The sequence below is a fragment of the Medicago sativa genome, chromosome 4, assembly GCF_051527215.1.
Source record: "Medicago sativa cultivar Bolivia chromosome 4, Bolivia_mono, whole genome shotgun sequence".
Taxonomy (NCBI): domain Eukaryota; kingdom Viridiplantae; phylum Streptophyta; class Magnoliopsida; order Fabales; family Fabaceae; genus Medicago; species Medicago sativa.
This window is the reverse complement of record NC_140752.1, coordinates 14,683,623-14,745,147: the sequence shown is the minus strand read 5'-3', so window position 1 is coordinate 14,745,147 and position 61,525 is coordinate 14,683,623. Positions and strand designations below refer to the sequence as shown.

Sequence of the window (61,525 nt, the reverse complement as noted above, 5' to 3'; positions counted from 1 at the left end):
GGAATGGAGAGTTTAGGGACGCCACACTTTCTAATCCTAGAAAATGATAAGTCTATGAAAATGAAGATCACCACAAGAAAGGATTCTTGATATGATCAATACAAGGTCCAATCCAGAACCTAAAGAGCAATTACTCACTTTTTTAACAAAATTTAACTTGTTTTTTTATTCAATTTTCGTGTCCTATATATAGGTAGGAGGGACACTTGCTGAATTACAAAGGAAAAGGCAAATAACTCTTAAGATTCCTTCAGCCAAATTAATCTATCATTATTTCCTATGGCTGAAGTAAATTAACATGAATACAAGAAATGGTTACAAGACAAATCAATGAATGATGGTGGCTGGTCTTCATGATCATGATGATGGTGATGTTAGGACGTGATTTTGATGATGGTGGTGGTTTCATATGCTGAAATGAAGTGCCTTCATTGTCTCATTGAAGTCTTGTCTAATTCTGCCTTCTTTCCTCCATCAGATTAAATGCTCTTTAATGCTTTGTTTTTCTTTTGTCTTCAGCCAACGGCGAAGCTAGCAAATTTTTTACGCAGGGGCCAAATATAAAGAAACGAAAAAAATATTTTTAAAACAAATATATTAAATTTAAGGATAAGAATGTTTTTGGTCCCATAGTTTATAATTTTTTAGGTTTAGTCCTTATAAAAATTTTATTCAATTTTTGTCTCGATTTTTTGAAATTTTAGGAAAAAAAAAAGTGTTTTTAGTTGGATAAAATGCACTTCAAGAAGCTAATTTTATGCATAATTGACCGTATATTAATAATGTCTTTTCCAATGTAAACAAATAGGTTATTTGCAAGAAACTCAATGTCCATTTAATTTGTTTATGACTATTGTCTTAGTAATTTTTACGGTTGAAAAAGTTTTTTTTTCTATAATTGTTATTAAGTAAGTATCGAACCAATATAAATAAATCTATCAATCATGTAGTAATGTATTTACTTTCTTATTTATGGTAATTTTCAGCAATTGAATTTGTTTGAGGTAGCTCAATGTTTATTATTTGGGGTAGCCGAATATAAATTTATACCATTAATTTAAGATTAATATAATTTTTGGGGTAGCCATGGCTACCCCTTGTCAATGAAGGGCTACGCCCCTGTCTTCAGCACTCCTTTACACGAAATAAACACACAAAACATTCCATTTAAAGCTTTGAAAACTTTAAAATGGATTAAACACACAAAATAACCATACTTAGTGTTTTTGGGCCAAAATTGGTCCCTTACACTTTTTATTACAACATAACAAAAACAACTAAATAAAATGGGCAGCAAGAGATGCGCCCCAGCCCTCCTCCAATGGTTTGATGCACATGACCATTTTGCCCTCCATGCTTCCTAGTGTAGGTTTGAACTCCAAGACTTTTGTCACCAATTGAGTTAGCGCCTCCTTAGCTTTCTTGGCCCTTGCCCTTGTCATTGGTCCTCCTAGCCCTTGAATTGAAGCACTTGCGTCATGGACAATTATGCCCTCATCAGTAGATGACTTAGTCCATTCATCTATTGTGGCAGAGAAAAATGAATCCTTGTAAGAGAACACACCATTGAATATTCTTTGAAGCCTAGCTGTAAGAAGATAAACGTAGGAAAGCTCAAATTCTTATAGAAAAATTCTCAACAAGTGTAGTCATACTCATTTAATGGCTCTTAATCCTTCTTTCTTGTTTGAAAAAATAATAATAATAATAGTAAAACACTAGAATTTTATCAAGTTATTTAACACAAGGAGGTACAAACCACAAACAAACTGATACCATAAATTTGTCAAAAAAAAAAAAAAAACTGATACCATAAATTAAAAATTTTCTAATCCAACCAATTTTCCATATGCATATTAAATAATAAGCAAGAAAATAAATTGATTAACCAATCACAATCATCCATTCTCTTTTCAAAAAGGAGATGGCTACTCCCTCATAACAGTCATTGGCAGAACAGCATTTATTTGTCCTCATCAATTCATAGCCCTAAAATATGCAGATGTAGCTCTTTCTATGAGAATTAAAACCAAAGTCAGTCCACAAATGCATGATTTGTAAACATGTTTTTGAGATTATAAAACAGAAATAACAAATTTACTATGCAATCTATATATAAAAAAATAACATACCATGAGTTATGACAATAAGACTTTCCAAAACACTACAAGGTTTAAACAGTTTTTGACAAGGTGACATTATACTCGCTTTGTAAAACCCATTTCATGACAATATAAATTCTTTATGTTAAAGAAGTCCTTATTTTATATACACATTCAAGTCTCAACCATGAAGATAAGGAAGCTATAGCCTATAGTTAGTGTCATTCATAGAGATCTCTAATTTGGAGCAGTGGGCCATATAAATGACCATTGTGTCTTTTTTTTTTTTGGGTGCATAATAATTTGGAAATCACAGGAACTGAGTTAGACCTTCAAAATTTAGAACATAATAATTGGATATCTTAATTTTAAAATATGTGAATAAAACAGTTGACAACATGTTAACAAGGTATTAATTGGCCGACTAGGTATTAATTGGATGCGGTGGGAAAAGCTCACTTTACATAAAAGTCTTGGTGGCCTAGGCTTTCGTAACATGGAAGCATTTAACCTCTCAATGCTTGGTAAACAAGGTTGGAAACTCATGAATGACTCTACCTCCTTACTCACTCGTATTCTCAAAGCTAGATACTTTCCCAAACAAGGTTGGAAACAAGGTTGGATACTTTCCCCCATGTTTAGGGAAATATGCTCTTTTAACCCCCTAACTTAAGGGAAATATGTCTATTGACCCCTTATCTTTTCAAAATGTTGCGATTATGGCCCCTTATCTTTTCAAAATGGCCCCTTTTTTTGGACACGTGTCGCCTTCTCAGCAGTTTTCAAAGTTAGAGAGCCAAAATTGTAGTTTTCAAAGTTAGGGGACCAAAATCGCAACTTTTTGAAAGATAAGGGGCCAAAGTTGCACTTTAGCCTATTTTTTAAGTGAAACTTATAGAACTATTTGTAGTTTTTTTTAATAAATAAAGAAGTATCTACAGTTTTATTTATAGTTTTTTTTTTTTGTGGTGGTCGGGGTTTGAACCCCGGACTATTTTTTTTGTGGTGGTCGGGGTTTGAACCCCGGACTATGCATATTTTTATGCATTGTCAATACCAACTGAACTAAGCTCATTTTTTTTTTTTTTTTGAAAACCCAATAGAAAATATGGGTCAAACTAACCTTAGTCCATTGTAAAAATAAGTCCAGCAAAACTGAAACCCTAATAACATTGTCTTCCTCCTTTCACTCAAAAGTGAAAGTTGAAACAGCAGCCTCCTCTAAAATTCTTCAACACAACTCTAGCACTTCTCTAGAAACCTCTAAACTCTCACCATCACTCAAGATTTCGATTTATTTCTTTAATTCATATTTATAAAATAAATTCTCGAATTTGGGAGAACCAATACGAACCGCGAACCAATTTGCAGTTCTCAGTGTATCACACGAATTATGTAGCTATGGTATCGACATCTAGCTGACAATCAGAATCAAATTAAACAAATGTTTTAAAGTCTTAAAGGCTTTATATCAAGATTTTGGATTTGTATTTTGAATGAAATACTATTACCATAATTCTCAGTGACACTGTTTTATATAAACTTTATAGAATGTTCATTCAAAGTTTTAATACATATCATCACACAGAAAGGAGTAAACAAAAAGTATACTTAAACGGAAATAAAAAACATTATTTTAAAAGTTATCACAATCCTGCCACTAATGCTATCACCACCTTAAAATTCTGTATGTCTGTCCTCTATCAGTTACATATTCAAAATGCATCCTCCGGAAGATCCAACAGAGAATTTTGTCTACGAGTTTCCAATAACTTACTCTCCATTTCTTCCAAAACAAGAGGGGTCCAATGATGATTCCGAGCCCAAAAACAAATCCCAACTCCACACTTAAAAAATTCCAGTCAATCGAACAAGCTAACCTTTCACATGCTGGTTGCGAGTGCAGTTCATCCCGCTTTTTACCGTATAGTGTTGCAGTCAGCGGAGGACCATATAGTCCATCATTACCTTCAAACGAAGATGCTTCAAATGACTGAAGTTGGGTACCTGTTGGGATCTTCCCCACCAAATGATTAAAGGATAGGTTCAAACAAGAAAGGAAGAACAAGCTTGCAAGCTGTACAGGAATTTCACCAACCAAAGAGTTATTTGAGAGGTCTAATGACTCTAGCTGTTTCAGGTTTGCAATAGTTGATGGGATTTCACCAGAAAAAGCATTGTTTGAAAAGTTGAGAACATGGATTGCTTTAAATTTCATTAGCATCTCTGGTATTGGTCCTTCGAAATGATTGGATGAGAAATCAATGGCTGTAAAGATTGTTAGAATTTTTTGATACTTAATTTCTTGACCTTTATTGGAAACCGTCACACTATCTTGGTAATATGAGTAAAAGTTCTTTCCCTTGCTGTAGATGAAGTCTGATATAGAATCATTTTCATCATGCATCATTCTTTCCCATGTCGTGAAATATTTTTCTGGTATTTTTCCATTGAAATTGTTGAAAGCAATGTCCTTAATTTGAATCATTTTCCAAGGTTTATTTTCTAGTGAATGTGAACATTCTATGGAACCATGCAATCTATTGTTTCGCAAAACCAAGACACTAAGTGTTGGTATGTGTTTCAAAAAGCACGGGAAACCACCAACAATTTGATTTGATCCGAGGTCCAATACCTTTAATGATGAGCAGTGGGAGAGAGACTTGGGAATTGGCCCATGTAAGAGATTTCCATGGAAGTTCAAAGAGCTTGCAACACAAGAAGTTGGAAACATATCTGGTATAGATCCATTTAGATTGTTATTCCTCAAATTTAATGCCTCAAGAGTACTAGTCATTGTCAGTAAACATGGAGAAATTGTTCCCGAGATGTTGTTGAAGGAAAGATCAAGCACTTGGAGATATGAAGCATTGCAAAGGGAATCAGGAATGCTTCCTTGTAAACTATTATTTGAAAGAGATAGAAAATTTGTGGAAGATAGGAAATTACCAATATCATGTGGGATAACAGAGAAATTGTTGGTTGAGTAATCCAAATATCCAATAGATTCAGGAAAAATAGGTATTGATCCATGAATCTGGTTGTTCTGAAGGTCAATAAGATAAAGGTTGGAAGTAAAATTATGCATAGAACCTTCCAGTTCTGTGAGAAAATTGTGAGAAATAATAAGCCGTTCAAGACTTTGTAGTTTCCAAATCCAATTGGGCACAACTCCTTGAATTTGGTTAGCTGAAAGGTCTAGAAATTCCAATGTTGATTGATTTCTCAAGAATCTAGGGAAAGTTTGCAAGTTGCAGGATGCCAAAGATAGACTATTAAAATTGGGAAAGGAAATCTGATCAACATTTGCATCATTCTCATTGATTGATATGTTGTTGTATGAAATGTATAGTGAAGTTAAATTTCTAAGCTTCAAAAGGTCATCTAGTTGTAGTGACCCATACAACCTATTATAGGAAAGTGAAAGGAAAGAAAGTGAATGGAGCTGGAAGATAGATGTTGGAAAAGGCCCTGATATATTATTTCTACTTAAATGAAGGTGTTTCAATACAGAGGAAGACACATTTATGAATTCTTTAAATTTACTAAACTGGTTGGATATAAGCCAAATTTCCTCCAAAGATGGGAGTGTAAAAAGGTAGGAAGGAATTGAACCACTTAAATCATTATAAGAAAGGTCTAGGAAGGTAAGGTGTGTGAGGTTTGACAGTGAGTTGGGAAGTGTTCCATATAGTTGACAGTCAGAAAAATCCAAGAGGAATAAGTTTGTCATGTTACCAATAGCGTGTGGAAATGCTCCAGAGAAACCTGTGTTACTCAGTATAATGCTATGGAGATATTCACTAAGTGAGTAGTTTGGAAAATAAACATGGAGATTGGGGTTGTCAGATAAGTTAATAAATGACAGTGTTCTAATTTGAAAGATGGTTTGTGGAAATGTACCAGTCAATCCACAATCATAAAGATTGAGGGTGGTTAGGTTTTTAAAATTAGTAAATGTTTGTGGCACTGGGGATGAAAAATTGTTGTCACCAAGAATAATGACTGATAGGTTCTCAAGTTTTGAAAGGGAAGAATCAAGGGGTCCTGATAGATTACAGTTAGACATGCTCAGTTCTTGTAGGTCGCTCAAAGGCAACAAAGCATTGATCCATTCATGTCCCTGAGATGTTATACTTATACCATCTAGATACAAATGCCTCATATTGGTGAGATTTTGGATAAGCTTTTGTAAATTTGGGATTTTAGGTTTTGGGTCGACATCAAAAGAGAGATCAAGAGTAACCAACTTCGTGAGCTGGGAAATCTCTATTGGAATTTTCCCCACAAATTCATTATATGACAAATCTAGATAAGTCAACTTCACCAACTTGTTGAATGCTGATGGAATGGAAGAATTTAAATAATTATCAGCCAAGTTCAGTTTCTTGAGATGTAGGAGATTGAAAAGACTACTTGATTCGTTAAATCCACCAGAAATAGATTCTTCACTAAGGTCAAGGCCAATGATATATCCCTCACTGTCACAGGTAACACCACTCCAATTGCAACAAGCAATGCTTTGATTCCACAATTTTAGTTTCGTGGAATTTTCAGGGTCGAATGTGAGATTGTTTTTTAATTGAAGCAACAATGATTGTTGATCTTTAAGACATTTTGCAGAGGAAAGAGAGGTTTGGAAAGTGAAAAAAATGCAGTAGTAGCAGAAAAGGAAGGAAAACAACGAAAGTAATGTAATTGATCTCATTGTTGATTAATACTCTGAGTGACAACAACAGCACAAATGGTTTGTTTTATAATGTTTCAGAAATATGTATATAATTGTGGAACAGGCTAAAAGTCTTGAGAGAAATTTCGTGGAACATGACCACATTTTTCTATCAGGTGATATTAATGACGACTTCCAAGTCTTCCATTATGATGCATTAAAGTTGTCCACTTTCCATATTAAACATTACTATCTTTTTGGGTCGTCCATTGTGGATGAGAAAAAAAGTTACCTTAAAAAGGGCATTGAGTGTCTTTGTACAGCCATGCTATGTTGTTGCCACCAGTCAAATGATAGGAAAGTTCATTGTATCTGTATCAAAGAATTTAAGCATTGTAGGAGATTGGAATGAAGAAAGTTAATTAATTAGGCACATCAATGTAGGGTCACTTAGCTTGTAGGAGCCGCTTCTAATGCACTCAACGAAGATGGTTCTTCTATAAACACAATTTCTCAATTAGCACTCAAGTGGAGAAATCATAGTCATTTTAAAGCAGATGATAATCATTTTCTATAGATTTTGATTTTTGTTGTTGAATTGAATTGTATAATCATTTTTGTCATAAATAATAGATTTAATATATGGTGACACTGTACTCACTTCTTGTAATTTCTGTTGCAGCATTTAAAAATTGGAAGCTGATCATGAATTAAAGAATGAAATACACAGAAATTCTCCATTTCTTTTCCCAAACAATTGTATTCTTTTGCAAACTCCCTGGTTGATAACTTTTACAATCTATAGGAATAATAGCAGAATGAGTAGTCAAATTACAAATTTAGTCCATGTAATTAACAAAGAAGTGGTTGTTTGAAAATCAAATCCTAAGTGTTTATCTTTTATGTATTTCAAATTTGATTTGATTCTTGAAAGGGAAGGCCAACATTGTTTCTTCCTTTTTTACCTCCACTTTGATGTGGCTATATTTTTGTTTTCCCACTTTCACTTGTGTCTGATTACATCTCTAAGCCATTTATTAGTGGGTTAATTATGTTTTTATCTAAATATGTTAACTTTTCGTTTTAGTCTCCCTAATTTTTTTTTTCAACTTTTATCCAATTTTTTTTAATCTTCACTTTTGATCCCTCTTTTAAAGTAAACTCATATGTAGAATTCATATTTTTGAATAAAATTTTGCAGAAAAATTTATAATATTATAAGAATCTTTCCCAAGAAATTAGAATTTTTTAACAAAACATGAATTAAATATGAACTTTTATATTTTTGGTGGTTAAAAATTCATATTTAATTTATGTTTAGTCAAAAAATTCTAATTTTTCTGGAAGTGATTTTTACAATATTCTACACATTTTAGCTCAATTTCATTAAAAAATACAAACATTTACTTAAAAATAAGGACCAAAAATAGTGATTGAAAATTTTATAGGGACTAAAAGTTGAAGGAAAATTTTAGAGGGGCTAAAAGGATAAATTGGTATATTTACAGAGACCAAAAACATATTTAACCCTTAGTTTTATTAGTGACATGCCCATGAACTCAATGTCTTAAGCATTGTTGTTAAAATCACGACTTAAATCCCAAAATCTAAGATTTTGCGACTTTACCCACCTTATCGATCCAAATCCATTGCAGAATAAAAAAACAGGACAAGTTCTAGTAAAATCGCATATAGTCATGAAATTCCTGCAAAATCGTAGGGTTTTACAAGACTTTAAATGATTCTAGGATTTTTTTATTTGTTGATACAATTCAATTTTGACCCGGTTCGCATAAAATCGTAGGTTTCCCTAACATCTAGGCTTTGAGTTATAAGTGTTTTCTGGACTTGGAACTTTGAGTCATTTATGACAATATGCAATTTATAACTTTTTTTTTTTGTTGATAAAGCTAGAAAAATGCAATAAAAATAAAGGGAAAAACACAATATTGGGGGGACTAGGCCAAAACCCAATTAACAAAAAGAACAGTAAAGCAAAGTCACTTCCTAAGTAGCCATAATTTATAACATATATTTATGATTATTTTTGTTTTGGTAGAATTCATCTATTATGATTGTGATTTTATGATTTTCGATTTTGCTATCCTATATTGATTCTACAAAAATAGTTGAGTAAAATCCTTCAATTTATGTACCAAAAAAAATCCTTCGATTTCAATTTTACGATTTTTCGATTTTGCTATTCCCTTTCGATCTAAAGCAAAATCTTAATGTTTTTGGTAAATGTATAATAACTAATTCACTTGTGTGGTTGCTCTTAGTTTAATGTGGATGATCCCCGAACTCACGCTATGACCCAACAAGCACGACATCCAAAATCTTGGTTCAACCAATTTAATTAATAAATTCTTTTCATGGTTAATAAAGTCTTTAACTTCATTTAAACCAAAAAAAAAAGAGTCTTTAACTCAAACAAGTCCTTAGTTTATATACACATTCCGCTGCTACTTTTACAAAGCACTGATCATGTGTTTGATATGCAGCACCATATGATTGCTTATCAAAATAATTGCTCTATGTGAGAAAAATATGAACATACAAGGTAACGAAAATAATTGCTTATCCCACAATTTACTGAGAAATTTTCATTTTTCCAGGCTCTGATTGTTCGAATGTAGCAAATACCTTCACAAGAAGCATAACAATTTAAAGCCAAGGTAAATTTACTCAATTCTTTTAAGTATAAAATTGTTGATGTGATTTAACAACTTAAGCTTTTGGTATTGTTAGTCCATGACATGATATAACCCCGTTTACAATATTGTCTATAGTTCAACCAAGATTTAAAATTGTGGTAGTGTTGTGTTGTGATATTTTATGTTGTGGAAAGTTTCGATCAAATACGGATGTTGTTGCCACATTTGCGGTTGCGATGCACATGCAGTGACATCAAAGACTTTGATGTTACATTACAGCCACATTTGTTGCTGTAGACTGTTTTTCAAAATCTTCAATTGGTTACTCTTTATCTGAAATAAAAAGATCCTACAGATGACAAGTCTGTGCATTATCACATTTCAAGTCCAAATGACACTTTTTAAGAGCTAAATACTTGGAACATTCGTGAGATATTATATGTATATGTTTGAATACTTGGCTATCTATCAGAAATATTAACTGTGTTATATTTTACTTTCAGAGAAAAAGAACCAGAGCTGCTTAGATAAGGAGAATTGTTAATGAGGGAGTTTGAAGAATGACGCAGGACGACTTGCTACAGTTGCTGCAACGAATGTAGCTATCCTTGATTTAGGATGTTAACACTATTGACACTATTAACGAATGTAGCTATCCTTTGAACCTGTTTGGTCAATGGTCATCATGGAAAAGCTAAAAATGATTTTTGTGATTGTAGATAAGTACCTTTCTTGTTCTGGTTTACTCAATAGATTAACTTTTAGTTGGACTTATTGGTGCTAAACATAGTTAATTGTCTATGAATCAAGTCTAAAAATTTATATTTTCTGGTTGAAATGCTGTGAAACAGCTGAACTTTGTACTAGAATGAGGTGAAGGAAAGACTAAACATGCAAGGAATCAACTTACGAATTTAGAATCTGCACTTGGCATTTGTCTTTGAAGGTTAAAGTTATAGTAGGGAGGTACAATCTCATACAAATTTATTGAAGATTTGCAATGAAATTAATGTACAATATACCAATTAGAGAATTTTAGACTTGAATTCAAGTCACAGTAGATATGTCTATATCAGTGCCAATGTGATAAGTCTACCAGAAAAATAAGCCATGGCAAATGATTCAAATTGTGGACATTGCTTTAAACAATTTCAATGGAAAAATACCAGAAAAATATTTCACAGCATGGGAAAAAATGATGCATGATGAAAATGATTCTATATCAGACTTCATCCGCATGGGAAAGGACGTATACTCATATTACCATGATAGTGTGACAGTTTCCAATAAAGGTCAAGAAATGAAGTATGAAAAAATTCTAACAATCTTCACAGCCATTGATTTATCATCCAATCATTTTGAAGGTCAAATACCAGAAGTGATGATGAACTTCAAAGAACTTCATGTCTCAACTCTTCAAATAATTATCTCTCCGTTTTCTGCGACAAATCTCGACGCCTTGGATTTCTGCGACAAAGCCAGCCACCAAATTTAAGAAAATGATAACGAAGAACAATTTTTGATTTTCTCCGTTTTTGTCTACACTGTTCTCGCTCTCCGCAGATCATGCGTTGTTCGGAAGTTCTGTCTCTCATGCTATCACGATCAACTCGATCCCTTCTCTATCTACTTGATTGACGCGTGGATCAGTGACGCCATTGGCCCAAACCTCGAGGAGTTTCATCTCACTCTGCTTACTGCCGCCTGCCTCAACAACGTCCCTCTCTCCCTCTTCTCCTGCCCTAACCTTGTCTCTCTCTCTCTCTCTCTCTCAGGCAAAAATTCCTTTCATCCCTTTTGTTTTTTATTTAATTTTTTAATTTATATTTGCACAGTTCATGTAATGTACTTCAGTTTCAATGACTATATCATTCTGCAATTGCAAGACAATTCGGAAATTTTCTTACCGTCACTGAAGCTGCCGCAACTACTACACATGTATCACTTGGATTTAAATTCTACCAATATCCTTCTCTCTGGCTGTCCTATTCTCGAAAATCTGGAACTTTCTTTTGCTCCTGAATCTTGGCCACACTTCGGGTGTCATCTTCAACCTTAAAGAGATTAAAAATCGATGTTGAGAATGAGGTTGGGGCTTACCTTGAAATAGTCGTGCCTGATCTCAAAGTACCTTAGCCTCACCAATACCACGTTTTGTAATGCTGCTGCTGTTGGGAACTGGCACAATGTGGAAGAAGCACATCTTGATGCATTTTCCACTCCTGAAAGTGAATTGTTGAACCTGTACTCAGTCTTCTCCGAGCTCTTTTTAGAATTTTGCCACTTGCTTTATCTAGAGCTCTGGATTCTCTCTTTCAACTCAAGTTTTCTGATCGACATGCTTCAAAAATGTCCTGTGCTGCAAACTCTCATAACATTCAGAGACAAGGTTTGTCTAGAGCTTTGTTGTGTGTGTGTGTGTGTTTTGTTTGGATCTTATATGTGAGTTGTCCATTGTTGATAGATGCATCCATCGTATGATTCATTAGCTTCATATGGATGGGAGGTGAAGCCGAAATGTGTTCCTCAATGTCTCGTATCCCATTTGACTCATATTGACCTTCAAGGAGGATATCTAGGAAATTCAAATGAGCTGGAATTTACTGGCTATGTTTTGCAAACTGAAGCACGGGTACTCCAATTTGCAAAACGTACCCGTACCGGGTACTCCACGGGTACTGGTACTCGTACTGTACGCACCCATGATGTACCAATTTATTTTTTGCTTTTTTTAAACCTTGGTACTGTTATGGTACGGCGGTGGTACTCTCAGGGTACGCATAACCGTTTTTTTCTTGAGAAAATAAGGTTTTTCATTTAAAATTAAATGTGAAGGAAAAGGAAATAATGCAATAACTGCAACTGCAGTATATCATACAAGGGTTCTTATTTTAGAATAAGATGTCATTTGCTCCGAGAAAAGAAAAAGGGGTAGCTATTTGTCAAAAAGTGACGAATGAATATCTTGCTGAGATGAAAGAACTTGACAGATTGCTAATGAAAAAGCAAATCCAGTACAAGTTCCTTTTCCTACTGGAACTATAAGTTTGAATCCGCCGGTTGAGCAATATATTTTCCTCATGCTATGTTATTTTAAATTTATTATTTTTTATCCTAACGTACCCATACCTTTGGTTTTTGAGAAACGTCGTATCCCGTACCCGCATCCGTACCCGTACTGGGTACCGTACCCGCACCCGTGCAACACAGCTGCAAAATGGACTTGTTTTGAAGACAATGCTTATTGATAGTTTTTGGCTAGACCAACCGGGGGAGTAGTTGATAAAAATCTCCGATCTACCAAGGGCATCTGCCATGTGTCAAGTTACATTTCACTGAGCGCTGCATCATCTTAAGGTGTGAATGAACTGTGACCATATTTATTCTATGTGGCTTACTGTATAAAAAGAAGTTATAAGCCTGCACCATTAGCTTTCCCTTGCTTTTACATGCATGCCACCAAATTTTCAACTATATTGGTTGTAGTGGAAATCTATACCCCCAAAGTATCTAACTTTCTTTGATCTTGTAATTTTCTCATAACTAAATCTAAGGAGCTATGTTCAAAAGAAGTATATTTAATATATTAATTTAATTTCCAACCAATTCTATCACCTTGCTGTGTGTATAGGAGGAAATCACGCGTCATGCATATAAAATAGAATAGTGAGGGTGAGAGAAAAGGCAGGTTGGAATTTAGTTAGAATTAAGGGAAAAATTTAAGATTATCCTTCCAATGAGATGCTTGTAGAAGCTCCCATCATTTTGCTGACATTCCTAACATAGATTATCATGGGGGCAATGAGTAGCAGCTTATTGCCTCAAACAGATTATTTGATACAGTATATAAATGTGTTACTTTTCAACTGTTAGTTAGATGTTAGCTATCACTGTTACAGTTAAGTTATAATTTCTGTTTCTGGCAGTTGGCTATTAGCAGCAATTCTGTATGTAAGTTATAAGCACTATAAATCCTTCATACAATTAAATAATCAGCACTATAATTTGACAGAGACATGGAATATGGTTTGAATTTCTTTATTAAATGATATAATTAAAACAAACATAGACAGTGGTACTAGAGATTCATATTCACCTAGTAATACACACGTCTCCCTACCTGAAACAATTAAGGGTGTGTTAGATGGAGGGAAGGGATTAATTATCTTTTTTCAATGTTTTTAGAATGTTATATGACCAAAAAATTGATCACTGGTGCTTGAGTTGATGGGAAGCTTGAGTTGATCACTGGTGCTTTAGAATGTTATATGACCAGAAAATCATTATATGACCAAAAAATTATCTCTAAGTTGGTCTCTGATGGGAAGCTTGAGTTGATCACTGGTGCTAGAAACCAAAAAATTCCCTCACATACTCTTTTTGCAGATGATATAATGATTTTCTGTAGTGCTAAAATGTCTGGTATTCTTAACTTGAAAAGTCTCTTTATAGAGTATGCCAACTGCTCAGGTCAATGTGTTAACCCTGTCAAATCCTCTCTTTACACTAGTTCCTTATCTTCAGCCAGATTAGAAACTATTGTCAGTCAATTAGGGTTCTCTGTGGGGTCTTTTCCCTTCAATTATTTAGGTGTTCCTATCTTCAGAGGCAAACCTAAGTCATCCTATCTACAACCTATTGCTGATAAGATTAAACTCAAGCTTTCATCATGGAAAGCCTCTCTTCTTTCTATTGCTGGTAGAGTGCAACTAGTAAAGTCAGTCATACAAGGCATGTTGATTCATAGCATCTCAGTGTACTCCTGGCCTGTTTCTTTATTAAAGGATATAGAAAAATGTGTTAGGAATTTTATCTGGTCCGGTGATATTGATAAGAGGAAAATGGTTACTGTTGCTTGGCACAAAGTTTGTAAACCTTATGAGGAGGGTGGCCTGGGGATCAGATCACTCACTGCTTTAAATTGTGCCTCTAATCTTAAGCTTTGCTGGGAGCTTCACAATTCTGATGAGCCTTGGGCTCGTATTTTAAGAGCTAGAGTTATTAGAGGAAATAAAATTATAAGGTACCATATTTATTCCTCAATTTGGAGCAGTATAAAAGCAGAACATGATGAAGTTTTACTCAACTCTTGCTGGAACATTGGTAATGGCCAAAAAATTGATTTCTGGAGGGACAATTGGAGTGGAAATGTTCTCTCAGAATTATTTAATATACCAGACTCCATTTCAGCTAATCTTGAAGCCAAAGTGTGTGATTTCATTGCAGAAAATCATTGGAAGATTCCTGAGCCAGTCAGTCATTTATTTCCAAACATCAATCAGCTTGTCTTGCAAATAACTATTCCAAAGGTTGATGCCGAAGACAAAAGAATCTGGAAAGCTAGTATATCTGGAGACCTATCTTTTAAAGAAGCCTATCTTCATAAATCTCCTATTTCACAACATTTTCAATGGGCAAAGAAGGTCTGGTCAGCTGACATTCCACCTTCCAAATCTCTTCTTGCTTGGAGGCTCATGCACAATAAATTACCCACAGATGAGAATATGATGGGAAGAGGGTGTAGCATTGCTTCAATGTGCAGCTCTTGTAACACTGCTCCTGAATCCACTTTTCATCTTTTCTTCCAATGCTCCTTAGCTATGAAGATATGGACTTGGCTTGCTTCTTTGCTTAATTAACACCAATCTGCAACTTACTACTGCTGATGATATATGGAAACTGTGTGATAAGAGATGGACACCTCAATGCAAAGTGGTGGTCAAGGCTGTCATCATCAACATTCTCTCCACAATTTGGTTCATTAGGAATCAAGCAAGATTTAATGACAAAAAAATTCACTGGAAATCTGCAATCAACAACATCATAGCTGCGGTCTCTCTTACAGGTAATAGAACAAAACTCACCTCATTTGTCAACATGGATGAATTTGTTTTTTTGAAAGTTTTCAAGATCAACATCCACCCCCCCAGAGCCCCTTTGATCAAGGAAGTCATGTGGATTCCTCCCATCCCTCCTTGGATTAAGGTAAATACAGATGGTGCCTTGATAAAGAACCCTTCCAAAGCTTCATGTGGAGGGGTCTTTAGAGATCACAATAGTATTTTTATTGGTGCTTTTGCGCAAAACTTGAACACCAACTCAGCCTTCAACGCTGAAATCTTGGGAGTTATCACGGCCATTAATATTGCTGTTGATAATAATTGGAGAAATATCTGGCTTGAAACTGACTCACAGCTGGCTGTTTTAGCTTTTAAAAATCTGAATATGGTGCCTTGGAGCTTAAGAAACAAATGGTTGAATTGTTTAGAACATGTTAGAAATATGAATTTTTTGGTAACTCACATATACAGAGAGGGGAACTCTTGTGCAGACAGCATGGCTAATGTTGGACTAGCATTGTCTTCATTTGTTTGGTTCCCCTCCCTCCCTGACTGTATTAGGCATGATTATGGTAGAAACCAACTGGGTATGCCTAGTTTTAGGTTTTCTTAATTTTGAAAGGGTCTTGACCTAGTTCCCCCTTTTGTCTTTTTGTACGTTGCTCCTTTTCTTTTTATATATATTCGGTAATGCTCTTTGCATTACTTTTACTTAAAAAAAAAAAAATGTTATATGACCATTTATTATATTCTTTATCACCATGACACTGAACAGAATGTATGTTAACTCTCATATACTATTATGCTGATAAACTTCTATTTCTAAAGCTTGAATTATTAGTGTAGTTATGTCAAGGCAGAAGAAGAATAATACGAAGAAACATGCCAATAACCTCCTAAATGATACAGGGGTTCAAAGCAAAATTATTGAGCACATACAAACTCGTTCTAAAAAGGGTGTCATCGAAAGCAATCCCAAATATTTGTAAATGTTTGGATGGTTGATACTTCTATCTTAGTGGGATAGATTTGATTGTTTTGATATTTGGTCTTTCTCTTTTATAGTGCTAAATATGTTGGTGAACTTGGCTGCATTTCCTTGTGTAGCAGTTTAGGTTTCTTTTGATTACAAGCAAAGCTTAAACTAGATGCTGGAAGTATCTTTGCATCTTATAAATAGTTTTGGCTTGCTTTCTCTTGTGTATTCTCTCTTTGTATAGGGTTCAGGCCCTCTCCTGCCTTTTATTGTTTTCTTGAGCCTTTATAAAAAAAAAAAATGTTCACCGCCTTTCAACATTTGGAAATCACAGCAACGTGAGTTAGACCTTCAAAATTTAGAACATAATAATTGGATATCTTAATTTAAAAATAAGACCAAAAACACTAAAGTAATATATCATTAGGTGTATTTAGATTAATATCAGAATAAAACAGTTGACAACACGTTAACAAGATGTTAGGCAGAGAATGGTATCCATGTGTATGTTAAATGATGTCATTATCCAGTTGATGATCAGAAAATCAAATTAAGCAATTGTTTTACCAAAATGAAGTAATTGGGTTCATATATAAAGTTTTAAAGGCTCTATATCTAGATTTTGGAGTTGTATCTGTTTTATCTTGGTTTTTCGGGTGTCAAACATTGATTAAGTTTGAACCTTTTTAACCTTTGATATCTCATTTTTTCTTGGGAAGGGAAAAATAAGAAAAACCCTTGAGAATCGAGGTTCGGGAGTTGTTTTCGTTATGGGAAGGTGTTAGGCACCCATAACGACTATAGTATCCTATAGGAACCGTCTTTACTTTCTACGCGCGCGCTTTATTTTTAAATGCTATTTGAAAGTGTTATTCATACCTAAGGGTTTACTAAGTGAAGAATTGGAGGGAGAAGAATGTTTGAATTTTTGTTTTATTTGAATTGAAGGAATATTGGTTCCCTGCCTACGTATTAAGGGATCAAATCCATCGTAGTTCTCTTCCAAAAAATGTTTTTGTTTTTGTTGGTTGATTTTAAGTTTGAAAATTGGAATTTTGAAGAATGAGAGAGAGAGAGGCCTCAAGGGCATAAGATTGTGAAAATATGAGGTTGAATTAGTCATTTTACAAAAGAAGTCCAAGTATGATTAAATTTCATTAAGATTTTTGTTTAAGAAAATGAAAGGAAAATTCAATGGGATTTTGATCCCAAAGTTTATTTGGAAAATTATTTGAGTGAAGTTGTTCATTTTTTTGGAAAAAGGATTTTTACCTAAGTTTCAAAGTTCCTAGACATACATCTAAGCATACATTCCCTAAACATACATCTAAGGCATGCATATCCTAAACATACATCTAAAGTATCTATGTGGCGGTGTGTGTGCATGTGTCGGTGCTTGTGTCGGTGTACATCATTAGAGTCCATTGTCCTTTACATAGGCCCTAGTTTACATGCTATGGTCTTGCAAGAATTTAAAAGCATAAGGTAAAGTACAAGAATTCCTAGGTTTTACATTCTAACTTTTGCATGAACTTTAAAGTGTAAGAAAATAAAGACCAAGAATATAAGAAGGAAGATGAGATGCTTATGGAATGCATGAAACATGAAGTAAAGCGGTTAGTAGCATAAGGTATAATAGCATGAAAATTATAAGCAAAAGAAACACTAAAAAACTTGACAAAAAGTAATGAAATTCTTAACCTAAAAGTAGCAAAATTCACCTAAAATTTACCATAACATCAAGACAAGTATATGACCTATAATCCTCATATCATGACAATTGTCTAAAGGTTTTATTACAATCAATTATGTGAGAATTATGAGAACACATTCAAGTCAAGAATTATGATATGTTTAGACATATTTGGTACTTTATCTTCACAAACAAACATTAAGTTGCCTTGTAAAGCAAGTAATTAGCCACACATATTCACATACAGCAAGAAACACATCCAAACAGTGACAAATCAATCCCCAATCCACACATCCCCACTCACAAGCATACACTAAAAATTGGAATCAAAATTATGCATATTTTCACAAGTTCTTAACCTAAAATTCAAGAAATAAAGCAACACACAACACATTATTTTTTAACCACTTTTTTATATATCAACATATCCTAAGTAACAAGTTTTAAGTGTCAAAACTACTTGCAAGGAGGTTTACAAAATGTTAGAGATTTTTAACAAGATTTTCATCAAGGAATGAAAAAGAATTGAATCAACAAGGGACAAATTATTTTCATGTATTTTCTATCAAGATTAACATGTCAAACACATCAAAATTTATTGAAAATAACAAGAAAACATTGAACAAATTTTTAGGAATTTTTTAAAGGATTTTTTGATGAAACAGAGGTGTAAATATCAAAAGACAATGTTAGCAATTGCAAAAAGTCAACAAGATTACGAAATCCACAACAAACAGGCCCAAGCCCAGAGTCCTGAGTGGAATTGGATCATCCAAACGCCTCAGAGGCGTTGGATTGATCCACTTCCTCCAAAACCCTAGATCTAACGGTGATTAGCCAGGCAGCACATGGTAAGCTCAATCAGACACACAAGAAGGTTGAATCAAGACCACACATGCAATCAAACAGCAAAATCAACGGTTTTAAGGGCGAGGGAACAGGGAAGTGCAGCGCACGCGCGCGCGTTGAAGACATAGGAGTATATAAAAGAAAAAATCATGAAGAAAATCTCATAACCAAAGAAAAACCTCTCTCTAAAATGTCCTAGAGAGAGAGAGTCTGCAAATGACTCTTCTTCTCCGACCTACTTCCGATCATCTTCTTCCTTTCTCCGACGTGGTGGCCGGTGGTGGCGCCGCCGCGTCGGAGCTTCAAACTACTCCGATTTAAAAACTAATTACATATTCTTAAAGCTCTTTCTCTCCTCTTTTCAATTTCGAAACTAGATTTCTAAAAAGATTCTTGAATCAACGTAGATCGGGGAAATTCTTTCACGGCTTTGGTGATTTTTTGTTAATTCCTTTTTTAAATGATTCTTTGAAGAAAAGCTTTTTAAAACACTCCGATCTACGTTGATTCATAACAACAAGCACATATATGAAGCAAGAAACTTGGATCTATGAAGGAAAAGCGAAAGGAAAGGGAGAAGAGTCTGATACCTGTATCTAGTTCGGAGGTAAGACGAACGAAAGAAAAACGTGAGCTCTTCAGTTGTTCTTCTTCTGGTGAGCTTCGAAAACCGACAATAAATCGGTTCTTGATCCTCTTCTCTTCCTTTTCTTGCTTTTGTGAATCTTTTGATTTGATTCGAATTTGTTACGAACAGTAACGAATCTCAAATCAAACTCTGTGATGTTGATCTTTGTAGAAAATGATGAATTCGAACTGATTTGGATGGAATAATTGCTTCATCGTGTTCTTGTGAAATTTCTGAGTTTGATCCTTTTGATTCTGGAGAGAGATGGTTAAACGTGTTTGTTGATGTGGCAATGAGTGAATGGTCCTCTTTGACTTGGACTGTGGCTGGGCTTTTATAGATGATGACTGTGATAGATGGACCAATGAGGAAATGCCATGTGGACTGGACTTGTAACTAACTCTTTGGACTGATCTGCAATTAACTAAAAACAAAGGACTAAACTGCAATTTTAGAAATTTTAGGACTAAAATGAAAATTAAAAATAAAATTGAATTAAAATTGGTAAATGGAAAATAACGTAAAGTGAAACGATTAAAAATAACAAAACGGACTAAAATGAACCAACTACTAAATGAGGTACTTTAAAGTAACCTCTCTCTGTCGAAATTTCATGTGAAATGACCAAAATGCCCCTAGGGACTAAACTGACCCAAAATGACACAAATGCAATTTCTGAAATGGATTTTGACATGTAATTGAAACAAAGACTTATACAACAAATTGAGAAGACTCAGAGGCAATTTTCATGGATTAAAAGAAATTTTAACACATGAAATGACTAAAATGCCCCTAGGGGCTAAACTGACTCAAAGATGACTCAAATGTAATTTTGAAATGGATTTTGACATGGAACTAGACAAGAATCTATTCAAACCAATTGGAAGGACTCAAAGACAATTTTCAAGGACTAAAATGAGTTTGAAATGCAGGAAATGACTAAAATACCCTTTTTCATGAATTTTCACTACGCCAAAAAAGATTTTTAATAGCACTTTTTTTTTTACCTTTAATAGCACTTAAAAGTGCTATTAAACGCGCCGCTATTGTAAGTGCATCCTCTTTAATAGCACTTTTAAAGTGCTATTAAAAGCCTGATTTTTTGTAATATCCCGCGTAATTTTAAATAAATTGTCGTATCAGTTACATGTCAGAACGGAAATAATTTTCAAAGGATTAATTACTTATTGAGAAAATCGACGATATTTGATAAGTTTCTCGTATTACTATTCCAACGGACATGAGAAATTAAATGGTTACGAATTAGCGGAGGATAATTGTGTCTTTTCCCTTGAAGGACATTTTGGTAACTTGGGACTAGAGATTTTTTTTTAAGGAAGGGCAAAATGGTCAATTTTCTTTTTATACCCATTTAATTGACAAAGACCAATTTTCTTCTTCATTCCCCATTTTTCCACATTTTCTCTAGAACCATTCATTTCCTCCCTCTCATTCTAGAAAATCGGTTTTTTCTTTCTTTCACCCAAAGCTCATAAATTTCAACTAAATACTCAAATTAATCAACTTATATTTATGAAATCATGATCTCTAAACAATTATAGCCACTTAACCATTTTTTTTATTCCTCTCTCTTTCATACTCTCTCTGCCGAGCTCACAATGTTCCTAAGGAAGTTGGAAAATTGAATTTTTAGCTCACAATGGTGTTACTTGTGCCTTATGATGTGGTTTATACTCTAAATTGGTGATTAAAGCTAGAAGATGATGGAATCAAGGAATGAAGTTTGATTAGGGTTTCAAGGAGATGGCAAAAGTGGTGTGTTGCTGTTGGGACATTCAGCTCAGTCAAAAGTGCTTTATTTGAGGTATAAGCTGTTTTGTAGAAAAACTACCATAATTGATCTTTTTGAACATAACATGTTAGAATTGCTGTAGAAATGGGTTAGGAGATGTGTATACATGTTTTCTTTAATTCTGGAAAATTTGAGCAGAAATTGAATTGTTTAGAGGGCATAAGCTGTTAGTTAAGCAGTTTTGAGCAAAATGCCTTAAATGACTAAGCTGTGGTTTAAGCTGCTATATAAGTGATTCATAGGGCTGATTATTCATGTTGGAACTGCTTTGTTAAAGGTTGGGTTGAAATTAATTTGATAGAAATCATAAGTTGGTAGATAAGCTGTTTGGATAAGAGCTTAAGTTGGAATTTGAGTTGTTTCAAGTATTGTGCTGTGATGACCAGCTTAGGAGAGGTATATTAAACTGGTATATGAGTAATAATAAAATTATAAGCGGTTTTAGTGTGGATAAAAGTGCTTAAATAGTAATTAAGCTGTTTTCGAAGTGCTTAAATAGCCAAACGGCAAACTTCTGGGGCAGGGACTGAAATGGTAATTTTTCTATATGCTGGTTGATGAGTTAGGAGTATGTCACAAGTGGGTTGGACTGTTTCGGAAAAGTCAAGACCTATAAGCCAAGACATAAGCTATTTTGGAAAATGGATTATGGAGATTTGGAGCTAGCAAAAGCTGCAAATTGTGGATAAGCTGCTTGCAAATTCGGGACTAATGCCAAGGTGAGTTCCTTTAGCTTAGAACCCACCTTTGGGGATCAATTATGATTATGTTAGCTTATTGAGATAATATGAATAATTAGACCATTTTTTATGATTATTGGCCGACTGTGCAAGCATGACTATCAGGCCATATGATTGGTACATTTGAAACATAATAAAAATGAGATAGTAGAACGATTATTTCTGAATTAGGTTTGGGGTATTTTGATGATGAGTATGAACATTTGAATTAGAGATTGAAATTGATGAATTAAGATGTTGGGCAAATTAATAATGAATTTAAAGAACTCACACATGAGTCTTTATAGTTGAGGAAATAGTGAAATCATATGCATATTATATGTTTGATGTTTTGATTGTTAGAGAATTAAAGTTATTAATCTATTGGTATGTTAATGGTTGATATTAGTATGTGCTAGAAAGTAAATTAAATTTGTTGTACCGAAACTAACTGTGATTGATGTAGTTTACTGAATTCTTGAATTCTGGAAATGGTCTGATGAATAAATGCTAGGTAAGTTAAACCTAGAAAGTTATTGATGTCCTAATTGCATATGAAATGATTTGAAAGAAAATTTGAAATGCACCCTATGAGTAAGATGCTCACATTGAATTATAGAAAATCACATAAAAATGGAATGAGGAGAAAAATTGAAATGAGTAACATGCTCATAGAAAAAGAAAGAAAGAAAGAAAGAAAGAAAGAAAAAATGAGAATATTAAGAAAAACTCCGTTCGCCACAACGAAGAGATAATGTGGTATATTTCCGTTCGCCACAACGAAGAGATAATGTGGTATATTTCCGTTCGCCACAACGAAGAGATAATGTGGTATATTTCCGTTCGCCACAACGAAGAGATAATGTGGTATATTTCCGTTCGCCACAACGAAGAGATAATGTGGTATATTTCCGTTCGCCACAACGAAGAGATAATGTGGTTTATGTACAAATAATGAAGAGATAAATGATGAAATAGTTTATATTGAATGGTACAAATGAGAAAATATTTTATATTGATGAGATAATTTATATTGAGTTGTATAAATGAGAAAATAATTTATATACTCTATTGATAGTAAATTCACATCATGAGATGAGATGATAAAGTATACAAGAATGTGTTAAATTTCAGTAGCTTTGTTCTTTAGAGAAGTGTATCGATATGAAAATTGTGTTTGGAATGAATTAGCTACGAAGCAATATTTTATGGGCATTTTATTAATCGTTGGAAATGAGGAATTTTAGTTATGGAACTCGGGCTTAGTTAGCCAAAACTAGTTGTTATCAGAAAAGAATCAGAGACATACTCAAATAAGTATGTCCAAGTATGAGTTATATCAGAATACGATAGATTGGGTATATGTTTATGATTATTGTTATATTTATGATTAAAGTTATGAGTATGACTATATTTATTATATGATCAAAATAGTATTTCAGACAGCGATTTTAGTTATCCCCTGATCGCTCAGTTATGCATAATGAAATTGTATAAACTCAAAATGGGTTGAGGTTAGAAACAGATGGCGATCCTAGGTTTACCGAGGTTGCCTACAACCTAGGATAGATGGAACTCACTGAGACATCTTGTCTCACCCCAATCCCTTTTATTTATTTCAGATGTACAAGTTACCATACAATAAGGATGGCTCGTGATGAAAAAGCAGACATAGCTGGACCATGTAAATTACACGTCAACGGAGGTAATAGGCAAGAAATTATACGATTTGTATTCAAAGAATATTTATTTATTTTATAATTTTAGTGTATCCGACGCCAAGCTTAACACACATGCTAGATATCCTAGGTGATTTCTAGTAGGGGTGTTTCAATTTGGTATCAGAGCAGGTCGATTCAGATCGTGCCTTGGGTCATTAGAATTCAATAAGATGTAGTGTGACTATTGGGTTCCATATATTTATTCTAAATGTCATATCTAGTTGAGCCTGATCAACTCAGTCTAGTATATGACAGTTAGGACAAATGTCCGAGAGCTGAATAGGACCCAGGATGAATGAAGCATAAGAAGAAGGAAGTCAGGGTGTCAGGTTTTATAGAAATTTTTGATAAGGAAGTATTTGACGTCAATGGTGGCTGGTACTTGTGCAGTTTAAATTAGTCGGTCAAAAAGAATTAGTTAGTAACAATATATGTTTGAGACTAAAAGTGAAAGTATGGGAGAATTATTTGTGCTTATTATCAGGTAAATTATAAATTTCGAGGACGAAATTTCTTTAAGGAGGGTAGAGTGTAATATCCCGCGTAATTTTAAATAAATTGTCGTATCAGTTACATGTCAGAACGGAAATAATTTTCAAAGGATTAATTACTTATTGAGAAAATCGACGATATTTGATAAGTTTCTCGTATTACTATTCCAACGGACATGAGAAATTAAATGGTTACGAATTAGCGGAGGATAATTGTGTCTTTTCCCTTGAAGGACATTTTGGTAACTTGGGACTAGAGATTTTTTTTTAAGGAAGGGCAAAATGGTCAATTTTCTTTTTATACCCATTTAATTGACAAAGACCAATTTTCTTCTTCATTCCCCATTTTTCCACATTTTCTCTAGAACCATTCATTTCCTCCCTCTCATTCTAGAAAATCGGTTTTTTCTTTCTTTCACCCAAAGCTCATAAATTTCAACTAAATACTCAAATTAATCAACTTATATTTATGAAATCATGATCTCTAAACAATTATAGCCACTTAACCATTTTTTTTATTCCTCTCTCTTTCATACTCTCTCTGCCGAGCTCACAATGTTCCTAAGGAAGTTGGAAAATTGAATTTTTAGCTCACAATGGTGTTACTTGTGCCTTATGATGTGGTTTATACTCTAAATTGGTGATTAAAGCTAGAAGATGATGGAATCAAGGAATGAAGTTTGATTAGGGTTTCAAGGAGATGGCAAAAGTGGTGTGTTGCTGTTGGGACATTCAGCTCAGTCAAAAGTGCTTTATTTGAGGTATAAGCTGTTTTGTAGAAAAACTACCATAATTGATCTTTTTGAACATAACATGTTAGAATTGCTGTAGAAATGGGTTAGGAGATGTGTATACATGTTTTCTTTAATTCTGGAAAATTTGAGCAGAAATTGAATTGTTTAGAGGGCATAAGCTGTTAGTTAAGCAGTTTTGAGCAAAATGCCTTAAATGACTAAGCTGTGGTTTAAGCTGCTATATAAGTGATTCATAGGGCTGATTATTCATGTTGGAACTGCTTTGTTAAAGGTTGGGTTGAAATTAATTTGATAGAAATCATAAGTTGGTAGATAAGCTGTTTGGATAAGAGCTTAAGTTGGAATTTGAGTTGTTTCAAGTATTGTGCTGTGATGACCAGCTTAGGAGAGGTATATTAAACTGGTATATGAGTAATAATAAAATTATAAGCGGTTTTAGTGTGGATAAAAGTGCTTAAATAGTAATTAAGCTGTTTTCGAAGTGCTTAAATAGCCAAACGGCAAACTTCTGGGGCAGGGACTGAAATGGTAATTTTTCTATATGCTGGTTGATGAGTTAGGAGTATGTCACAAGTGGGTTGGACTGTTTCGGAAAAGTCAAGACCTATAAGCCAAGACATAAGCTATTTTGGAAAATGGATTATGGAGATTTGGAGCTAGCAAAAGCTGCAAATTGTGGATAAGCTGCTTGCAAATTCGGGACTAATGCCAAGGTGAGTTCCTTTAGCTTAGAACCCACCTTTGGGGATCAATTATGATTATGTTAGCTTATTGAGATAATATGAATAATTAGACCATTTTTTATGATTATTGGCCGACTGTGCAAGCATGACTATCAGGCCATATGATTGGTACATTTGAAACATAATAAAAATGAGATAGTAGAACGATTATTTCTGAATTAGGTTTGGGGTATTTTGATGATGAGTATGAACATTTGAATTAGAGATTGAAATTGATGAATTAAGATGTTGGGCAAATTAATAATGAATTTAAAGAACTCACACATGAGTCTTTATAGTTGAGGAAATAGTGAAATCATATGCATATTATATGTTTGATGTTTTGATTGTTAGAGAATTAAAGTTATTAATCTATTGGTATGTTAATGGTTGATATTAGTATGTGCTAGAAAGTAAATTAAATTTGTTGTACCGAAACTAACTGTGATTGATGTAGTTTACTGAATTCTTGAATTCTGGAAATGGTCTGATGAATAAATGCTAGGTAAGTTAAACCTAGAAAGTTATTGATGTCCTAATTGCATATGAAATGATTTGAAAGAAAATTTGAAATGCACCCTATGAGTAAGATGCTCACATTGAATTATAGAAAATCACATAAAAATGGAATGAGGAGAAAAATTGAAATGAGTAACATGCTCATAGAAAAAGAAAGAAAGAAAGAAAGAAAGAAAGAAAAAAATGAGAATATTAAGAAAAACTCCGTTCGCCACAACGAAGAGATAATGTGGTATATTTCCGTTCGCCACAACGAAGAGATAATGTGGTATATTTCCGTTCGCCACAACGAAGAGATAATGTGGTATATTTCCGTTCGCCACAACGAAGAGATAATGTGGTATATTTCCGTTCGCCACAACGAAGAGATAATGTGGTTTATGTACAAATAATGAAGAGATAAATGATGAAATAGTTTATATTGAATGGTACAAATGAGAAAATATTTTATATTGATGAGATAATTTATATTGAGTTGTATAAATGAGAAAATAATTTATATACTCTATTGATAGTAAATTCACATCATGAGATGAGATGATAAAGTATACAAGAATGTGTTAAATTTCAGTAGCTTTGTTCTTTAGAGAAGTGTATCGATATGAAAATTGTGTTTGGAATGAATTAGCTACGAAGCAATATTTTATGGGCATTTTATTAATCGTTGGAAATGAGGAATTTTAGTTATGGAACTCGGGCTTAGTTAGCCAAAACTAGTTGTTATCAGAAAAGAATCAGAGACATACTCAAATAAGTATGTCCAAGTATGAGTTATATCAGAATACGATAGATTGGGTATATGTTTATGATTATTGTTATATTTATGATTAAAGTTATGAGTATGACTATATTTATTATATGATCAAAATAGTATTTCAGACAGCGATTTTAGTTATCCCCTGATCGCTCAGTTATGCATAATGAAATTGTATAAACTCAAAATGGGTTGAGGTTAGAAACAGATGGCGATCCTAGGTTTACCGAGGTTGCCTACAACCTAGGATAGATGGAACTCACTGAGACATCTTGTCTCACCCCAATCCCTTTTATTTATTTCAGATGTACAAGTTACCATACAATAAGGATGGCTCGTGATGAAAAAGCAGACATAGCTGGACCATGTAAATTACACGTCAACGGAGGTAATAGGCAAGAAATTATACGATTTGTATTCAAAGAATATTTATTTATTTTATAATTTTAGTGTATCCGACGCCAAGCTTAACACACATGCTAGATATCCTAGGTGATTTCTAGTAGGGGTGTTTCATTTTTAATAGCATTTCTTGAAAGTGCTATTGTAGTATCATTATAGTGCTATCAAAGAGGTCTATTGAATAGGATTCATGCTGTATTTAATAGCGTTTCCTTAAAAAGTGTTATCATAATATGTGTATTTTTAATAGCCTTTCCTTTACAAAGTGCTATTAAAAGGCCACTTTTTTTTTTTAAACTAGGTGCAAAATTATTATAATGATTGGTTTGTAACCCAAATGCAGCCATATTCTTTTTCAAATTGAGAATTTCAAAACAATGGTTAAAAACCTATATTCAATTTACAATACCAAATAACATTTCAATTACTCATTGCATATGCAATATGATCAATCAATCTGCATTAATCCAAAAATCTTGTCTACAAATATCATAACAAAGAAGGCATTACATAGTCAAAATTGTGGATAAAACCACAATACTAAAAACAATATTTCAAACAAATATTCTTTCAAAAAAAATATTTCAAACAAATAGTCTACTCATATTTCCTTAACTAAAGAATTACCACCTAAATTAAAAAACAAGGACAAAACAACAGCAACAACTAATAACAGCTTCACCCAACCAATTGCACTTTCCAACCTGCACGCAACAACAGCTGAACCAAAAAAAATCCAAATTGTCCATCTTTCATAGCCGCAAATTAACCCCAACACTTTCAACCTTCTAATTCAATATGAATCAAATATACAATGACCTAGTTAGGAAGAATAACAGCTTCTTGGTTTCCTGTTTCATGGAAGAAATATTAATTATGTCAAACTGAATTGTCAAAACAGTTTGGTAAAACCAAAAAGGTTAACTAAATAGTTATTTTGAACAACCCTGGTACTCTTTTCTCTTATCCATAGTTTCGAAGCAAAATATTAACTAAAACCAGTTCAAAATCTCAAGGTAACAAACTACTTATACCATAAACAATAAAATCATCAACTTTCAAAAGTCAAACATTTAAGTCATATGTTTATTATGAAATTATTATACATGTCTTTATTTTCTTGAGTTGTGTATCATTATAGCTGATAGATTACTTTTTTATGCTTACCAAATTTGTTTTTATTTATCATAAAAAAGGGTACACCATACTGGGGAAAAATAAAAAATAAAAACAAAGAAAAAGACAACAAAAACTCACCAAAAACATCATCCACCACATAGCTAGCCCAATCCTCCTTGACATTAGTTAACTTATCTTTAGAGTAGGTGCGACATTTGTGGTCAGGAAAGTACTTCAAATATAAATAAATAAATAAAATTGAGTTAGAACTAAATTACATTAATAAGATTACAAATTAATAATAATTAAAATCACGTACATTTATGGGGATCATATTTTCATTTTCCATGATGACCTCTTTCATATATCGCATTACAAAATATCCACAGTCAATAACATTAATTTGACGGGGGCACTGCAAAAAAAAAAGTTACATCGATTACTTTTACTCTACATAATTGTATAAAAACTACTTTAATTTCAATCTACCTTTATTTTTGGCCATGTAATTTTCTTTGACTTGGACACTTTAGAATTAATATGGGCACGATAAATTTGCAAAGCACTGTCAAGATTAAATTAACTTCAAATGAGTAATTATTATAAATAATCATACTTACATAAATTTGAAATTAAAAGAGTCGATACTCACTTATCAAACTTTGTTTTTAAATTTTGATATTTTGTTGGCTCACCATTCCACGGGTCCATGTAATATATCATCTCAGCATCAGGATTGATTACAAGCAACACCCAATGTTTACTGCACCAAACATTTAAATATTACAATAAAAAATTTGCATTCAATATATTTTGTTGACGTAAATAAAAATTTGAATAGAATTCTCACCCTATATTGCAAGGTGCAAGAATCATCCTATCCTTGAACTCCTTATCTTTCAAGAGTATTTTTGCTATAGCATTTCCTTGATTATCGTCCCGTGATACATGTGGGGATATGAAGGAGAACTTGGTTATTAATCCATTTGGACTAATGAACTTGTCAAACAAGTACCTTCAAATTAAAAACAATTAAAGATATTAATATTATCTCACAATATAAATAACATTAATATTAATTGATTGGTCAGATTAGAGAACATTGGTAATAATAGAGGTACCTGGCAAATACAGTGATAATAGAGGCACTTAACCAGTTATGATCAATAATCTCTTTTATATTATCTACCCGTAGACGCTCTAAAAACTCTTCACCAAATATACTCTCCTCCATATTTATATGAATTGAGGATCCAGCCTTAAACATCTTTGTTGTATACATTTCAAGGAACGGTAAATTTGCAAGACCAGATGAACAACCAACTTTAGGGGACTCTTGAATTTTGAATTTTTTGTTGTTTTTGTTGGGTGATGAAACTGATTCAACACTTCCCTGGATATTCTCATCTTTGTTTTGGAATTGATTAGGAATCTACATAGTTACATTAATGAAGGTTAGTGATAAAATAATAAAACAGGTATATATTACCATGCGATCAAGCAAGTAGATAATAAGAAATTTACCTTTTCACATTCACCAACAAATTGAAGAAGTTTAAGTGGCCATGGCACAATTGTTCCTATTGCCTGACCGACCATGGATACATCTCCATATTCAACAGATATAGGCAATGGAGCATTTGGCACAATAGAAACTTCAATCTTAACCTTGACATATCCAGGTGGTAATGTAATGCCGTGCACTATATTACCTTCGGTGTTATATAGTTTACCACGAGCAACCAAACACCGACTTGGGGATGATAAATAGATATCAACAGACAAAAGACCCTAAACCATTGCGATATGAATGTAATCATTATTATAATTATTGAGCAAAATAAATATTGGAATTTATGAGTTAATAAACAAAGTAATAACCTCCGGAATGTTGCCAAATGATACAGCGTTGCAAGACCTTTTATCACTAGGTTTTTGCCTCTCTACCACTTCTTTTGGTTGTCGTCTCTCTGCTACTTCAGCTACTTCTTCAGGTTGTTTCCTCTCAGCCACTTTCTTAGTTTGTTGCCTCTCAGACACTTTTGCTTTGTTAGGTGATGAAACTGATTCAGCACTTCGTTGGATATTCTTATCTTTGTTTGGGAATTGATTAGGAATCTACATAGTTACATTAATGAGGTTAGTGATAAAATAATAAAACAGGTATATATTACCCTTCGATCAAGCAAGTAGATAATAAGTAATTTACCTTTTCACATTCACCAACAAATTGAAGAAGTTTAAGTGGCCATGGCACAATTGTTCCTATTGCCTGACCAACCATGGATACATCTCCATATTCAACAGATATAGGCAATGGAGCATTTGGCACAATAGAAACTTCGATCTTAACCTTGACATATCCAGGTGGTAATGTAATGCCGTGCACTATATTACCTTCGGTGTTATATAGTTTACCACGAGCAACCAAACATCGACTTGGGGATGATAAATAGATATCAACAGACAAAAGACCCTAAACCATTGCGATATGAATGTAAACATTATTATCATTATTGAGCAAAATAAATATTGGAATTTCTGAGTTAATAAACATAGTAATTACCTCCGGAATGTTGCCAAATGATACAGCGTTGCAAGACCTTTTATCACTAGGTTTTTGCCTCTCTACCACTTCTTTTGGTTGTCGTCTCTCCATTACTTCTTCAACTACTTCTTCAGGTTGTTTCTTCTCAGCCACTTTCTCAGTTTGTTGCCTCTCAGACACTTTTTGAGTATGTTGCCTTTCTGCCACTCTTTCAGGTTGATGTGTCTCTATTATTTCATTGGTTTGTTGCCTCTCTAACTTATCTCTCTCCAGCTTCTCTCTCTCTAACACCTCAACTCTATTCTTCAGTTTATTGCAAATGCCATAAAGTTTTTCAAGGTCCATTTGTGTGGGGCGAATTTGACGTGGATTTATGTCTCTAGAACATACCCCAAAACCATAACTCCTAACACTGCCAGAGTAGTTTTTGGGATTATTTAGAGCCTTAAATAATATATCTGTAGGACCAAGGTCTTCTCTCTGTTCTTCAGTTAAAGATTGTGTTAACTTCTCCTGACATTGATAAGTAGAAAAAACTTGTTAACCATCATCATAATTAACAAGAGAATCTGACATGCATGCAAAATATTAATATTTGACTTACGCATTCATCCACAACTCCTTGAACATTTTCATTATCAATCACTCCATCCTTATTGACACGGGCAGCCTTCCACACTTGACAACGGGTTACCGGTTCATTTCCGGACTCTTCTATCTATATATATATTTTGACAAATTAACACAACTACAAAACATTTTTAACATCTTGTACAACACTTTTATACATAAACTTACCATATCATCTTCAAGACGAGCACAACCTAAACGTGATTTTCTATATGGATGTTGAGGATTCAATGCTCTTTCTCGATTTTCAATACTAAGTTTCTGCAATAATTATAAAGTTATTTGGCTAATAAAAGAGTATCCCCCAACAATATCACTAATACTAGAATTTTAAATTGTAATATATGAGGTAAAACTATTAGCATGTAAAACATTAAGGATCCGTAACTAATTAATAAAAATATTACCTGAAAATGTATACTCATACGCTGAGCTACAAAGTTATCCCAATGCTCTTGTTTTATACAGTAAGAATATTTCGCAGGACGTTGTTTATTAAAATCACCATTACTATCTTTCAGAAAAAACTTGGCAATTTTGGTTCTGAACGCCCGATGCAACTTTCCAGCTTCTCTCAATACATATTCACGATGTTCATCGCCAATTACAAAAGCTTTCTGCAAGACAATGTATATCATGACCAATTATAACAAAAATAGAAATAGATTAACTTTAATATAGCTCAATTTCTTAAAAGGGAGATTAGTTCAATTAAAGGTTCAGTTTACTTCTAAACTTTTATTTGAACAGCCCCGCAAATAGATTAACTTAAATAAAATTTTACAACTAGATTGAGTTAGTGTGTTACTTGAATTTCATCCCAAATGTTTTCTTTATAGACATCCACAGCGGCTTTGTTTCTTTTTGCACTCCAATTGTCCAAGCTAATTGGAACTAGCCGACGAACTGTGACACCAATGAAACTAGCAAAACTCTTACTATTATGCTTAACTGGCTGACGTCTTGCATTCCATTGAACCTAAAACAAAATTGAAGTGCAAAAAAAATAAATAATCAGCAGTCTCACTAATATCTATCAACATTCAAAGAGTTTCATAAACAAAAAATCAACAAAATGATGTCCAATTCCATCTTTGAAGTCTCGCTAATATTTATTAACATCAAACTGCAAATTGCATGGTGCTGCCACATCTTTAACATCAAATTTTACCTCTATCCTATTTCCATTGCTTTTGGCTTTGTGAATTTTCGGCAACCGGGTCACACCACGTTTAGCAATTGTTTTCTTACTAGATGAACCACATTCATCATTAGTAGAACCCATTCACCTGAAAAGTGTAAACAAATTAATATACCATACAAGAATAACATTAAGAATCAATAACAATAAAAGAAAAAAAAATTAATATCCATACAAGATCAAGTCGGCCTTTTCCTCTTCCTTGTAATTGGAGTCCTAGTTTTCTGTTTTTTTCTTACCCATAATGATGGATTGATCCAAATCCCATCATTGTGATCGTTTCTCATATAGAGAATATCATCTGTAATCGGTTCATCCTCAAGTGAATGTGATGTGTTGAAGAAAGGATCATCCTCAACATCTCTATTTTCACATTCTTGATCATGGTGGTCATTTATTTTGTTACTTAGAAGCACAATAGACCACTTTTCATCGGCAGGATCAGTTACATAGAACACTTGGTGAGCTTGTGATGCTAAAATAAAAGGCTCATCTCTATACCCCTCTCTGTTAAGATCAACCTTCATGAACCCATGATCAACTTGAACACCATTGTTGTTATCAACCCACTTGCAACCAAACACAGGCACTTGGAAAGATGAGTAATCCAACTCCCAAATATGTTCAATGACCCCAAAATATGACAATTTGGCAAATGCTGGATTTCTGTCTTTGGCACTTGAGATATGCAGAGATTGGGCTATGAGCGTGACACCGCTATTTTGCATAGTGCTTTGTTGATCATGTTCTTTCGTATAAAATGTATACTTATTAATCACATAACTAGAGTAAGAGAGAACATTTGCATTTGGGCCATTTGCTAGCCATCTCAATCTTTCTGAAATTGAATCTGGATTTTTAGCAAATTCTGAAAAAACGTGTTCTTTTAGCCATGATATAAACCTCCGATTGTGTTCTCTTGTTAACCAATTTTCACTTCTGTTAGGGTTCAAACTCTGAAGAATTTCCTTGTGCTTTTCAACATATGGCTCAACCTCATCGGCATTGTGTAGAACATACAAGTGGGCTTGCTCCAATTCTATGTCTGAGATGGTCACTAGTTTACTTGCACCAATCCCCTCCCCTGTTGTTCTTCTTGAGTGTCGTGACATTGGAAGCCCTATGGACTCAACATTAGAGAGGAAGTCAGTAAAAAACTCAACAGCTTCTTCAACTATATACCGTTCAACGATACAACCCTCTGGTCGACTTCGATTTTTTACATACCCTTTTAATATCTTCATGTAACGCTCAATCGGGTACATCCACCTCATATAAGCTGGTCCACAATATTGTGTTTCCATGATAAGGTGGATAGTTAGATGAACCATTATGTCAAAAAAAGAGGGGGGAAAATACATCTCAAGCTCACATAAGGTGACAACAATTTCATTTTGTAGTGTCGGCAACTTCTCAGGGTCAATAACTTTGCTACAAATAGCTTTGAAGAAGAAACAAAGTTTAGTTATGGTCCATCGCACATTTTCAGGCAAAATGGAACGTATACCAATTGGAAGGAAATTCTCCATTAAAACATGACAATCGTGAGACTTTAAACCCTTTAATCTGAGATCCTTCATAGATACCAAACTCTTAATGTTTGAAGAGTAACCCTCTGGAACTTTGACATTGTGAAGAAACTTACAAAAGATCTTTTTCTCTTTTCTTGACAAAGTATGAGCTGCTGGAGGTAGAAATGTACGCTTCCCATCCTTCTTAACCGGCCTCAGTTCATTCCTTAATCCCATACTTTGCATGTCTAGCCTTGCCTTGATGCCATCCTTAGACTTTCCTGGTATATTGAGTAATGTACCAACGACACTATCAAAAACATTTTTTTCAATATGCATCACATCAAGGAAATGTCGTACATACAATGACTTCCAATATGGCAATTCAAAGAAAATTGACTTTTTTTTCCATCCACCAGTGACAAGTTCCCCTGAAAAAGGCTTTCCAAATTCAGTGCTCAAAAGCTTGACTTTTTCGTATAATTGATCGCCAGTCAAAGGCGACGGAGCTCTATCTTCTTCTGATTCACCATTAAATGCTTTTTTCCATTTTCGATAACGATGTTTGGTATTTAAGAATCTACGGTGCCCAAGAAATACATTCTTCTGACAATGTTCCAACCGTATCCAATTTGTATGATCTTCACATACGGGGCATGCACACTTTCCTTTGACACTATAGCCTGATAGATTCCCATAGGCTGGAAAATCGTTAATTGTTCCAAATAACATAGCCCTCAATCTGAAGGATTCTTTTCTATACTCATCATATACCTCTACACCTGTCTCCCACATATGCTTTAAATCTTCAATTAATGGAGCCAGGTATATGTCTATATCATTTCCTGGTTGTGTGGGCCCAGAAATTAACATAGTCAACATCATGAACTTGCGCTTCATGCATAGCCATGGAGGTAGGTTGTAAATCAGCAAAATCACTGGCCAAGTAGTGTGCTTACCACTCTGAATACCATGAGGGTTTATTCCGTCAGTAGACAATGCAAGACGTAGGTTTCTTGTTTCTTCCCCAAAATCTGAGTAATCATTATCAATTTTGGCCCATTGAGGAGAATCTGCAGGATGTCGAAGCATTCCATCATTAACCCTTTCATTTGCGTGCCATGTTAAGTTCTTTGCATCTTCCGCATTACGATACATGCGCCTAAATCTTGGTATTATTGGAAAATACCATAGCGCTTTGGATGGACCCGTTTCTTTCTTCTTATATCGTGAAGCGCTACATTTAGGACACATATTTAATGATGCATACTCATTTCGAAATAAAATGCAATCATTTGGACAAGCATGTATCTTCTCATAACTCATGCCAATAGAACATAACAATCGTTTAGCCTCATAGGTTCGACTAGGGAGCACGTTATTCTTAGGCAAAATATCTTTTAACAAAGTTAGCAAGTCTGTGAAGCTCCTATCAGACCATCCATTTCCTGCTTTTAACTTATACAATTTTAAGACCGTAGACAATCTTGTGAATTTAGTACATCCTTCATACAATGGTGTCTCTGCATCAATTACTACCCTCTCAAACATTTTAGGACAATCACGGAGATCATCTTCAATTACATTCAGAATTTCTTCAACTCGATCAAACTCATAATTTGTATCTTTTTCGAAATCAGTTGATGTATCTCTCTCATTCCTCCTCTTAGCGGACTTAGTTTTCTTTTCCCCGTGCATTGTCCAACATGTATAGCTTTTATCAATTCCATTACATATTAAGTGATCTTGCAAATCATTGGCACTAACATCCGTATAACAGCATTCCAAACAAGGGCATATGATTTTGCTAGTGTCTTCTGCATTAGCAATAGCAAACCTAACAAACTCTTGCACCCCATCTTCGTATTCTTTTGACGCTCGATTGGCCGACATCCATTTTCGATCCATAGTTCCTAACAAGTAACAAATATAACTAGTTAGCAATTGGTTCTAACAACCAAATTGCTTTATATCTACGAATCATATGCCCAATTTTAGGGTCGTAGTCCTATAATGGCATATATATATAGGATCCATACCAAGAGTGTTATTCAAGTTCAAATTTTGGATAGAACAATTTTTTTTATCAAACTCTACTTATCTTTCCATAAAATTTCAGACAACCAGAAATCCTTTCTAACACTAGACATTAAAAAATTATAAATTTCAATAAGAAAAATGGTTACATATTTGTTTGAAATTCAATTTTCTTAAAACATAAATGTTTGTCTTGTAAAATATGGTTAACTAGTCAGGCCTAAGTTAGTGAAAGGCATATACTCCTAATGGAGCCAAAGAGCAACATTCTGCACCTCAGGGTCTTAAGCATAGCTGATGAGAGCCTAGCTAAGAAACCAACATGAAAAAGCTGACAATTATTGTGGAGAAGGTAATGCATGTAGAAGAATTTAATGCGTGTTTTTTCACTGTAATGTGCATGCATTGAATTCAAATCAGAGTTTTTTTTCCCTTCATTTGAATTGAAATTCGAAAAACTTCTTTGCTGGGAAAGTATTGATTGAATGAATGATGGTTGTGTTCATATATGTACAAGAATTTACTCTAACATATTGAACATGTAGCATTTGTATGGAACATTAACAGAGAGACAACCTGGAAATAGGTCTAAATTATAATTTTGTTACTACAGTGAGGCTAGTTGTTACCTATTCTCCACTAGGTTACCTATAGTTCACTATTGATCTTATGAATTTCACTAGTGATTATGCATTGAGCAAGCGACAATAGAACAGAGAAAATATATGACAAAATGCAAGCCATGTTCAATTTTTCAATCCAAAATAATAAACAATATATCAAACATGTAGAGGAAATACTTACTTTTATATAAACAACTCTGTAGTCAATTTCAAAATGAACTCCCTAAATCTGGCAACCAACACGATTTTGCAAAAGCTGTAGCAATGAAAGAAAATCCCAAGACCAGTTAGTAAATATAAGAATAACAAATAGAGAGGACTGCACAGAAATTTCGGCAACATAAGTAAATAATAAAAACATAACTATTATTATTTTTTTTTTAGTAAAATGAACCCAAAAAATAAATTAATCTAATAAAAACTAGTAACTATTAAAAATTATGTAGCAACAACTAACACAATTAAATAAACTATATTAAAAAGAAATGATGTAAGCTAAATAAGGTGAAATTTGATGTAAATAAATGAAAATGGTGTTCAACAGGAAAGTTGATTAAGTAAACTACCCTTCCATGATTAATTGATTTTTCTAGCACATACATTTGCATTTTCTTTTTTGGGATAGTCAAGTTTATTGAAAGCAAGCCTGTGCAAGAGGCACACGGCTGCCAAGAGACAGATAACATACAAAGGTTCCATATATATGCGGACAAAACCTATAAACCCAACAACACTCTCAAATGAAACCATTGCTACAAACTACCAAGAGCCGACAAGAACAGGGCCGCTGCTGGCCCTATGGGAACAGGCAGCAACAAAACGCCCCTTGACAGCACAGGGAGGCAGCAACAACATGGAAAAACAACGCAATGCATCAGAAACAAAGACAACTATATATTCCACCACCAAAACAGCTGGAAAGACCAACAAGACAGCAGGAACAGAACTGTTAATACACACCAAAACAACCACATCAGCTACAACCCTCAACCTCTTTAAGACCGAAATTACCTCTTCAGATATCTTGTTTTTCTATAAGATGTTTGCAGAAATATTTGATCAACCATTGACATGTCCTTGATGTGTGTTTCGTGTTAAATTGCATTATTATCATTAATGTTTATATTAATGAAGAGGATCAAATATCCTATAGTTAAAAGTATAGGATTAGCTATATAAACTTTGGCTTTTGCATACATATAATATTACTAATTATTGTTATCGTATTCACAAGTCATTTTTGGCAACTTTGTTTAACAAAAGTCCTAACCCCACCTTAAAGGGTTCTGAGTAAGTTTAGGAATTTAAAGTGATTGATCCCATTGAGAAAACAACTCAATCACTTCATCTTTTTTTTTTTAGAATAGAACAACATAATATTTTAACGGGAATTTCCTGCACAAGACGTGCTAGGGTCCCAAAAGTACCGGACTACAAATACCGTATATAAGCGGTAACACCTAGAAAACTCCTAACAGCAGATAAAACACACAAAAAACCCATCTTCTAACAGAAACAGCTGCAGGCGCATAACAGAATGACAGAAAAACAAAGAAAACATCAATAGATGCCGGTCCAAAAGCTACAAAACAGTCCCTAACCAAACAACTAGCACTGTTATAAAAAAGCCAACGCCATAAAACAAAATCAGCTGCAGGGAGCCATCAGATTGCACAACCTACAAACACCATTCAAAAACCACCAACAAAAACACTTCACCGGCTTAGACACTCCTGTGGGTTCTCACACTATTTGTAGTAGAGGCACGGTGTGTGCAAACACAACAATTCCACGCAAACACAAGCCAAGAACATACAACTTGAAACATATAATTGCATTCATTCACTTTCATTTTCTTAAAATATTTCCTATAAACAAAAACAAAAAATCTAATTACATTAAATTATTCTAATAAATTGTCAACCTCATTCTTCAATTTATTTCTACTACATTTCAGCCACTCATATTCAAGCTTACCATGTTTAACATCATAACATAATTCACTGTCGCATAAATTGTGTGACTGTAAATGTAATAGAAGGGAGTACTTTAATGTACAAAATTACAAGAGTGGCAGAATAGGAGATATGTAGCAGATTGATGACCGAAGAACAAAGACAATCATAAGTTTCTTCTTTTAAGCAACTTCAAAGATTAGCATTACAGTTTTGGATTATTTTAAAGTTTTAAATTGTTGATTATTTTAAAGTTTTACACAGCGATCAGTGATACAACCAGATATGAAACAGAATGCATTAAAATTTTGAAACCAAAAGATCTACATATAGCATCAATTTTTTTTTTTGAATCAGCATATATATATATGAAATGCCACGCAGAAGAAGTGCAAAATGGCAAGCTGTTACAACCCAGAAAGATCACCCCTGCGTACTGATAAAAACAAAGCAGCAAAAAACGGTGACAGCAGGAAAATAATAGCCCAGCATATAGGAGGGAACAACAACAAGAAAGCCTAAAAACTGCTATACACAGACCCCCTAACACCGAACTGCATGAACAAAAAAACCTGCTAGAAAACAGCTGAAGGAACCGAAAGGCAAACCCCAAGCAGATTCAAAAATTCAATTGAAAACAATCTATCACAAAAATTCAATTCTCTGACCAAAAGCTATATAGCACCAACACACTTCAGCTCAAATTCAAAAGTATTAGTGTCAGACAACTGTCAGCGTAAGTGTTCGACGCCAAAAACAACATCGACACATATCATTACATTCAATCACTTTCAGTTTATTAAGTGTCGGTGTCAGTGCGACCTCTCAAATTTGGAAAATTCTAAAACAAAACAAAAAAAACTAACCAAATTACATCACACTAATATACAAAAATATATCATAAAATTGAAAACAATTTCTTAAAAAAATATAAATCTACTATAAGTGCACCACTGAAACCGAAAAGAAAATCTAAAAAATAATAATTAATACTTACCAATACACCACCGAATCCGACGAATGTTGTTCGGTGTCTCTGCGGTGAGGGTGAACCCGACGATGAGGGTAGGTATCTCAGGAAAGAAAAAGACTCTGATTCACAGATCACAATAGATTCTCGAGATCTTCAACTACAATAAACAATTTCGATTTTAGCATACATAAACTATATTGGCAGAGAATATTATAGGCAATAAATAAGTAGAATAGATAAACATTTGTTAATTCTAATTCTTAGTTTATTGAAGAACCTTTTGATTTAACTCAAATATCAAACACCATTCAATGTTTCAACAAAAACCAGTTTGCGGTTCATCCCAAAGAAAAAAGCTTTAAAAAGAAAAATAGTCTTTTAAATACCACATTATTTATGTCTATGAATAAAATTCCATTTATAATTGAGATTCAAGATGTAGAACAACACAACAACTACAAAAAAATTAACTAAATAGAGAACAAAATAGTATCACAAGAAATTGAAAAACAGCTCAGATTTTGGGATTAAATAAAATCAAGAAATAAATAAATCAAAGAAATTGAAAAATTCAATTATACCTGTGTGGGTGCATGCCTGTAATGAGATGAGAGATGGGTTCAATGGGTTGTGAGAAGTGGAGTTCAATGAGATTGGGGTCTGGGTATGAGAGATGGGGTTAGAAGTGGGGTTTGATGGTGGTGGCAGTTATGGGATTCAATGGAGGTGGTGGTTATGCAATTCGATGGTATTGAGATGAGAGAAGAAGGTGAGATGTGGGTTGAACAGATGAAGTCGTGTGTGAAAGAAGAGAGGGAATTGGAAATTTGTTCAGCGCCAATTGCTAAAATTTAATCCGCTTTGTTTTTTTAATTTTTCAAAAACTCCCTTTTTGTTAGGAGTATAGGATAGCGTTTAGCACAAAGTGCTAACGATACTATCCACCTATGTTAGCACTACCTCAAAACTGCTATCATACTCTTTTTTTTTACTTTTTTTTATTTTTTTTAAATTGTCAATATTAGCACTTTTGGAGAAAGTGCTATCCTAGATGTACTCTTATAATAGCACTTGCAACAAAACGCTATTGTACTTAACAAAGTCAGTTTTTTGTTAGCACTTTTTCTAAAAGTGCTATTAAATGGGCGCTACTAAATGTCAAAATTGGCGTAGTGTTTGCAAATAATATTGAAATAAAATGCAGAGAAAGATGCAATTGACTAGAGACAAGTTCAAATGACTTGAAATGCAAGACAAATGTTTTTGGATGACTTAAAATGCAAGAAACATAGACAAATACACAGTTGAAAAGATTTTTAAAGCTAAATTGGGAGATGAAGCAGAGTAAAATGTCAGTGTAAACAATAGCAAATTGGCAATTCTTCAAGATTAATGGACATATATCAAAGATGGAAAAATATTTTGAACAAGTATTTTTAGGTCCAAAATTAGGGTATAACAGTATCCTCTTTATGTTTCCAGTATGATTATGATGTTTATAGTTATAAATTAACTTTTGAATGAAACACTATCACCACAATTCTCAATGAAAGTTAATACATACCATCACACACAAAGTACAACTTAAATGTAAATACAAAAACATTATTTTAATAGTTATCACAATCCCTAGCACTGAAGTTATCACCATCTTAAAATTATGTATGTCTGTCCTCTATCAGTTGCATATTCAAAATGCAACCTATGGAAAATCAAACAGAGAATTTTGTCTACGAGTTTCCAATAACTTACTCTCCATTTCTTCAAAAACAAGAGGGGTCCAATGATGATTCCGAGCCCGAAAACAAATCCCAACTCCACACTTAAAAAATTCCAGTCAATCGAACAAGCTAACCTTTCACATGCTGGTTGCGAGTGCAGTTCATCCTTCTTTTTACCGTATAGTGTTGCAGTCAGCGGAGGACCATATAGTCCATCATTACCCTCAAACGAAGATGCTTCAAATGTCTGAAGTTGGGTACCTGTTGGGATCTTCCCCACAAAATGATTGAAGGATAGGTTCAAATAAGAAAGGAAGAACAAGCTTGCAAGTTGTACAGGAATTTCACCAACCAAAAAGTTATTTGAGAGGTCCAAGGACTCTAGTTGTTTCAGGTTTCCAATATTTGATGGGATTTCGCCGGAGATACCATTGTTCGAAAAGTTTAGAACATGGATTCCTTTGAATTCCATCAGCACTTGTGGTATTGGTCCTTCAAAATGATTGGATGAGAAATCAATGGCTGTGAATATTGTTAAAATTTTAAGCAACTGCATCTCTTGACCTTTAGTAGAAACTGTCACACTATCCTGATAATATGTGTAGCCTGCCCTGTCCCCTGTGTGAATAAAGTCTGATACAACATGATCGTCATTATGCTTCAATTTTTCCCATGTTGTGAAGTATTGTTCTGGTAATTTTCCGTTGAAATTGTTGAAAGCAATGTCCACAATTTGAACCATTTTCCAAGGCTTATTTTCTAGTGAATGTGAACATTCAATGGAACCATGCAATCGATTGTTCCGCAAAACCAAGACACTAAGCGTTGGTATGTTTTTCAAAAAGCATGGAAAACCACCAACAATTTGATTTGATCCAATGTCCAATACCTTTAACCATGAGCAGTGGGAGAGGGACTTGGGAATTGGCCCATGTAAGAGATTTCCATGGAAGTTCAAAGTGTTTACATCACAAGAAGTTGGAAACATATCTGGTATAGTGCCATTCAGATTGTTATTCCTCAAATTTAGTGCTTCAAGGGTACTAGTCATTGTGATTAAACATGGAGGAATTGTTCCAGAAATGTTGTTGTAGGAAATATCAAGCACTTGAAGATTTGAAGCTTTGCAGAGGGAATGAGGGATGCTTCCTTGTAAACTATGATTTGAAAGAGATAGAAACGATATGGAAGACATGTAATTACCAATATCATGCGGGATAACAGAAAAATTGTTTGTTGAGTAATCCAAATATCCAATAGATTCTGAAAAAACAGGTATGGATCCTTGTAGTTGGTTGTTATGAAGATCAATAATTACCAGGTTGGAAGTAAGATTTTGCAAAGAACCTTCCAATTCAGTGAGAAAATTGTGTGAAATATTAAGTTGTTGAAGACTCTGTAGTTTCCAAATCCAATTGGGCACTACTCCTTGAATTTGATTATCTGAAAGGTCTAGATATTCCAATGTTGATTGATTTTTCAAGAAGCTAGGGAAAGTTTTCAAGTTGCAGGATGCAAATCTTAGAGTTCTAATATTGGGAAAGGCAGTCTGATCAACATTTGCATCATTCTCATTGATTGATATGTTGTTGTATGAAAGTCTTAGTTCAGTTAAATTTCTACGTTCCAAAAGCTCATCTAGCTGCAGTGTCCCATATAACCTGTTAGAGGAAAGGTCGAGGACAAAAAGTGAATGGAACTTAAATATAGGCTTTGGAAAATGCCCTGATATATTATTGTTTTGTAAATGAAGGTATTTTAATACAGAGGAAGACACATTTATGAATTCGTCAAATTTACTAAACTTGTTGGTTGTAAGCCTAATTTCCACCAATGATGGAAGTGTAAAAAGGGATGAAGGAATTGCCCCACTTAAATCATTATAAGAAAGGTCTAGGATGGTAAGGTGTGTGAGGTTTGATATTGAATTGGGAATTGTTCCATATAGTTGACAGTGAGAAAGAACCAATAGGATTAAATTTGTCATGTTACCGATATTGTGTGGAAGTGCTCCAGAGAAGCTTGTGTTACTCACTATAATGCTATGAAAAGATTTACTAAGTGAGTTGTTTGGAAAATAACCATGGAGATTGGGGTTGTCAGATAAGTCAATAACTGACAGTGTTCTAATTTGAAAGATCTTTTGTGGAAATGTACCAGTCAATCCGCAATTTTGAAGATTGAGGATGGTTAGGTTTTTAAAATTGGAAAATGTTTCTGGTACTGAGGATGAAAAATTGTTGTCACCAAGAATAATGACTGATAGGTTCTCTAGTTTTGAAAGGGAAGAATCAAGGGGTCCTGATAGATTACAGTTAGACATGCTCAGTTCTTGTAGGTCGCTCAAAGGCAACAAAGCATTGATCCATTCATGTCCCTGAGATGTTATACTTATACCATCTAGATACAGTCGCCTCATATTGGTGAGATTTTGCATAAGCTTTTCCAGATTCAGCGGTGGTGTTATTGAGTCATAAAAGAAAGAGAGATCAAGAGTAACCAACCTCGTGAGTTGTGAAATCTCAATTGGAATCTTCCCCACAAAGTCATTATCTGACAAATTCAGATGAGTCAACTTCTCCAACTTGTTGAATGCTGATGGAATGGAAGAATTTAAATTGTTATCACCCATGTTCAATTTTTGGAGATGTTGGAGACTGAAAAGACTACTTGAGTTGTCAAATCTACCATTGATATGTTCTCCACTCAGGTCAAGGCCAATAACATGTCCCTCATTGTCACATGTAACACCACTCCAATTGCAGCAAGCTATGCTTTTATTCCACAATATTAGTTTGGTGGAATATTCATGATCGAATGTGAGATTGTTTAATTGAAGCAACAATGATTGTTGATCCTCAAGACATTTGGCAGAGGCAAGAGAAGTTTGGAAAGTTAAAAAAATGCAGTAGTAGAAGAAAAGGAAGGAAAACAATGAAATTAATGTAATTGATCTCATTGTTGATTAATACTCTGAGTGATAACAACAGCACAAATGGTTTGTTTTATAAAGTTTCAGAAATATGCATATAATTGTGGAACAGGCTAAAAGTCTTGATAGAAATTTCGTGGAACATGACCACATTTTTCTATGAGGTGATATTAATGATGACTTCCAAGTCTTCCATTATGATGCATTAAAGTTGTCCACTTTCCATATTAAACATTATTATCTTTTTGGGTCATCCATTGTGGATGAGAAAAATGTTACCTTAAAAAGGGCATTGAGTGTCTTTGTACATCCATGCTATGTTGTTGTGACTTGTCACCAGTCAAATGATAGGAAAGTTCATTGTATTTGCATCAAAGAATCATAAAGTAGCATTGAATGAAAAATAGTATAAGCATTTAACCATTGTAGGAGATTGGAATCAAAAAACTCTAATTCAACCAATTTTCAACAAGCATGCATGTATCAAAGAATTTAAGCATTTTCTTAAGATTGGAATCAAGAAAGTTAATTAGGCACATCAATGTAGGGTCACTTGTAGGAGCCGCTTCTAATGCACTCAAAGAAGATGGTTCTTCTACAAACACTATTTCTCAATTAGCACTCAAGTGGAGAAATCATAGTCATTTTAAAGCAGATGATAATCATTTTCTATAGATTTTGATTTTTGTTGTTGAATTGAATTGTATAATCATTTTTGTCATAAATAATAGAATTAATATATGGTGACACTGTACTCACTTCTTGTAATTTCTGTTGCAGCATTTAAAAATTGGAAGCTGATCATGAATTAAAGAATGAAATACACAGAAATTCTCCATTTCTTAGATTCATTGACATTCCTAGTAGATTTCTTCGTATGCATTCTCCCTGAAAGAGTAATACCTTTACTCCACCAAGATTCATGGTGTATCAGCCCTCCCTTGTACAATGATATAGCCACCAACATCTCTCTTAATTATATCCCTAAGAACTTGCTAATATACATATCAAGATAGCCATGACAATCTATAGATATAAGACAAAAATTACTCACACTCCAAAAAGCCCAAGTTACACATTACTCACACTCCAAAAAGCCCAAGTTACACGCCAGAATGACCAATATACCCTTTAACTGAAATAAAAATTTCAAATTAATCCAAAACCCTTTCATCGCATCGCTTAATCACTCAAATCCCAGAAATTTAATTTCACGTATTCATCATTCAAACTCCATAAACTTAGTTCATGTATTCATCGTCCCAAACACTCACCGTTTTTGAAAGCCATCGATGTTTTCATGTATTCATCTCTCAAACTTGCGTACGCCTTCATCTCCCTGTCTCTTTCCACTTGCGTACTCTTCAATTGAGAGAAAGGTACTAGTTTTTTAAACTATGCAAACTCAGTTTACGTAGTTAATGTAATCCGAGTTTACTTAAGCTAAGTAAACTAAGTTTACATGTGTGTTTGTATAAATCACGCGCACTCTACATAAGTTATACATACGTAAACTTAATTTACACTAACCTCTCATAGTGAGTAATTTTACATACGTAAACTAAATTTACACTAACCTCTCATAGTGAGTAGTTGTACATAAATAAACTAAATTTACACTAACCTCCCATAGTGAGTAGTTGTACATATGTAAACTGAATTTGCACTAACATCATACATAAACTGAATTTACACTAATCTCATATACATATGTAAATTCAATTTACACTAACCTAGAATAGTGAGTAACTGTACATACGTAAACTGAATTTACAATAACCTCTCATATACATACGTAAACTAAAATGGCAGTAACCTCACATAATGAGTAATTGTACATACGTAAATTGAATTTACAATAACACACTAACCTCTCATAGTGAGTAATAGTGGCTACGTAAAATCAGATTACTATTAACACAGGTATATCTCATACCAAAACAAGAAAAACACAACTAACAATAATATAGTACAAATCAAAGAAAAAGATGTTGATTCAATCTCTGATCTTGGTTGCACATCTATGATGGTTTGTGGATGAAAGGGGATGATGGTTCAAAATGATCATGAAAAAGGGGTTTTTAGAAATTTACATGGAGAGACCAATTTTGGTATTGATGTAAAATTTTAAGTAAATTTGGGTGTAACTAGAATTATATGGGGTAAGACTAGAAAAAGTCTAGGAATAATAGTAAAATGAGTAATCAAATTACAAATTTAGTCCATCGAATTAACAAAGAAGTGGTTATTTGAAAATCAAATCCAAGTTTTTATCTTTATGTGTTTCAAATTTGATTTGATTCTTGAAAGGGAAGGCCAACACCGTTTCTTCTTTTTTTACCTCTACTTTGACGTGGCTATTGAATGCATTTGTTTCAGTTTTTAAAAAAAAAAAATAGATTTTGTGTTAAAAAAATCAAGATTTTTTTTATAGATTTTAAAAAAAAATCTGAAATTATTTTTGTTTGTCTACTACCAATAAAAATCCATTTAAAAATAAAAAAAAATTGTACATGTGTTACCTCGTTATTTTTGAAAAAAAAATAGAATTTGAGAAAAGTTAATCCTAATAGCTTTTCATTTTAGGGTCAAAATAGATTTTTTTGATAAAATATTTTTTCAAAAAATCCTAAACAAACACTTAAATATAAAAAAGTGATTTTTTAAGAACAAAAATAAATATTTATTGAAAAAAATCTTAAACAAACGGGCCTAATTCTTGCAATATTGTAGTTTTTATAGATACAATCAATTAAAGATACAAGATATTTAAATAACACTGAAAAAGAACAAAATCATGTGTGAATATGTTATTATTTTGATATTGTGATGATTGTGTCTATAAGCATTGTACTCATGTAAAAATTACTTCATGATTACAGAGAATGCTGACAACTGCTAAAAATTATGGCTGAATTGTAGTTGACTAGTTGTAGTAAACTTTACATGATCAAATACTTGTTTTGAGTGCATCTGACAGAGAGAGAAAAAATACCAGAGCAGTGGAGCATGTACCTTCATTTGCTAAAAGACCTCGTGGTATAGTTGTACTTGTCTCCTAGCTTGTGCATCTGATTTTAATATTTGTTCTGTCCTCACTCTCAGGTCAGGACACACTGCCAAAATCAAACAAAGCAGTCAATCATCAAGTAGTTTACCACCCTTCTTCTGCAACTCAATCATCGGCTGCGAACTGTGTACCAAGTGGAACACAGGTTCAAGGATCCAGTGTTGTGAAATGCTTATTCAATCCGGCTCGAACTTCTATCCCAACCAATTCAAAAGTTCCAAAGACACCTCCGAGAACAAATTCCAATCACAGCAATACAAATATATCCCCTCCCGAGCTTTCTTAGGCTGCACCTAGCAACGTAGAGGGTACATCTACTTGTTACACTGTAATTTCAACCAAGAGAGTTATGGTTAGCCCTGCAAAACAAATGGCTTATATAGAGAGTAGTCATTGCATTTCACCCGTTAAAATGAATTCAGACAAGGCAAGTAAGAGGGATCATGTAAGAAGCAGGTTGAATTTTGATTCTTCTGACCTGAGAGTGAGGACAGAAGCAAGGCCGGTCCCAAGCCCGGGTAAAATGGAGAGGGTTGTGTTAGGCCTCGACAGCCAACGTAAAACTTTGTCGAATCTCTATGACATGGACCAAATACGAAATAGTGTGAATGCTAGGTCGTTGCCCGGAAGCAACGCGCTGTATGGCTCGAGTACAGTGTCAAATGAGCAAGGGCCGCTGCATCGCCGCCTGGATGTAGTGAAAAATAAGCAAGGGTTCCCACATCTTCGTGAACGGGTGCGGGTAAAGAAGCTAATTCATGAGAGTAGGATTCGTTTTGGAACTTGGAATATAGGTACTCTTACGGGTAAATCTATGGAAGTAGTAGACACTATGACTAGGAGGAGGATTAACTTTATGTGCCTACAAGAAACTAAGTGGGTGGGGAAAAAGGCGAGAGAATTAGATAGTTCAGGATTTAAGCTTTGGTACACGGGCGAAGTTAGATCAAGAAATGGGGTAGGCATCATTGTGGATAAGGAGTGGAAGAAAGATATTGTGGATGTTAAAAGGATAGGAGATCGGATTATAGCCTTAAAGTGTGTAGTGGAACAAGACACCTTTAACGTAATTAGCGCTTATGCACCTCAGGTAGGATTAGAAGAACACCTTAAAGTAAAGTTTTGGGAGGAGCTAGAAGGATTAATTCAGGATATTCCATTAGGAGAAAAGATTTTTCTAGGGGGGGATTTGAATGGGCATGTAGGGAGGGTTTCGAGAGGTTTCGAGGGTGTGCATGGGGGGTATGGTCTCGGGGAGGTAAATGCGGAGGGAAATTCCATCTTAGATTTTTCATCGGCTTTTGATCTTACTATAGCAAATACGTGTTTTAGGAAAAGAGAGGAGCATCTCATCACTTACAAGAGTGGGGCCTCTTGTTCTCAGATCGATTTCTTTCTCATTAGGAAAACAGACAGGAAGATCTGTTTAGACTGTAAAGTCATACCTGGAGAGGGCTTAACTACCCAACATAGAGTAATGGTGATGGATGTAAGGGTTAAGAGGAGGGCAAAGAGAAGAGACCGTAGCGGGGCTCCGCGAATCAAGTGGTGGCATTTAAAGGGTGACAAACAAAGGATATTCCAACACAAGATATTAGAGGGAGGTTTCAGGCAACCACATGGAAGCGCTAATGATATGTGGGAGAGGATGGCTCATGAGATTAAGAAGGTGGCAAAAGAGACGTTGGGAGAATTAAGAGGTTTTGGACCTAGGGGTAAAGAATCTTGGTGGTGGAATGACAGTGTTCAGAGTAAAGTTCGGATCAAGAGAGATTGTTTTAGAGATTGGTCTAAGTGTAAAAATGCCGAAACTTGGGATAAATATAAGATAGCTAGGAAAGAGGCTAAGAAGGCGGTAAGTGAAGCGAGAACTCAAGTATTTGAAGGATTATACCAATCTTTAGGTACCAAGGGGGGGAGAAATCTATATACAAGCTTGCGAAGGGACGAGAACGAAAGACAAGAGACCTGGACCAAGTGAAGTGTATTAAGGATGAAGAGGGTAGAGTTTTGGTGCAAGAGAGAGATATTAAGGATCGATGGAAGAAGTATTTCCACAACTTATTTAATGAAGGATATGAGATCTTACCAGACTCTAACAGGTTAGACATCAGAGAGGAGGACCGGAACTATAACTATTATCGTCGGATTCAGGAGCACGAGGTGAAAGAAGCGTTGAAAAGGATGAGTAATGGCAAGGCAGTTGGGCCGGACAACATACCTATCGAAGTGTGGAAAAGTCTTGGCGATAGAGGAGTTGGGTGGCTCACAAAACTTTTCAACGAGATTATGAGGACGAAGAAAATGCCAGACGAGTGGAGAAGAAGCACCTTAATTCCAATCTATAAGAACAAGGGGGATATACAAGATTGCGCGAATTATAGGGGAATTAAGCTAATGAGTCATACCATGAAGTTATGGGAAAGGGTAATTGAGCGAAGACTAAGAAAAGAGACTCACGTTACGGATAACCAATTTGGTTTTATGCCTGGGAGGTCGACTATGGAAGCGATCTACTTACTTCGACGTGTGATGGAGCGATATCGGACGGATAAAAAAGACTTGCACTTAGTTTTCATTGATTTGGAGAAGGCGTATGATAGAGTACCTAGAGAGATTTTGTGGAAAGCTCTGGAGAAGAAAGGGGTGAGGATTGCCTATATTAGAGCTATCCAGGATATGTATGAGGGCGCTTCGACTAGTGTGAGGACGCAGGATGGGGATACCGGAGATTTTCCCATAACAATAGGACTGCACCAAGGGTCAACCCTAAGTCCTTATCTTTTTACTTTAGTTTTGGATGTACTGACGGAACACATCCAAGAGTTAGCACCGAGATGTATGCTTTTTGCAGATGATGTAGTCTTGCTTGGTGAGTCGAGGGAGGAGTTAAATGGGAGGCTAGAGGCTTGGAGGCAAGCCTTAGAAGCGTATGGTTTCCGCCTGAGTAGAAACAAGACGGAGTATATGGAATGTAACTTCAGTAAAAGGAGAAGTGGGTCTACCTTAGAGGTGAAAGTTGGAGATCATATCATACCCCAAGTTACACGGTTTAGATATCTTGGGTCCATAGTACAAAATGACGGAGAAATAGAAGCTGATGTACATCATCGTATTCAAGCTGGGTGGTTGAAATGGAGAAGAGCCTCAGGTGTTTTGTGCGATAAGAAGGTACCACTTAAGCTGAAAGGAAAGTTCTATCGGACAGCAGTCAGACCGGCAATGTTGTATGGTACGGAGTGTTGGGCGGTTAAGAGCCAACACGAGAGTAAAGTAAGCGTAGCGGAGATGAGGATGTTGCGTTGGATGAGTGGTAAGACTAGACATGATAGGATTAGGAATGACATCATTAGAGAGAGAGTGGGGGTAGCACCTATAGTAGAAAAGTTGGTAGAAAATAGGCTTAGATGGTTTGGACATGTAGAGAGAAGACCAGTAGACGCCGTGGTAAGAAGAGTAGATCAAATGGAGGAGAGTCAGGTTAAAAGAGGTAGAGGAAGACCAAAGAAAACCATTAGAGAAACCATTAGAAAAGATTTAGAGGTCAATGAGTTGGATCCAAATATGGTCTTTGATAGAACATTATGGCGGCATTTGATCCATGTAGCCGACCCCACTTAGTGGGATAAGGCTTGGTTGTTGTTGTTGTTGTTGATATGCCTCAGAGCTTTGATTCTGACAAATCATTGCCTAATGAGATTTCTACATCAGAGTCTAACAGTGAAGTTCACTTATGTGACCTTGATTTCCCCAATTTTGATACCTTCAGCTCAGACTTCTCATTTGCTGAAATGTTAAGTGATCTGGATTTTTCTTGTGAGGGTGTTGATTTTTCAATTGTTTCAAATGATAATCAAGTTATCCCGGAACTACCATCAACTTCAGTAGAAGCTCTATGTGAGAAAAATATGAACATACAAGGTAACAAAAATAATTGCCTATCTTAATTATCTTAATTTTGACCTGTCCCACAATTTACGGAGAAATTTTCACTTTTCCAGGCTCTGATTGTTCGAATGTAACAAATACCTTCACAAGAAGCATAACAATTTTAAGCCCAGGTAAATATACTCAATTCTTTTAAGCATAAAATTGTTGATGTGATTTAACAACTTAAGCCTTTGGTATTGTTAGTCCATGACATGATAGTTCAACCAAGATTTAAAATTGTGGTAGGGTTGTGTTGCGATATGATAGTTCAACCAAGATTTAAAATTGTGGTAGGGTTATGTTGCGATATTTTATGTTGTGGAAAGTTTCAATCAAATATGGTTGCTGTTGCCACATTTGCGGTTGCGATGCACATGCAGTGACATCAAAGACTTTGATGTTACAGCCACATTTGTTGTTGTAGACTGTTTTTCAAAATCTTCAAGTCCAAATGACAAGTCTGTGCATTATCACATTTCATGTCCAAATGACATTTTTTTAAGAGCTAAACACTTCGAATATTCATGAGATATTATATGTATATGTTTGAATACTTTGCTATCTATCAAAAATATTAACTGCGTTATATTTTGCTTCCAGAGAAAAAGAACCAGAGCTGCTTAGATCAGGAGAATTGTTAATGAGGGAGTTTGAAGAATGACGCAGGCCGACTTGCTACAATTGCTGCAACAGATTCTTATGGTCGTAGTTCCAACGAATGTAGCTATCCTTGAATTAGGATGTTAACACCATTAATATTTTCCTTAACCTTTGAACCTGTTTGGTCAATGGTCATCAAGGAAAAGCTAAAATGATTTTTGTGATTGTAGATAAGTACCTTTCTTGTTCTGGTTTAATCAATAGATAACTTTTAGTTGGACTTATGAGATGCTAAACATGATTAATTGTCTATGATTCAAGTCTAAAAATTCTTGGAGCATTATTTTTTCTGGTTGAAATGCTGTGAAACAGCTAAACTTTGTACTAGAATGAGGTGAAGGAAAGACTAAACATGCAAGGAATCAATTTATGAATTTAGAATTTGCACTTGGCATTTGTCTTTGAAGCTTAAAGTTAGATTAGAGGATGTACTATCTCATACAATTTTATTGAAGATTTGCATTGAAATTAATGTACAATATACTAATTAGAGAATTTTGGAATTGAATTAAAGTGACAGTAGATATGTCTAAATAAACTTAGTTAAAGAATTATATCTTTTAATTAACTTGGCATTTGTCTTTCTTGAGTGCAATGAGTTTAAATTTTTAAATATAAGACTTTATGAAGGATAATTCATAAGATTAAGAAGATACAAAAGGGAAGAAATGAACCATCAAGATTAAGAACTATCATTTCCAAACTACTCACTAAGTGAATCTCTTCATAGAATTAGAGTGAGTGACACAAACTTCTCTGGAGCATTACCTAGCTCTATTGGCAACTTGAGGCACTTATCTGAATTGGATCTTTCTGTTTGTCAATTTAATGGAACCCTTCCAAATTCATTCTCGTTACTTGGATCTGTCATCTAACAAATTCACTGGTCCTATTCCGTTCTTTGACATTTAAAGATTGCGGAATCTTGTCACCATTGACTTAAGTAACAATTCTATCACGGTATCATCCCTTCCTTCCTATTTACACTCTCATTATTACAAGAGCTTCAGCTTTCATTCAACCAATTTAGTATATTAGAAGAATTCACAATCATGTTTAATGAACATTCTTGATAAAGCAGCAATGATCTATCAGGGCCATTTCCAATATCCATCATTCAGCTCGGTTCACTTTATTCACTCGACCTTTCCTCTAACAAGTTTAATGAATCCATCCAACTAGATAAACTTTTTGAGCTCAAATACTTAACTAGTTTATACCTTTCATACAACAACTTATCAATTGATGGAAAAGGTCCAAATGTTGATCTGTCTTATATTTCCAACTTTGACATTCTAAGATTGGCATCCTGCAACTTGAAAATTATCCCTAGTTTCTTGATAAACCAATCCAGATTGATCATTCTAGGCCTTTCAGATAACCAGATTCATGGAATAGTACCAAATTGACATTCTAACAATCTTCACAGCCATTGATTTATCATCCAAATCATTTTGAAGGTCAAATACCAGAAGTGATGATGAACTTCAAAGCACTTCATGTTCTCAACTTTTCAAACAATTATCTCTCAGGTGAAATCCCATCTTCTATAGGAAACCTGAAACAGTTGGAGTCATTACTCATTAGACCTCTCAAATAACTCTTTGTTTGGTGAAATTCCCATGCAACTTGCAAGTCTTTCATTCCTTTCTTACTTAAACCTCCCATTCAATCATTTCGTGGGGAAGATTCCAACAGGCACTCAACTTCATTCATTTGACGATTCTTCCTTTAAAGGAAACGACGGATTAAAGGAAATGACGATTCTTCCGTTGACTAGTAACTCATATGATAAAAAGAAGGAATTGCATTCACAGCCAACATTTAGAAGTCGAAAGTTATCTTGTTTAATTGATTGGAATTTTTTAAGTGTGGAACTAGGATTTATTTTTGGGCTTGGAAGTGTTATTGGTCCCATCATGTTTTGGAAGCAATAGAGGGTAGGTTATTGGAAACTCATGGACAAAATTCTTTCCTGGATATTCCCTTGGATGCATTTTGAATATGTAAAACAAGGAGGACAAACTTACACAATTTTAAGGTGGTAGTAGTATTAGTTACTAATGAGTGTACTAGAATAAATTCAGAAGTGTGTATCTTGCAATTTATTATACTAATGTTTACTCAGAACCATATTCAGATCACTAATGTTTATAGTTATAAATTAACTTATATATTTCTGTTTTCAACGAAACACTATCACCACAATTCTCAATGAAAGTTAATACATACCATCACACACAAAGGACTAACACAAAGTACAACTTAAATGGAAATACAAAACATTATTTTAATAGGTATCAAAATCCCTAGCACTGTCTCTATCACCACCTTAAAATTCTGTATGTCTGTCCTCTATCAGTTGCATATTCAAAATACATCCTCCGGAAGATCCAACACAGAATTTTGTCTACGAGTTTCCAATAACTTACTCTCCATTTCTTCCAAAACAAGAGGGGACCAATGATGATTCCGAGCCCAAAAACAAATCCCAACTCCACACTTAAAAAATTCCATTCAATTGAACGAGCTACCCTTTCACATGTTGGTTGTGGGTGTGGCTTAGTTGGTGTTTCAGTTAATGGAGGTCCATATAGCCCATCATTTCCTTCAAAGGAAGATGCTTCAAATGATTGAAGTTGGGTACCTGTTGGGATCTTCCCCACCAAATGATTGAAGGATAGGTTCAAGAAAGAAAGGAATGACAGGCTTGCAATCTGCATAGGAATCTTACCAACCAGAGAGTTATTTGAGAGGTCCAAGGACTCTAGCTGTTTCAGGTTCCCAATAGTTGATGGGATTTCACCAGAAAAAGCATTGTTTGAAAAGTTGAGAACAAGGAGTGCTTTAAATTTCATTAGGACGTCTGGTATTGGTCCTTCAAAATGATTGGATGAGAAATCAATGGCTGTAAAGATTGTTAGAATTTTATCATACTTAATTTCTTGACCTTTATTGGAAACTGTCACACTATCTCTGTAATATGAGAAGATATTCTCTCCCACGTGAATGATGTCTGATATAGAATCATTTTCATTATGCATCATTCTTTCCCATTCTGTGAAATATTTTTCTGGTATTTTTCCATTGAAATTGTTCAAAGCAATGTCCAAAATTTGAATCATTTTCCAAGGCTTATTTTCTAGTGAATCTGAACATTCTATGGAACCATGAAATTTGTTGTTCCTCAAAACCAAGACACTAAGTGTTGGTATGTTTTTCAAAAAGCATGGAAAACCACCAACAATTTGATTCGATCCAATGTCCAATACCTGTAATGATGAGCAGTGGGAGAGAGACCTGGGAATTGGCCCATGTAAGAGATTTCCATGGAAGTTTAAAGAGCTTACAACACAAGAAGTTGTAAACATATCTGGTATAGAGCCATTTAGATTGTTATTCCTCAAATTTAATACCTTAAGGGTACTTGTCATTGTGATTAAACATGGAGGAATTGTTCCAGAAATGTTGTTGAAGGAAATATCAAGCACTCGAAGATTTGAATCTTTGCATAGGGAATGAGGGATGCTTCCTTGTAAACTATTATTTGAAAGAGATAGAAACCTTGTGAGAGACAGGTAATTACCAATATCATGTGGGATAACAGAAAAATTGTTTGTTGAGTAATCCAAATATTCAATATAGTCATGAATAACAGGTATTGTTCCTTGAATTTGGTTGTTATGAAGGTCAATTACATTAAGGGTGTAAGTACTATTTTGCAAAGAACCTTCCAATTCTGTGAGAAAATTGTGTGAAATATTAAGCCTTTGAAGACTTTGTAGTTTCCAAATCCAATTGGGCACAACTCCTTGAATTTGGTTAGCTGAAAGGTCTAGATATTCCAATGTTGATTGATTTCTCAAGAATCTAGGGAAAGTTTTCAAGTTGCAGGATGCCAAAGATAGACTATTAAAATTGGGAAAGGAAATCTGATCAACATTTGCATCATTCTCATTGATTGATATGTTGTTGTATGAAAGGTCTAGTTCAGTTAAATTTCTATGCTTCAAAAGGTCATCTAGTTGTAGTGACCCATTCAACCTATTAGAGTCAAGATAAAGGACAGAAAGTGAACGGAGCTGGAAGATAGATGTTGGAAAAGGCCCTGATATATTATTTCTATCTAAGAAAAGGTATTTCAAAACAGAGGAAGACACATTTATAAATTCGTCAAATTTATTAAAATGGTTGGATGCAAGATAAATTTCCTCCAATGATGGGAGTGTAAAAAGGGATGAAGGAATTGCACCACTTAAATCATTATCAGTAAGGTCAAGAAGTTCCAACCTCGTGAGCTGAGAAATCTCTATTGGAATTTGCCCTACAAATTCATTATTTGACAAATCAAGATAAGTCAACTTCTCCAACTTGTTGAATCCTGATGGAATGAGAGAACTGAAATTGTTATTAGCCATGTGCAATTTTTGGAGATGTTGGAGACTAAAAAGACTGCTTGAATCGTTAAATCCGCCATAGATTTCTTCTTCACTCAGGTCAAGGTCAATAACATGTCCTTCATTGTCACAAGTAACACCACTCCAATTGCAGCAAGCAGTGGTTTTATTCCAGAATATTAGTTTGTTGGAATTTTCAGGATGAAATGTGAGATTGTTTTTTAATTGAAGCAACAATGATTGTTGATCATCAAGACATTTGGCAGAGGCAAGAGTGGTTTCGAAAGTGAAAAAAATGTAGTAACAAAGAAGGAAGGAAAACAATGAAAGTAATGTAATTGATCTCATTGTTGGTTAATTACTCTGAATGACAATAACAGCACAAATGGTTTGGGTTATAAAGTTTCAGAAATATACATACACAATCTGTATGTGTTTTGTATCGTGGAACAGGCTAAAAGTCTTGAGAGAAATTTCGTGGAAAATTTTTAATGATGACTTCCAAATCTACTCTAACATGACTAAGAATCCATTATGATTCAACAAAGTTGTCCACTTTCCATATTAAACATTATTATCTTTTTGGGTCGTCCATTGTGGATGAAAAAAATGTTACCTTAAAAAGGGCATTGAGTGTCTTTGTACATCCATTGTCACCAGTCAAATGATAGGAAATTTCATTGTATCTGTATCAAAGAATTTAAGCATTTTCTTAAGATTGGAATCAAGAAAGTTAATTAGGCACATCAACGTAGGGTCACTTCTAGGAGCCGCTTTTCTAATTGTATTGATCTTTTGCAATGAAATGAAATACACAGAAATTCTCCATTTCTTTTCCATATTTTCTTTACTCATCCAATTGTATTACTACTCTTAGATTCATTGAAATTCCTAGTAGATTTTTTAGTATGCATTCTCCCTGAAAGAGTAATACCTTTACTAGTACTCCACCAAGATTCATGGTGCATCAGCCCTCCCTTGTACAATGATATAGCCACCAAGGACTTGCTAATATACATATCAAGATAGTCATGACAATCTATAGGAATAATAGCAGAATGAGTAGTCAAATTAATAATTTAGTCCATGTAATTAACAAAGAAGTGGTTGTTTGAAAATCAAATCCTAAGTGTTTATCTTAATTATGTGTTTCAAATTTGATTTGATTATTGAAAGGGAAGGCCAACATTGTTTCTTCCTTTTTTACCTCTACTTTGATGTGGCTATTATGTGATTCAAATCCTTGTTGTTTTGCCTAATAGAGCAGAATTAACTCTTTTAAGATAATTAAATATAAAATAGGATTCATGAGATAGCACACACATTAACTTGTACAATAAGAATTACACAATAAAACATGGTGTCAAAACTGTTGTTTCTACAGTCTTATAATCAAAATCCCTTATTTCTTTTTTGCAAATATTAGTTGTTTTCATGTTATGTTAGTAGCTAAAGTTTGAACACCGAACCTTCTACTCAATCACTTGAGCTACACCTTAAGGACTATTATAATCTGAATTTGACCGCTTAAGACAAGTGACCCTACATTGATGAGCCTAATTTACCTGATGTGCCTAATATATGTAAGAGACCAATTGTAGGTTTCCCTAACATCTAGGCTTTGGGTTATAATAAGTATTTTTTTGGACTTGAAACTTTGAGTCATTTATGAAAATATGCAATTTATAACATATATTTAGTATTATTTTTATTTTGGTAGAATCCATCTATTTTGATTGCGATTTTATGATTTTCGATTTTGCTATCTTATATTGATTCTACAAAAATAGTTGAGTAAAATCGTTCGATTTATGTACCAAATAAATCCTTCGCTTTTTCGATTTTGCTATTCCCTTTCGTTTTGAAGCAAAATCTTACAGTGTGTTTGGATGAAGGAATGTTTTGATGGAATTCAAATACTTTGAGGAGAATTTCATTGTTGGATAATAATTTGAAGAATTTTCAAAATGATGGAAATTTATGAAGTATTTTTTTCAAGTCAAATTTAGAGAATTTGAAATGACACCTAAAACCTAAGAATTTCAAATTTCTTCATTGTTAAAATTTTTCATTTTGGTCCTCAAAATTTCCAAATTTTTCAATTTGACAAAATAAATTTTCAAAAAATTGCAAATTGGCCCCTCAAAATTTTCAAAAATTATAATTTGACCCCTCAAATTTTTGAAATTTACAAATTGACCTCTAATTTTAATTTCCAAATTTGGCCCAAAAAATGAAAATTTATAAAAGTTGTCCAAAAATGTTGACAATGAAATTTTTTATTACTCCATCAAACAAAAGTATTGAGAAATGAAAGTAATTTAATTGAATCATTTAAATTGCCTAAAATTCTAAATTCTTTAAAATTTTCCAATTACCTAATCCAAACACACTCTTAAGGTTTTTGGTAAATATATAATATCTAATTCACTTGTATGATTGTTCTTAGTTCAATGTGGATGATCCCTCGAACTCACCTCTTGACCCAACAAGCACAACATCGAAAATCTTAATTCAACCAATTTAACTAATAAATTCTTTTCATGGTTAATAAAGTCTTAAACTTCATTTCAACAAAAAAAAAAAGTCTTTAACTCAAACAAGTCCTTAGTTTATATACACATTCAGCTGCAACTTTTACAAAGCATTGATCATGTGTTTGATTTGCATGCAGCACCATATTATCCTGAATAGAATGTCGGTAAAATCGATTTCATGGTAAATAAAATATTCTTTATCACCATGACACTGAACAGAATGCATGTCAACTCTCATATACTAATATACTATTATGCTGGATAAACTTCTACTTCTAAAGCTTGCATTAATAGTGTAATTATGTTCACCACCTTTCAAAATTTGGAAATTACAGGAATGAGTAAGACCTTCAAAATTTAGAACATAATAATTGGGTTGATATATAAAGTTTTAAAGGCTCTATATCTAGATTTTGGAGTTGTATCTGGCCTCTTAATATATAAAGCTTTCCTTCTTGTTTTCAGTTTGACAATGAAGTATTTCCTTTTTTTTAAACAAATTACTACTGATAACAAAAGTTATTAAAACATTTTCACAATTAGGAAAAATTTATGTGCCACTCAAGAATGAGATCGTAAAAAAGAATGTGATACATGCTACATGAAACATTTGTACGGAACAAATTTCATAAAATCATGTGAAAGAATTTACTTACGTTAATTTCGTATTCAGTATTTTGAGTTATATAATTACATATACTAATAGATGATATGTGCTGGAATAGCTCAGTTGGTTAGAGCGTGTGGCTGTTAACCACAAGGTCGGAGGATCTCGGAGGTTCAACCGAGGTTCTCGGAGGTTCAACCCCTCCTTCTAGCGATTTAATTTTTTTATATTTTTTTTTGTATTTTTTTTTTATCCCTTTCACGAATTACACGATCGCTCACTTTTATTCTTGACGATTATCCATCTGTAGCTTCGGTTCAATGAAATTGACTGGTTTTTCTTTCTGACGAATTATATGAAAGCATGAATTTGTGTTTGTTTGACTTGTAAATTGACTCATGTACACCTTTTTTGCCATAGATGATTTACTTAAGAAATATAATAGGCAAAAGATAAGTTATTTAAATTTGATAAAAATATCTGATTAGTTTTTTAAGTTTAAAATAGATGCTTTAAGTTCTTATAAGATTCAAATAGGTTCTTTAAATTTTTAGGTTAAATCCATCTGTAGCTTCGGTTCAATGAAATTGACTGGTTTTTCTTTCTGACGAATTATATGAAAGCATGAATTTGTGTTTGTTTGACTTGTAAATTGACTCCTGCACACCTTTTTTGCCATAGATGATTTACTTAAGAAATATAATAGGCAAAAGATAAGTCATTTAAATTTGATAAAAATATCTGATTAGTTTTTTAAGTTTAAAATAGATGCTTTAAGTTCTTATAAGATTCAAATAGGTTCTTTAAATTTTTAGGTTAATTAAGCAAATGGTCTCTATAAATATTTAGAATTTTGTTTTTAGTCCATATAAAATAAAATCACACTTTAAAATTTTTACATCAGCATTTTTAATCCATATAAAATTTAGGGTTAATAATGCTTTACCTCCGTGTAATATAGGTCATTTCCGGTTTTCCCCTGTAAAATTTTCTTTTTGGATTCCGTCCTTGTAATTTGAAGTTTTTTGGTTTTGGACCTTCATGAATTTAGACAGTACAAAATCGATGATATGGTAGGGGTAAACCTAAATTTTCTCAAATTAACAGGGGGTAAACCGAAATTTGCTCAAATTGCAGAGGGGTAAACCGAAATTTCCTCAAATTAGAAGGGGCAAAATTTTTCATGAAGCTCTAAAACAAAAAAATCTTGAAATTACAAGGACGGAATCCAAAAAAAAATATATTTTTTTGAACAAATCAAAATGAAATATATATAACTCCAAGGTATTTCCTATTGCACAAGATGCGCAAAGAGGAAAACCAAACAAAAGTTTACATAATTACAGGGGGGAAAACCGGAAATGACCTATATTACAGGGGGTAAAACACTATTAACCCTAAAATTTATCCATCGGCATTTTTAGTCTCTGTAAAAAATTTCCATCAACATTTTTGGTCCCTAAAATGCTTAAGGAAAATGTCACAGGGCAAAGGCCAATAATATATCCCTCATTGTCACATGTAACACCACTCCAATTGCAGCAAACAATGCTTTTATTCCACAATTTTAGTTTCGTGGAATATTCATGATCGAATGTGAGATTGTTTTTGAATTGAAGCAACAATGATTGTTGATCCTCAAGACATTTGGCAGAGGCAAGAGATGTTTGGAAAGTGAAAAAAATGCAGTAGTAGAAGAAAAGGACGGAAAACAATGAAAGTAATGTAATTGATCTCATTGTTGATTAATATTCTGAGTGACAA

The 61,525-nt window shown here is 34.0% G+C and overlaps 5 protein-coding genes, 2 long non-coding RNA genes, 1 other non-coding gene and 1 pseudogene across 13 annotated transcripts; 4 read left to right on the top strand and 5 right to left on the bottom strand.

Annotated features, from left to right (window-relative positions):
• Positions 1-3,614: 3,614 nt before the first annotated feature.
• LOC146926587 (receptor-like protein 7) lies at positions 3,615-6,851 on the bottom strand. The gene has a single exon (XM_085758869.1). The coding sequence runs from the start codon at positions 6,808-6,810 to the stop codon at positions 3,772-3,774; it is 3,039 nt and encodes a 1,012-aa protein (XP_085614995.1). The 5' UTR covers positions 6,811-6,851; the 3' UTR covers positions 3,615-3,771.
• Positions 6,852-20,517: 13,666 nt separating this feature from the next.
• LOC146926586 (uncharacterized) lies at positions 20,518-27,420 on the top strand. Of its 5 annotated transcripts, none has more exons than XR_015034165.1 (5): positions 20,518-21,239; positions 21,794-21,946; positions 23,569-24,919; positions 25,474-25,626; positions 27,214-27,420. It is a non-coding gene; the product is annotated as an uncharacterized LOC146926586 (long non-coding RNA). The 5 variants fall into 5 exon arrangements; XR_015034168.1 differs by having other exon boundaries at positions 21,751-21,946; XR_015034167.1 differs by having other exon boundaries at positions 20,518-21,946; positions 23,569-23,651; positions 24,809-24,919.
• Positions 27,421-27,725: 305 nt separating this feature from the next.
• On the bottom strand, positions 27,726-37,236 carry LOC146926584 (uncharacterized). Its single transcript, XM_085758866.1, has 17 exons — positions 37,161-37,236; positions 32,779-32,896; positions 32,416-32,586; positions 32,015-32,224; positions 31,776-31,868; positions 31,582-31,695; positions 30,996-31,490; positions 30,639-30,905; positions 30,311-30,547; positions 29,954-30,220; positions 29,551-29,861; positions 29,280-29,444; positions 29,082-29,192; positions 28,919-28,994; positions 28,749-28,844; positions 28,568-28,661; positions 27,726-28,161 (listed from the first exon to the last, which is right to left on the bottom strand). Exons 2-17 carry the CDS (start codon positions 32,890-32,892, stop codon positions 28,130-28,132), a joined length of 2,853 nt encoding a protein of 950 aa, XP_085614992.1. The 5' UTR covers positions 32,893-32,896; positions 37,161-37,236; the 3' UTR covers positions 27,726-28,129.
• LOC146926585 (uncharacterized) lies at positions 32,938-36,227 on the bottom strand. 2 transcript variants are annotated; one of them, XM_085758865.1, is made up of 2 exons: positions 35,991-36,149; positions 32,938-35,190 (listed from the first exon to the last, which is right to left on the bottom strand). In XM_085758865.1, the coding sequence occupies exons 1-2, from the start codon at positions 36,047-36,049 to the stop codon at positions 32,988-32,990; spliced, it is 2,262 nt and encodes a 753-aa protein (XP_085614991.1). In that variant the 5' UTR covers positions 36,050-36,149; the 3' UTR covers positions 32,938-32,987. The 2 variants fall into 2 exon arrangements, with proteins under 2 accessions (XP_085614991.1, XP_085614990.1); XM_085758864.1 differs by having other exon boundaries at positions 32,938-36,227.
• Positions 37,237-41,402: 4,166 nt separating the features above from the next.
• LOC146926583 (receptor-like protein 7) lies at positions 41,403-44,601 on the bottom strand. The gene has a single exon (XM_085758861.1). The coding sequence runs from the start codon at positions 44,585-44,587 to the stop codon at positions 41,552-41,554; it is 3,036 nt and encodes a 1,011-aa protein (XP_085614987.1). The 5' UTR covers positions 44,588-44,601; the 3' UTR covers positions 41,403-41,551.
• A 2,116-nt stretch (positions 44,602-46,717) lies between these two features.
• On the top strand, positions 46,718-48,135 carry LOC146926582 (uncharacterized; annotated as a pseudogene).
• Positions 48,136-51,295: 3,160 nt separating this feature from the next.
• On the top strand, positions 51,296-52,444 carry LOC146926581 (uncharacterized). Its single transcript, XR_015034162.1, has 3 exons — positions 51,296-51,551; positions 51,632-51,691; positions 52,161-52,444. It is a non-coding gene; the product is annotated as an uncharacterized LOC146926581 (long non-coding RNA).
• Positions 52,445-54,370: 1,926 nt separating this feature from the next.
• Positions 54,371-57,205, bottom strand: LOC146926580 (receptor like protein 27-like). The gene has a single exon (XM_085758863.1). It carries the CDS (start codon positions 56,963-56,965, stop codon positions 54,545-54,547), a length of 2,421 nt encoding a protein of 806 aa, XP_085614989.1. The 5' UTR covers positions 56,966-57,205; the 3' UTR covers positions 54,371-54,544.
• Positions 57,206-59,869: 2,664 nt separating this feature from the next.
• Positions 59,870-59,974, top strand: TRNAN-GUU (transfer RNA asparagine (anticodon GUU)). The gene has a single exon. It is a non-coding gene; the product is annotated as a tRNA-Asn (tRNA).
• Positions 59,975-61,525: the final 1,551 nt, after the last annotated feature.

What these genes read in the sequence shown, in the direction of transcription:
- LOC146926587 (XM_085758869.1), bottom strand. Translation starts at nt 6,810, where the DNA reads ATGAGATCAATTACATTACTTTCGTTGTTTTCCTTCCTTTTCTGCTAC.
- LOC146926584 (XM_085758866.1), bottom strand. Translation starts at nt 32,892, where the DNA reads ATGGGTTCTACTAATGATGAATGTGGTTCATCTAGTAAGAAAACAATT. An exon ending in ACATTTGGGATGAAATTCAA is followed by an intron (nt 32,225 to 32,415) that starts GTAACACACTAA and finishes ATTGTCTTGCAG; the next exon opens with AAAGCTTTTGTAATTGGCGA. An exon ending in AAGGAGTTGTGGATGAATGC is followed by an intron (nt 31,491 to 31,581) that starts GTAAGTCAAATA and finishes TATCAATGTCAG; the next exon opens with GAGAAGTTAACACAATCTTT.
- LOC146926585 (XM_085758864.1), bottom strand. Translation starts at nt 36,227, where the DNA reads ATGGATCGAAAATGGATGTCGGCCAATCGAGCGTCAAAAGAATACGAA.
- LOC146926583 (XM_085758861.1), bottom strand. Translation starts at nt 44,587, where the DNA reads ATGAGATCAATTACATTAATTTCATTGTTTTCCTTCCTTTTCTTCTAC.
- LOC146926580 (XM_085758863.1), bottom strand. Translation starts at nt 56,965, where the DNA reads ATGAGATCAATTACATTACTTTCATTGTTTTCCTTCCTTCTTTGTTAC.